Genomic DNA, 56,834 nt, shown 5'->3' with positions numbered 1-56,834 from the left:
AATTTTAATTTTTTAACTAAACACGGCCTTGGTGGTGCTGGCCGATGCAGCTAGCATTGCGTCGAGCTCGTCGGGCCCCTCTGCTCTTCGTATCTGTACATCCGGGTCGGCATCGTAGGGGCACGGGGACGGGGGGACCATACGTGCGTACACGGCCTCCGCATTAGTTGGCGTCTCTCGAGCTAAAGGGTTCACGGAAGAAGAAGATGCCATGCGATGCGTGCTAGATATTTCTTCGTCCGAGCGAGTGTGAGAACCACGCAATTCAATATTATTTTAAACGAATGGCAAGTCATTATCTTCCAGACGAGAGTTAACACGTGCCTGCTAGAAAGCGTGCCACATGTTACCTCACATCTAGAGACACGAATAACCGACACGTCATTCGTCTAAAATAATATTAAATCTGGTAGTCCCGGTATGTGCTCCAACATACGCCCAGAATCAGCATATACACATACCGTTTACAATCGAATACATCGCCAATGAACCACAAAGAGCAGTTTTACATTACCAGAATTCGAAACTTAAGATTACAAGCTCAACATAGAAATATTCAAACTAATCTCCATTACAAGCATTGAGCTCACGAAAGTCATATTATTCAAAAACTTAAAGATTATTATATCTACAAGTTCTCACGGAGTTCGATTACGAATACACCTACTACGATGATGATGTTTTGCTCAAGGACACCATCCCAGCCTCAACGACCTACTCCTCCCCGTATTAGGATCAGCGGGGTAGAAGTGGTCGAACACCATTCTGGCTCACCTGCAACTAGGTTTAAAAAACAACATGAATACAAAAGGTACTCGCAAGACTTACGTGATTACATAAACAAGGATCATGCAATGACTCAAGTAAAAGCTTTAAGGTTAAGTATTTATTGCATAAGCAATAGCTCTATACACTATCACCTATCAGAATTAATTAATCTTGCCCAACCCCAAATAATTTTAGTTGATTAAGAGAGTAATATAATCTATAACTGATCATAGCTGTAACATGAACCATTCTCATCATAAACGAAATTCTACAAGGAGTTCATGGGATAAAGAGCTTACTTATATCCGAGAGCGCGGCAAATCGAATTGATTATAACTTTGCAAGGGTGTACTACTTTACCCACACGACGCAAGGACCATGCGACTCACCCAACCGGCCAAAGTTGGATAAGGGGGTACCCGCGTCAACCGTTCCCAACAAGGCTCGATCATTGTAATTTTCACACATAGCTTACGCGTAGAGACTTAGTTCCACCGGGGACATCTCTAAATTTTCCTATACATAGTTCCACCCGGGGGACACACTAAGCCTCTCTGCATAGTCCTTAGCCACGTATCTAGGATTGCACATCAATGACCAAGTCAAAGAAGGTAATTGGCTTATCCGTACCATTATATTGGATATGTGGTAGCACGGAAAGGTGCTCAAAACCGACGTCATCCACGGACGGTCCTTATTCGGTCCAAGCGGACTATGCCCATGAGATTCCATTCTCTAGGCCCTACCATTCCGCTCGAACCTCGATACTGCATTCCACTCGCCCCAATTGCTCAAGTGCGATCAAAGATAAACAGGTAAGTGTGATACTCCCAACCGTTCCTTTCTAGCAAGCAAAAAGAGTATTCTAAGCAGGGCTAAGCATCTAGTCAGATTAAGTTATTAACTGACTAACAAGTGCCAAGAATAAGGATAACGAATCAAGGAAGGATAATGCACGCAGATAGGTACAAAAATACAATACATACATAACATATATAACCCAACATTACCCGGTGAGATAACTAATTGAATCAGATTAGATAGGAGCAAGGATTCATGCTTAGCTGATTGCCTCGGTTAGCTTCGGGCTCGGCCGCGAACTGGACTCCAGGCTCGGGCTCAACAGACTCGGTGGGCTCCACGGGTTCGACCTCCGATGGTTCGGTCACTATAATGCATGAATGAAATGCATGCATTAGTGCGATGCTATGCTTATGCATAAAATAAACTGCATGAAATGATATGCACGAAAAGATATGCATGAGATAACATTTTGGATATGCAACCCTGACAAAACCGGAGGTTCCGGTTTGACAAAACCGGAAGTTCCAGTTTTAGTCACTTGCCAGGCCAAAACCAGAAGTTCCGGTTTCTAAAACCGGCGGTTCCGGTTTCAGCCGGTCACTGGCGGACTGTCCGCTCCAAAGAGCCGGACCGTCCGCGACTCGACTTCGACGCGACGACCATGGCGCAGCGGCGGCAGCGAACGGCGACGGCGGCAAAACAGGGCCCGCAGGGTTAAGCGAGCGCGCGCACGGCGTGTTCTAGGGCGAGGCGAAGCTCACCCCACAAGTGGACGGCGAGGAGAGGCGACGAGGGAACACCGCGACGGCGACGGGCGGCGGCGGGCGAAGGCGCTCGCCGGCGGCCCTGCACGGTGAATGAATAGGCCGGATGAGGAGGGGAACAGGTCGATGAGAGGGAGGAGATGCTCCCCAAGCGAGGAATCGAGCCACGACTCACCGGAGACGACGAATCGACGGCGAGGGCGGAGCTCGGACGGCGACGACAATGGCGGGTGGGGGCTAGGGATAGGGTTAGAGTTTGAGGGGAAGGGGCCGGTCGGGCCTTAAGGCGGGGAGAGGAGTGAGGGGGCGGCACGACAGCCGAGGATGGCCGACGCGTGTCGCGAGGATGGCCGACGGCGGTGGCGACGTGCGGCGCGCCGCGATTCGTGTTTTGCTCACCGAAGCAGAGTAAAACTGGAGGTTCCAGTTTTTGAACCCGGAATTTCGAATTTTCAAGCCGGAATGTTACAGCGAGTACTAGATCAGGGCCACCGCCTACTAGTACACACCTCCTGGGAAGGGATCAAGGGAAACCATGAATACGAGGCGCTGGAGTTCGGTATGCGTGTCAACCCCAACACGGGGGGCGTTGCTAGGGTCGCATCCGTGCGTTGTCTCTGATGATCTGCTTTGGTGTTGCGATCAGGACCCCGAGTGATCGATCTAGATTCTAGAGGGAGGGGTGGGCAGGATTGTTGCCTTGTTGGGGTCCCATTAGGTAATCTTCCGAGAGTACCCATTTCGTACGGCGCTGGTCCTTTCTGGCATCATCTCTTCCTGAGCCGTCCATGCGGCGATCAACGGCTTGGCGTTCCTGTTTATTCGGAAGGGTCGGTCGTCACATGCATGACCGCCGAAGCAGAGTCCCGCCAGATCAAGCCAAGCTGTACTTAATTGCTTGTAATACGCGGGACTCCACCGAATACATGAAGGTTATCGCCTAATTTGGTTGCTCGGCACCCATTCTTAAAACAGGTGCAGGACGACGACCCGTGACGGCCCATTCACGCACCGCATCCACGTCTGCGCGCGCGAACGAGCCGTCGTCGTTGGGGCTGAGGCGGACGCGCCGCCGACGGCTAGCTAGCGAGCCACCTGCAACCTACTCCACGTCCCCACCATTAGCCGCAGCTAACTAATAAGGCGCTCGTCGTCAGCGTGTCGCGGCACGTACTGACAGCCACGGGGTCACCAACCAGTTTCGAAACAGCTGCGCCGTTCGCGTCACCCCCGACTGGGCCCCTAATAATCGGCCGGCGGCTTGGTTCGTCTCGTCCCATGTGTTTGCCACACGGTGACGATGCCGCCGGCCGGCAGTCAGTGCCACCACGCGCACGAGGACACGGACGCTGCTCGCGCGGGCGGCCAGGACTCGGGAGTAAGCGTACGCCAACGACATCATGCGAAAGATCGAAGCTACCGGGTGCTACATAGGTATGGCGAGCAGCAGGGTTGGGACTTGAGAGTCCAAGACGTTGCGTGGAACTGTTCCCGCGGCGACGGATCAACAACGCGCGCGGCTGCCTGACTGATGACAGCGCCGTCTGATGATCGGCTGCTAAAGTAGAGCCGCGGGGCGCAGCCCTGAAGCTAGCGATTGTTTATGGGTCTCGCAAGTCGCAACAGCAACGGGGCAACCGATAGCGCCCCGGCCGGCGAGGACTCGGTGGAGGACCCGATCGCGCGTGATGGAGAACGAGAGCACGGCCGGGGCACAGAGCGAGAGAACACGTACGCGAGACCGGCATCGTGGCGTCAGGACGTGGACCTTTGCGCCCGCCCGCGCATCTCGACTCTCGTGGTCTATTCTGAACAGCCGAGCCGCCGGCACTCTGTCGGCGCGGCGCACCGACGGACGGACGGGACGGGCGCGTGGCGGATTCGGATCCGAGGAGGCAGGACAAAACGGTGCCGGACAGGACAAAAATCAACGAGCCCTGCTGGACCTGCCTTGAATCCTTTGCTAGCCCAATATGCCGTAGCAGGTGAAATGGGTGGAGGCCTTGTCTGGTCGGCTTTGTTGGGTTGATATGCTTCTCTATGCGTCTTTTTCTTTCTTTTTTATATTTAAAAAAATAAAAATTTTAAAAATATATGTCTGTTTTAAAAAAATTCGAAAATACCCCCGGTCGCCCGGCCCAGGGGCGACAGGCCCCCCCACGGGCGACAGGAGGTCTCTCACCCTATATAAGCCCTGGCCTCCATTCCCTTCTCATTTGAGCCCAAAAATTGCACCAAAAATTCAGAAAAAAAGAGAGGGGTGAGGAGAAGAAAAGCGGCGAAGCTCTACCGAATTCCGCACTTGTGATCTACCGGTAACTTCTGTATGAATCCGTTGATATTGTATAATAATTTAATTTAATTAGCGGATTAACTGAATTAGATTTAGTGCTTTAGAACACTCGTTTAGTATTACAATATCAGTACTATTACAGGCTTGTTTTTAAATTAATTATGAATTAGAATAGAATTATGACAGTACCTTATTGATATTGCAGCATAAGGCAATGGCTGCCTCCAATTGTGGAGGATTTTCATGGACCAAAGAAAAATCCAGTATAATACTTGATATCATGACCCATCTTGTTATCAGTAAGAAGTTGGATCCGTTAGCAGATGACACGATAGAGATGGTGTTGTCCAAAGTAGTAGAGTTTAAAGATTTGACATTATTTCGAGGTATTACAATGCAAGATGTAAATGGACACCTGCTAGAATGTCAGAAAATATACATGAGAGTATGTGAACTAGCGAATCATCCTAATATCATTGGATTCTTACAAAGTTCTTGTAAGATATGGATGTGGCCAGAGGTGTATGAGATGCACATTAAGGTTGTTGGGATCTTTGCTTCTTAGATGCCCAGACAAGGAGCATGAACAGTAGGAAAGATGACAATGAAAGTAGGTGTCGAACTCTCTAATAATGATTAGAAAATTCAACCCTTTACACTGTGTAGTGGGGGGCTATTTATACACCTAGCCCTCGGCCAGGTTTTCCTAAATTGCCCCCTCCCAATTCATTTACAGCTCACTCTTAGCCAGCTCCGGGGTAAAATTACAAGGTGAGAGGCTTACAAATCCGACCTTCTCACGTATTCAAAAGGTGTACAAATCCGACCTTCTTACATATTCACGTTTTACTCACATGTCTACAATCGACGAAGGTTACAACAATCTTCGGGGACCTCCGGGAGTTAGAGCCATGAAGGTTCCATCAACGTACAATCAGCCGCCACCTTCGTTCCCGAGTTTGATCACCTGACCCGAAGGTCATAGTCTTCGGACTTGTGCTTTTGTGCAGCCCTTCGTCACTTTCGGCACGACGGAAGCGGTATCCTTCGTACCGAGGTTTTTGGCGTTTGCGCTTGCGCTTCTGGGCAGCCATCTGTTACCTTCGGCCTATAGAAGGTGATAACCTTCGGACCAAAGGTCAAGGTCTTTGAGCTTGCGTTTCTTAGTGTTCATCCGATATCTTCGGGTATACTTGGCTCCATCTCGTTGTGGCCCTGCAAATAGGTTAGGGAGCATTTCCGAGGGTGAGGGCTTGACCTGAAGGTCCAATCCCCAACAAAGGTAACTGTCATTCAGTTCTAATCCCGTCCGTCATTTGAAATCTATATGTTTGAAACAGTAACATTGTTGTTTAATTATATGCTAGGATTATCCCGAGGACACGGAGTTGATTAAAAAATCGATACCAAATTTCCGTAAATTGGTATGTATCTTCGGTGGACTTATGCCGCAAACTAGGCGAAGGAGGTGGAGAAGATCTTCGGGTGATAGTACTTGGCCTCGACAAGAACAGATGACCGGAGGTTCATCAAGTCATGCTGCAGCACCTCAAGCACCAACTTGTATTAACTGGGATGACGACATGAATGACTTTATGCCCCCCAAACCATGGCCTCCAACACATGATGTTCCTCCCCCTGTACTTGAACGTAGATCCAGAAAAGAGAGAGAGGGAAAGGCATGAGGTTCGTCGAGTCATACTACACCACCTGCAGCACCATCATCTGTCAACTGGGATGACGATCTAGATGATTTCATGCCATGATCTATAACATATGATGTTCATCGGTTCAAGATGTATTCGCATTTAGTATTGTTAATATTGTATTATACTTGTATGTATGTCTCGTACCTAACTTGCATTCACTGGACATGGACATGGACATGTACGTTGAAGTGTACAAATAAGCGGTCCACAGCTATCTCATTACAAATAAACATCAGAGATACAAACATCGGATATATCTAACCACCCTTAGGGCGTCGGACCCTCTTAGCCCTCTACTGGGCACGGACATGGCCCTCGGAGTAGGTGTGACGATCCGGAGACCTCACCTGTCGCTCAGGACGCAAAAGGGGCTGCGGTGTCGACTGCTGAGAGATCCCAAGTGGTGCTCCTCCTAGCTGTGAATAGCCCAAGACATCGGGGTCACCGTGCGCGCCAGGTGAGTCTGGAGTCAAGCTGTCGAGTTCATCTAAGGTGAAGCCCTCGTTATCTGGAACGAACGTACTCGAAACAAACCCTGCGTAACATATAAACGTAAACCAACATATGTTACGTGGTAAATTAGTGAGTGTATTGAGAGAGTGTTTTGTACCGCATCGGGGTAGAATCCTACGCATAAAATGCGGATGTTAGCGTACGCTCGTGTCTTTCGTCATGACATGTAGAAAACCGAAATACGAAACATAAACTAACCTGTGTAGGCCGGTATCTGTGGCCCCGGTACCATCCCTGGATACGGTCCGCCAACTGGTGGTGCCCCTCTAAACATTACAGTATGGCCGAACGCAGTAACTGGATCGTATCATGTTTGTGATATTAGTGGAATTTTTTTCTATTTTTTTGGTGGAATTTTTGGCTCAAATGAAGAGAAATTGGGGGTAGACTGTTTATATAGGAGGGGAAGGGCCGGTCGCTCGAGGGGGGCAGGGGGCGACAGGCCCCCCTGTCGCGTCTGTAGGTGGGGACCCCCTGTCGCCCGGGGGGGGCGACAGGCCCCCTGCTCCCGCGCCCCCCCGGCCAGGGACCTCGTTGCAAATTTGAAGAAAAAAAATACATTTATGGCCTGTCGCTCCCCATAGGGCGACCGGTGTATTTTTTTTAAATTTTTCGAAACAGACATATATTTTTGAAATTTTGATTTTTTAAATATATAAAAAAGCGCCTTCTTTATTGTTCCGAACGGCCCCGCAGAGCCCACAAATCGACGGCCCACTAAATGGTTCCCAACGGCCCAACCCTGCGCCTGCACCGCACGCGCCGCCGCCTCGATCGCCAGGTCCGACTCCGGCGAGCATGCAGAGTGCGCGTGGCGGCGTGGAGGTCTTGCAGGACAAAATAACAAGCTGCCGATCAGTGCAGGTGAATTTACCAATGGCACAAATTAAATTTTAGGAAGTTACAAGAAGTTGGAAGAACATGAAACGCATTGGTAGGAGAGGCGGTGTCTTGTATTTTCAGTATTTCCGAGACGGTGTCTTGCAAGTATCCCTACTTGCCCTGAAGCCTGAACTCCCGGGATGCAGCTTGTTCGATCCGAAGACGCCCATCTAAATCATGGCCCTCGCATGAGGCTCTCCAAGGTCTGTAACTTCAGCGAGTGCAGCAGCTGTAGGAGCCCCAAACCGCCACGCTAGCACATCTCGCTTGGGTATTGTTGCCAAAGGTTTTTTTTTTTGTATAATCTCTTTCACGCAGAGATGGGCCGATGGGCGTCTTCGGATCGAACAAGAGGTTTTGTGTAATCTCTTTCATGTAGAGGCGGCCAGGTGGGCCATCTTGGAGGAGGAGGATGGGCGTCTTCGGATGGAACAGGAGGCTCAGCGCTTGAAGTTGAAAATCCACTCATGTCGATCTAGTTAACTTCTAGCTGCTAGTCTTTTTCTTTGTTCCTGGTCTGTTTAGAAGGGGTTTAGAGGTAGTTTGTCTGCTCGGATGCCTTTGTTGCACCTAATTTTCCTATGACTTTTGTCTGTAAAACTGATTACCCGTTAAAATGTTCTGCTTTCTTTAAAAAGCTAGACCAGTGGCCTTTTGCCTAAAAATTGTTGCCAAAATTGAATTGTGTGAGGAATCAGATTGATCATGTGAAACAAACACCATCCTAGACCGAAACATAATTACTCCTGGGCAGTGCGCCCGTCGCTGTTTTTCTTCCTCGTCGTCGGAGAGGAGATCAAACATCTGGAATGGAATTATAAAAAGGAAGAAGCTGGAATGGGGAAGAATTTGCGTAATATAAATGTAAACAAATCTAAGGGTGTCCTATGTGAATGTACCATTGTCCTAGTCCAGGACGCACATGAAAACTGACCACTTCTTCTAGGGGGTTTTCTAAAAAGTCTCCCGCATCGATTCTAGCCGTTGAATATCGATCTGATGGCTGCCGTTGCTTGGTAACAACCGAAGCACCCTGAGAGCCCATTAACACCCGAGAATGAGATGTTGGATGTTCTCCCATCTCTCTCTCTCTCTCCTCTTTGCTTGCGGCGACGCCTGGGAGAGCGCCGCCGCCATTCGCCGGGTCGTCGCCCACGGCGAGCACCACCAGGTACGCCCGCCCCCCTTCTGTTACCTTCCTGCCGTCGAAACCGAACGCTCCAAACCCTAATGCAAGCCATTTGTAATCGGATTCGGATCTGACCCAGTTAAGAATATTGGCATGATACCTACCAACTTCGAGTTTTTGCAAAAATTGAGACAGCTCCGGTTTTGCTGATAATGGTTTGAATTGTAATCTTGTTTGTGACCCGTATGAGTTGCCTGTGCTGTTGCTGTTTCTCATTGTATTTCCAGGAAATGGAACGATTCTTTTTCTGTACCATTATCATTGATGCATGCCATGTGATGGTTCTGCAGTTGATCTTCTGGCTGGAAAATCGCGTTGACGGTGGCGGAGTAGGGGTTCTACCATCGGCAGCTTCATCTCAAGGAGCAGAGTTCTTACATGATCCCTTTAAACCGGAGGGCAAGCCTGCCTAGGGCTGGTAGATCTCAATGCCCTTTGTCTCGGTTATTACTGTTGCTTTAGATATATCTAATGACATGTCCTCTTAACCCCAAGGTCCCTTAAAGCATGTGTGCCCGCCACCACTGGCCTTTTTTTATGTTTTGGTCGACCATCCAATTCATGTCCCATGAAGGAAACTGATTTTTTTTAGTGCTCCACTCGAAAAGCTGCCCTTTTTTTGCCTTGCAATGGGATTCACTTGGTGTGCAAGCACATGCTAGCTTTCAAAGGTGCTATTTACGCGTACCGATGAGTGGAACTGTGGTTTTCTATGGCAAGTAGTATCTTTTCTGATCGTATTTTTGTTCATGGAGTGCTTCTGTGCAAAAGTTCCTTTCTGTGATTCAAAACGATGTATTTCTTCTGCCGGAAGTAATGCTTATTATGTGCATATTAAGATTTCAGTTGTGAGAAAGGCAGGCAAGTTGACTAAAGCTATTAGGTGCAATATTTCAATCAAAGTCAGTAGGATGTGTATATGGATTTGGTCGACACATCTTTAAGCAAACAGCAGCCACTTTGCTAGGATCACATTCCAAGTCACAGGCAGAGTATGCTTACTGCATGTTCTGAATAACAGGCAGAATTATTTGTGCATCTATCTATCTATCTATCTGATCTTGAGTGTGCTTCATTTATAATGATTAAATGTATGACTGGTCCCTTTATATGTTTCTCTAGGGATGGAGTACTTCGATGCAAGGCGGAAGCCTCATAATGTTGGGAAAATCATTGCAGCTATGGTCCTCACAAGTCTCTGTATATTTGTTCTGAAGCAATCTCCTGGTTTTGGTGGCAATAGTGTGGTAAGATGTCCATGGCTCCATGTTTCTCTTCACCTTTTCCCTCCTATCATATTCCTTTTGATAAAACTTTCCAAGACACCTTCTACTCATGTTTCATATCATAAATTAAAAATCAATTAATCTTCATGTAGTTAGTAACGTTGTAACCTCTTCTGAGACTCTCCCTCCTTTTGTTTTCTTGCAATGCACTTCATCGACTAAAATATTTTAGTTTGGATAAATTGTAAAAGATGCAGCAAAGCATAGCCCTTTATTTGTGTCGTCAATATACACTTGGGTAATAATAAGAACAGAAAGTGAGAGTATTATCCTACTTGTTTCCCCCTTGTATCTTTGTACCCTCTTGTGGTAGTGAAAACAAGCAGATGATGAAAGTGACATCCCTCAAGCCGATAGTCTTTGTTATTGCAGTGTCTTTTACATTAGGCCATGTTCCAGCTTGATCTGTCATATATACATCAACATCAACAAAGCCTTTTAATCCCAAGCAAGTTGGGGTAGGCTAGAGTTGAAACCCAACAAAGACCATTATTCATGGTTCTGGCACGAGAATCGCGGCTTTCCAAGCACTCCTATCCAAGAACAAATCTCTAGGTATACTCCAGTCTTTCAAGTCTCTTCTAATTGTTTCTTCCCATGTCAACTTCGGCCGGCCCCTGCCTCTCCTCATATTACCGTCGTGCTTTAGGATACCACTATGCACTGGTGCCTCTGGCGGTCTCCGTTGGATATGTCCAAACCATCTCAGCCAGTGTTGGATAAGTTTTTCTTCAATTGGTGCTATCCCTAGCCTATCTCGTATATCATCATTTCGAACTCGATTCATCCTTGTATGCCCACAAATCCAACGCAACATGCGCATTTCTGCAACACTTAATTGTTGGACGTGCCGCTTTTTTGTAGGCCAACATTCTGCACCATACAACATTGCCGGTCTAATCGCCGTTCTATAAAACTTACCTTTTAACTCCTGAGGTAACTTCTTGTCACAAAGGACGCCAGATGCTTGACGCTACTTCATCCATCCCGCTTTGATTCTATGACTAACATCCTCATCAATATCTCCATCTCTCTGTAGCATCGATCCCAAATATCGAAAGGTATTCCTCTTGGGCACTACTTGGCCTTCCAAACTAAGATCTCCCTTCTCATGAGTGGCGCCGAAGTCACACCTCATATACTCAGTTTTAGTCCTGCTAAGTCTAAAACCTTTGGACTCTAGCGTTTGCCGCCACAACTCCAGCCTCCTATTCACTTCCGCACGGCTTTCATCAACTAACACGACATCATCAGCGAAAAGCATACACCAAGGAATATCACCTTGTATGTCTCTTGTGACCTCATCCATCACTAGGGCAAAAAGATACGGGCTCAAAGCTGATCCTTGATGTAGTCCTACCTTAATCGGAAAGTCATCTGTGTCACCATCACTTGTTCGGACCCTAGTCATTACATTATTGTACATGTCCTTAATGAGGGCCACATACTTTGTTGGGACTTTATGCCTATCCAAAGCCCACCACATCACATTACGTGGTATCTTGTCATAAGTCTTCTCCAAGTCAATGAAAACCATGTGTAGGTCCTTCTTCTGCTCTCTATACCGCTCCATGACATGTCTTATTAGGAAAATTACTTCTATGGTTGACCTTCCAGGCATGAAACCAAACTGGTTCATAGTGACCCGCGTCATCCCTCTCAAACGATGCTCAATAACTCTCCCATAGCTTCATAGTATGGCTCATCAACTTAATTCCCCGGTAGTTAGTGCAGCTTTGTATATCCCCTTTGTTCTTGTAGATCGGCACCAATATACTCCTCCACTCTTCAGGCATCTTGTTCGACCGAAAAATACGGTTGAAAAGTTTTGTTAGCCAAACTATAGCTATATCACCTAGGCACCTCCACACCTCGACTGGAATACCATCAGGGCCTGTCGCCTTACCTCCTTTCATCCTTTTCAACGCCTCTTTGACCTCAGATTCTTGAATCCTCCTCACAAAGCGCCTGTTGGTGTCATCAAAAGAGTCGTCCAGCTGAAAAGTTGTATTCTCATTATCCCCGTTATACAGTCTGTCAAAATACTCTTGCCATCTAAGTCTGATTTCATCCTCCTTCACCAAGAGCTGATCCATATCGTCCTTAATGCACTTAACCTGGCTGAAGTCCCTCGTCTTTCTCTCACGCACCCTCGCCATCCTATAGATGTCCTTCTCTCCTTCCTTTGTATTCAGTCGTTGGTACATATCCTCATAAGCCCGACCCTTCGCCTCACTCACAGCTCGCTTTGCGATCTTCTTTGCCACCTTGTACTTCTCTATATTATCTGCACTCCTATCAAGAAACAAACGCTTATAACACTGAGTGACATCATGATAATTGCTGTTTTCAGCCATGAGATGACACTTTTGTTTTGTGATACCCAAGCAACTTGGACAGATAATGCTGATTTGTAGTTCTGTATACAAAACTTGGATAGATCTGAAAAAACTTCAGTTTGCAACTGTAAAGCTGACTGTGGTGTGTATATTCCTGCAGTTTTCTCGCCATGAACCTGGTGTTACCCACGTCTTAGTAACAGGAGGAGCTGGTTATATTGGATCACATGCCTCTTTAAGGCTCTTAAAGGATAACTATCGAGTTACCATTGTGGTACAAGGCTTTCTTTGTACTGAGTGTGTGAATTTGTTTGTTCTTTTAATCTTTTCTGCTGATGCACGCTTTGGTTCATCTTGTAGGATAATCTCTCTAGAGGAAACATGGGAGCAGTAAAGGTTCTGCAGGAGTTATTTCCGCAGCCTGGGAGGCTACAATTCATCTTTGCTGATCTGGGGGACCAGAAATCTGTATCCTCATTTATTTTATGCTTATGCTTCTTCTGCTTATGGAGTTACATCCAAAGTCTTGTTTTTCACTTAACTGGCTCCCAGGTCAACAAGATATTTGCTGAAAATGCATTTGATGCTGTGATGCACTTTGCGGCTGTTGCTTATGTGGGTGAGAGCACACTGGAACCCCTTAGGTAAGTCTGTAGTCGTTACCTTGGTGACAGTTTGACACTTATATTGGGATCGTAGATCATCTTATTTTATTCGCTTGAAACATGCATTGCCAGGGAAAATAGTATTAATATTCCCTTGTGCTGGCCATCATGTTGATCTGTTTCCTTAGCTCTCATGACCTCTCTCTTAAACTGCCTTTAGTGGACTAGATAATGTAAGTTTTTAAACAATTTATTTTGCATCCATTGATGGCACACTGTAATATTATTGGCATGGTCATCCACCTACTATCATGAGGTATTTTTTACAAATGTAATGATCAATTTTTAAATATCTTTAACTTGTCTAATGTTTCTAATAGCCTCAACAACTTAACAGGTACTATCACAATATTACATCAAACACCTTACTGATTTTGGAGGCTATGACATCTCATGGAGTCAAGACCCTTATCTACTCCAGTACATGTGCTACCTATGGTGAACCAGAGAAGATGCCTATTACAGAAGCCACGCCTCAGGTAGTTATGTTGACAACTTGAGATAGCTTTTAATAATACAATGTTTTGTGTCATGGTGTCATTTAGTCAGCTTATTGCTGAAACAAACAAATTTAGGCTTCTATGTAAATGTTGCATTCTTTTCTCCATTTTTTTAATGATTTGGGTATTTAACTTTGCAAACAGACATGATGTTGTTATATTACTTATTGATTTATCCTCACCTTGGCCCAGTTCCCTATTAATCCATATGGAAAAGCTAAGAAAATGGCAGAGGACATCATATTAGATTTCTCGAAGTCGAAGGGAGCCGATATGGCTGTCATGATTTTAAGGTAATTTTTCCTCCAGCTGCATAGCTTAGGGCCTTGAATTTCGGAACACTTCTGCTCATAAATTGATTATTTTTTATGAACATTCATAAATTGGTCTGAATCGAAATTTCGGCTTCTGCACCAGATATTTCAATGTTATTGGATCTGACCCTGAGGGAAGATTAGGTGAAGCTCCCAGGCCAGAACTACGAGAGCATGGTCGGATATCTGGGGCATGCTTTGATGCAGCATTAGGAGTCATTTCAGGATTAAAGGTATCTTTTTCTTGTACTATGTCTGTAGCAGTATCTGTGAAACAAACCATAATTCAGTCTACTACTGCATGTCAAGCTGCGCATGCTTTGCCAAATTTATTAGCACTTCATTGCGGAAGTGTACTGTAAGATGGAATTGAGACATGCATGATCCTTCTGTAGGTTAAAGGAACAGATTATCCTACAGCTGATGGAACCTGCATAAGAGACTACATTGATGTCACAGATCTAGTTGACGCTCATGTGAAAGCACTCAACAAGGCAGAACCTAGAAAAGTTGGCATTTATAATGTTGGAACCGGAAGAGGTTTGACAAGACAAGATTTCTTTATTTATTTGAGTGTTATTAGTATTTGCTCATATATGGACAGTTGCACCCAGCACAGATTTTAATAAATATGTTGCTTAACTACATGGTAACGTGACATAGTTGGACCTACAAATAGTTAATCTGGGACAACATTTCTTTACACAAAAATCCTCATAAAATATCAATTGTAATTTGTTAAAAAAACTGATGAGTGACCAAAGAATTCCTGAAGACACTTGATGTGTTTCGTGTGCTGTCAGCACCACTTTGCTCTGATGATTGCATGTCTTCTTTTCAGGCTGCTCGGTTAATGAGTTTGTGGATGCCTGCAAGAAGGCAACTGGGGTTGACATCAAAGTTGAGTACCTCAACAGAAGGCCAGGAGACTATGCAGAAGTATACAGCGACCCAACAAAGATCAACAAGGAGCTCAACTGGACGGCTCAATACACGGACCTCAAGCAGAGCCTGTCAGTTGCATGGAGGTGGCAAAAGTCGCATCCACATGGCTATGGGACAAACTAAATGTAGCTTGCTGATCAATAATTTCACTGAATCGTTGATACATATTGATTCTTTAGTTAGTGGTATAAGATCTTGCTGAATTACTCCTCTCAAAATCACTCGTATTCTTCTCACCCTCTTTCTTTTCTTTTTCTTTTTCTTTTTCTTTTCAAAGGTTGGTTTTGGCTAGCAAAGACAAACAATCATTTGGGTATGCTGGAAATCCTGGAAGCATTCCTGTAAGAGCAAAATACATTGTTTCTGACACGAAATGTTGGTTAAAAAAAATGTACATTTCTTCAGCCACTCCAAGCTGCAAGGCTGTTTGACTGAATTGAGTTACGAAAAACCTGAGGTGTTGTGATTGCTAGAAATGTGCTCTGTGCTTTTTGCACTGTGCTTTGATGAAAAATGCAATTTAGAGATATACAGGGGAAGATGGATGTGCAACAAATTTTCCCACGGTGCAGCTTCTTGTGCTATGGATTTTTTTGTATCTTGTGAGTTGTGACGCAGGCATGCAGCTTTATGTGCTACGCATGGCTGAGGACCTGAGGTAGGCATGAGGTTGTTAACAAGGTCAATTACTCGAGCGCATGCCCAGCTGATCTGCCATGAATGAGGTTGGAAGCTGGTTTGAGGTTTGTGGTCTACATTTATGTTAGGGTACCCTTTATGTTATGTTGGAAGGTATATTAGCAAACAATCTGTTTGTATCCTGGCATGTAAAAAAGAGGCACAAATCTTTCATGCGACTCTTGCTTGGTTGTACCTCTAGCCTGGCTCAATTTGCTTCGGACTAAAGTCTAAAATGCTGAAACTATGCGCTATTGGCGGTGGTCGTGGTTGATATTTCCTTCATGCAAAAAAAATCATAATGCTGTAGTGGAGCATGAACTCATGAGTAACCAAATTAATGGTCCCATATTTTTACCCCCAAAGATGGAAATGGTGCCACACAAATCAACAACCTTTAAATCCTTGCGGAACTGCTCCGGAATTATGTATAGGCTGCCTGATCCCTGTTTATTCTGTTCGCCTTTAACTAAAATGGCTGTTGCCATTTCACAAATGTTAATAAAAAAAACCTGTCTGAGTGGACCCAATCCCAACCAGGTCCCACCTCTGGTCTTGGTCACTGACGCACTTCTCTCCAACCAAGCTGGGGACTCCATGCCCTGAACCTGACATCCGACAGTGAAATGCTGCCGGTTGGTTTGGTGAGCAGTGGCTTTAGTCTCCATTCTTTGCCTTTTTGGTAGGAGTTAATACAAGATGTTGGATTAGGTCTTTTCGTGATTGGTCGTGTTGGAATTCAGCAGGAACCAGGCACCAAACCAGACACATTGGGATGGAAGCAACTGGCATCATATTGATAGGATCATCGGATCAATGGGTGCGCACACCACCACCTCATCAACCCCCCCCCCCCCCCCCCCCCCCCCCCCCCCCCGGAAACTACCTGTTTTTTAGTTGTCGAGTCTTCCCATCAGTTAATTGGGCAGTGCTGGTACAAAAATGACAGAAGATAAAGATGACATAAGAGCAACTTTTGGTGTAGGATAAACATGAAGCAAAAGAGACTTTTATATATTCCCGTTCGGTAATAATGAAAATGGGGGTAACCTGAACCGGAAGAACTACTTGTATGTTCAGTACGAAGTGCATGTGTTAAAAAAAAATGCACGGTTGTACTTCAATTCATTTTAGGCCAAAGCTCTTGGAATAGGATTATCATGATCATGATCATGATCAATCTACTCCGGCCAGTCTGAATAAAAGGTGACTAGCAAGCTTAGTGGGTAAAGCTATGAACTAATTGTTTTGTGAAGCAAATTCGGTTCACTAAGATAGGTTCTGGAATGAACTGCATAAGCATAACCAATAACCCCCAAGACGTCAAGTGTGAAAATTGGAATGTTTGGATCATCCATGATATTGATTGAAATCTGTAACATTTACAGCCACTGCAATCTTCAGCTACTAATGCTCGAGTTGCAGATTCAGTAGCTTACCTTAAGTAAGGCACCTGCTTGCATCCATCATCCAAACATCATCCAAGAGCTCTCATCATTTCAGCCCAGCATTTCAGCTAAAGAAAGCATCCGAATATCAGAAAAGGTGCAATAAAAAGTATGAACCAAGTTGAAATTTAGTTTTATCAATTGTCAACTCAGATTTGGAAACAATTGATGCGAATTCCACAAGTATCTAAGATACGCTAATTCCACATCCAAATTAAGTTTTGAGAAAAACTATAAACTTGTGAAAATTTAATTTCAATTTGGTCCCTGCTTTTTATTATATTTTTGCTACTGTTTTGGATGTCTTCTTTGGCTGAAATGCTAGGCTAAAATATTGGGAACCTTGGATGATGAGTAGACAGTGGATGCAATTGATGAGGTAAGGCTCACGGTGACTTATTAAGGTATTGAATCCTCATCCACTAGGGGAATGGGGGTATCAGGTTTGTTGCAACTTTGAGAATTGTGGTACATTTTAGAACATCATTTTGCCTGTAGCAAATGCCACTCATATATATCCAAACACAAAATTGTTGTTTGGCTGAACGTAGAATATAATTTCTTTACTCCACGGCAAATGTACACACTCTCTTACACCCTCAAAAATTGAAACATGAATGAATCAGTTGTTGCATTCACATAGACCAAAATGTCGTGACACAACCATGTTCCCCCGAGTAAGAGTGTAGCCTCGACAGAGGATCCTATATCCGGGAAGCTTAATCTGGTCGTATAAGGTCCAGTTCATGGGCAAGTCTTTCTAGTGAACAGTAAAACCGCACGTGCCAAAAAGTACAGGCTCGGGAATCGGGAGTGCCTATTTGTGCGAGGCCTTGATTCACACTCCACCAGTTGAACCTAGTAAACCGTCTCAAAGGGCCATGGTAGGCAATGTTGAATAATTAGATAATTATCTGATTAAATTCTGAAATAAATAAATTATGAATATGTTTAACAGCCCTATCATACTAGTAGCAAGACGCAATAGAAACATGACTAAGAAACAAATCAAACAACAGTATATGTGCTGAGTCTTGGCCTTAGAGAAGACGAACGGCACTGACGGGACGATGACGGTCATACGAATGGAATGCAGCAGACGACGTCACAGGCGACGATACGCCGCAGCACTAGATTTGGACGGAGGACGAGCCGTGGCGAAGATCGTTGAGCAGTCGCGCCGAGCGCTTCTCAAAAATCTTATTCGCCCTCTCCCTGTGCAGAATTTCAAAGACAAAAGGTTCCGTAGACCTGCTCTCCCGTTCGCCGGTGCACGCTGACGCTCGGGATGGAGAAGACTATGGTGGCAACGCAACAGCGAGGGGAGGCAAAACTCTTAACTCGAGTTGATCTATCCTTTGGTGCAGCCTATGAGTTAAATATATAGGAGAGCCACATGGTATAACTATTTTTTATTTTTTATTTTCAAAAGCTATAACTGCACACACACGCATAAAAATGGTTTTCAAGCAAACTATTAAACTAAAGACTATTCCTTGAAAACCTGCATAAAATAATATAATAGCTTTGTGATCTGCTGAGTACCCATTGTTTGAGTACTCACTCTTGCTTTCTCCCTTTCTTTCCGCTCAAACAAGCTCTTTCTCTGCCAAAAGGCCACCATCAAGAACAAGGCCATGTCCAGCCCATCTCTATTTTTCTAAAAAAAAAAAGGTCCGGCCCATTTCAGGCACTAAGGCTAGCTCGGGCTTCTGGACCCTTTCCCATTAATTTTCATTCTGTACTAGGCCACCCATCCGCATCTCTCCCACACAGTCACACGTTTGACTAACACTTAAACTATCGCACAAGGTTCAATAACTATTTTCGTTTCGAAATAATTTTTTATTATTAGAATAACTAAAAATTATTTCAGAAAAAAAAATATTTTAAAACGAATTTGATTGAATTATACATGTGATCCGATTTGTTGAGCTAATTTAGATCAAAAACATAAAACCTAGAGCGGAATAGTGCGACAAGTCTGCTGGGATCACGTCTGCTGGCCCCAACAGCGCCCGCCATCTCCTCCATCCCATTCCGATCAAGAGCGAACCAAAGTTGGTCAAAAATTTAAAAAAAAAACGAGAGAAAGAGAGAACCAAAGTATTGTTACTTGACTTCCCAATCTCCAGACCACGTGCCATTGCCTTGTTTTATTAGTTTGTACTTTGTAGATGCGACCTCCATTTGCATAGTCATGTTCATGCTATTTCCGCTTCTCTTCCTTTTCCCCGAGCATATCACGGCCTTCATCAATGCAATCTTTTTTATGGCGGTACTTCCGCGAGGGGTTCTGTATGGCGGTGACCTCTTTGGTGTGGTGCGGTGGGCTTCTCTTCTGACTTCTACCAGCGAAAGAAGAGATCGAAGATCGTGTGTGCGTGACTTAAAAAGGAAGGAGACATGGTGGAGGAGTCACGATAGTCACTTAGCTTGCGGCGAACTGCGGCGGCCAGTCCTGCATGGCATCAGCTGGTTGGCATGGGACATCGTCAGTGATGACGGCGCTTGTAACGAGAGCTACTTGGCAGCCTTCTCCTTGGTTTTGTGGTGGTGCGGCATGGGGTTTTTAGTAGAGTCGAGTTGAGTTATACGGCCGTGTTGATATCCCAATTCAACCAATGTTTTGTTTGTCGTTGTACGCTTTGAATGTATTCTTCTTTTTTAATATAATTGGCAGCTCTCTTGCCAGATTCGTTAAAAAAAAGCAGCAATTGTCTTTTCTACTACCACTCAACAAGCACTCCCTGACCGTTTCCAGGATGAAAGTTGGCTCAAGTACTACTTTCACGACGCGTGTCATATATTGCCATGGACGGATGCATGCCAGGAGCGGATCTAGCTGGTGACTTATAATTATAATTGTATCGTCAGTTGTGGATGCGCTGAGAGCTGCCGTGTCCAAACCTTCGATTCTTCGTCATACTATGCAGGAACGTTTTCCTTTTGATGAGCAACAAAACTATATCGAATCCAGGTTCCATTATATGGAACCAACTACTATTTGAGCTCTTTAATTTTAACGCGGAATACCTAGGCCTGAGCCTGACAAGTCACAAGTGCGCGCGAGGTTGGACGGAAGTTGGTTCCAATTATCATGCCCACCAGCGCCGATCGCGGAGCCACGAACGTGAGCTCACGTCTCGGCCATGTCACGATGTCGACTAATAAATAAGCAGATATATAGAAAAAAAATACTATTAAAGCAAGTATCATGGTAGGCTATAATTCATCGGAGATCGCTGGATCGTCTTTGAGAATGTCTATTAAGAATCGATCAACTCGTGTATGTGAAGCCACCGGCACGTCCGATCCCTCGCGACCGGCAGCCGCGGCGTCGCGTGCCTACGACGTCAGCGTACCTGCACCCAGCAAAAACACACGCATTGGATTGGACGCGTTCTTCCGAGGCTTGCCGTCTTGCCGCACCGGGTCAACAAACCATGGAAGAACGGGTCCAATGCGGAAGGGGGCCTGAAAGCAACATGGTACTACGATTTTTCTGAAGATGAAAGGCAATTTGCCATATGGTATGGTAACAGACCGTGCGCGGAGCGGAGCCCGTCCGATTTGTTTCCAGGAAATGGCTCGATTTCTTACCAAGTCCGCGTCGCTTGCTCTGCATCACCATGGACCGACCCTGCCTGGACCGACCGATTCGCAAGCGCCCAGCCTCTCTTTTTTTTTTTCTTCTTCACAAAATCTTCACATGTCGCAAGCGCCGCAGCCCACGGGCCGGTCCCCAAGCCTGCCATAAAGAACGCCTCCGCGGCCAGGGTTAAATAAACCGACCGGTCCGGTCGAAGTGATGTGATCCGGTAGCGGTTTACCAGACCGGTTTGACCGGAAATCGGTGGAAACCGGTCAAATTCAAAATCGCATGTTCAACCGGTTTCGACAGGCTTACCGGCCGGTTTGACCGGTTTACCGGTCGGTTTAACTGGTAACCCGCCAAATTCAAATTTTTTTTCTTTTTTGGTTTAAATTCAAATGCCCGCAAAGTATAATAAATGAATATTTGTATAACATATTTTAGCCTAAATGGACCCTCCAACTCTCTTTTGTACTATTTTTATATTGTATTTGTATACTTTTGTATGTACATTTTTTTGTTTAACTTTAAATCCCCGCAAACTATACTAAATACATGAATTTTTAAGAAAATTTGACACCATTAGATTCGTCACACCTTGAAGTATTTTTAGAAAAATTTTAATTTTTTTAATTCAAAATTGAATTTTAAAATTGGGCCGGTTTGATACCAGCCCAAATTGAAACGGGCCGGACTGCCGGTCAAACGGGACCCGTTCCCACGAATTTGATTAACCATGTCCGCGGCACAAGCCTTCATCCGCCGCCGTCCCCGACCGTACACGCCAGAATCGGACGGTCCGCCGCCCCCCGCGCATCCTGCCCCACACCGCGGCGGAGCCGCTGCCCGGACCGGCGGGCCGAACCCTACCGTTTCCACCAGCCCCACCGTCTCTCCGCGTCCGCTGCGTCACTACCAGCTGGGCCCGGGCCCACGCGCCGCCGACCAATCAACGTCAACCCACGCTCCTCCTCCCCTCACCTGGACCCCGCCCTCCCCCGACGTCGTCTCCTTCTCCTCTCCGGCCGGCGTCGCTTTCCACGCCCTTTTGTTCAAACCCCGATCATTTTCCGCAATTTTTTTTGGGGGAAGTAATTGGATAAAACAGCAAGGAGGCGGAGGAAGCAGCTGCCAAGCTACGCACGCCGCTCCCCCAGTTCAAACCCACCAGGCCACCACCTCCTCCCCCCACCCCTTTGTCTCCCAGTCGCGACCCCCCCCCCCCCTCCCCCCAGCTGTGCACGCGCTTTCCGATCGCTTCATCTACCTCGCCACCCCGCTCCCGCCCAGCCCCAGCCCCCAATCGCCAGCCCACCGCGCGCGCGCTCTCCCGATCCAGCGATGGCTGCCTCCGCAGCTCCCCAGGCCGTGGTCCTCGGGCTCCTCCTGCTCGCGGGGCTCGCGGCGGCGCAGAGGGGGACGACGCCCGCGGCCGCCGCCCCCGCGCCCGACCCCGGCTGCAACGGCATCCAGCTCACCTACAACTTCCGGGACCGCACCAAGATCCGCCCGTTCGTCAGCGACAGGAGCAAGCAGCCCTACGCGTTCCGCGCCAACGCCACCGTGCTCAACTCCGGGACCCGCCCGCTCAAGTCGTGGGCGATACTCGTCGAGTTCGCCCACGGCGAGATCCTCGTCGGCGTCGACGGAGCCGTGCTCACGGGCGGCGGCGAGCTGCCGTACAACACCACGGAGGACGCCGGCAACGCCACCTCCTTCTCGGGGTACCCGCAGACGGACCTCCTCACGCCCATCGCCACCGCCGGCGACCTCTCGCAGATCCAGGCCTCCGTCGGCATCGTCGGCACGCTCTTCGCCGGGCCCGACCCGATCATGCTGCTCCCCACCAAGCTGTCGCTGGACAACCCGGATTACAAGTGCCCGGCGGCGAGAAACACCACCGACAAGATCCTGACCACGTGCTGCGTCCTCACGCCCGAGGCCGAGGCCAACGCCACGGTCATCGACGCCAACGCCACCTACCCGACCAAGAACTTCCTCCCGCGGGGCACCGGCGACCTCGTCATCACCTACGACGTGCTCCAGGCGTACCCCTCCAGCTACCTCGCGCTCGTCACGCTCGAGAACAACGCCAAGCTTGGCCGCCTCGACAACTGGCGGCTGTCGTGGGAGTGGCGGCGTGGCGAGTTCATCTACTCCATGAAGGGCGCTCACACGTCGGAGGTGGACACTTCCGGCTGCATCTATGGGCCGCAGGGGCAGTACTACCAGAGCCTTGATTTCTCTCAGGTGCTCAATTGCGACCGCAAGCCAGTGATCCTTGACCTGCCGCTGTCCCGGTACAATGACACCCAGATTGGGAAGATTGACAACTGCTGCAGGAATGGCACAATCCTGCCCAAGTCCATGGACGAGAAGCAGTCAAAATCGGCGTTCCAAATGCAGGTGTTCAAGATGCCACCGGACCTCAACCGGACCAAGCTGTTCCCCCCTGCCAATTTCAAGATCGCTGGCGCATCATCACTGAACCCAGACTATACCTGCGGCCAGCCAGTGCCAGTCAGCCCAACGTCATTCCCAGACCCAAGCGGGCTTGACTCGACGACTCTGGCTATGGCGACATGGCAGGTGGTGTGCAACATTACCAGAACTAAGGGGGCCAAGCCCAAGTGCTGTGTCACCTTCTCCGCATACTACAATGAGTCGGTGATACCCTGCAACACTTGCGCATGTGGGTGCCCTGCAAACAGGCGAGGGCCGACCTGCAGCACAACAGCGCAATCCATGCTCCTGCCACCGGAAGCGTTGCTTGTGCCGTTCGACAACCGCACACAGAAGGCAGTGGCGTGGGCTGAGCTGAAGCACTACAATGTGCCCCGCCCAATGCCTTGTGGTGATTTCTGCGGTGTGAGCATCAACTGGCACGTCTCAACAGACTACAACAAGGGCTGGAGTGCTCGGGTGACATTGTTCAACTGGGAGGATGTCGACATGGTCAATTGGTTTGCTGCCATTGTCATGGACAAGGCGTATGATGGCTTTGAGAAGGCGTACTCTTTCAATGCCACCGCGGTGGGCAAGAACACCATCTTCATGCAGGGTCTGGAGGGGCTCAATTACCTGGTGAAGCAGACTAACATGAGTGGAACGGACTACCTTGTACCCGGGAAGCAACAGTCAGTAATCTCATTCACAAAGAAGCTGACCCCTGGGATCGACGTGGTGGCTGGGGACGGCTTCCCATCAAAGGTCTTCTTCAATGGCGACGAATGCGCCATGCCGCAAAGGATTCCTATGAGCAGCGGATTCAGGACCCGTCTCAGCAGTGCCTTTGCTTTGGTGTTGGTGCTTGCTGCTTCAGCTTTCCTATTGCTTCAGCAATGATCCTCGGGCCTCTGATTCTTTTATTCTTTCAGGTGGTTTGATCGATGCCATTTGTAAGAAAGCCTTTTTGTTTCTGTTGATTTCTCAGCAGACCTTATTTAGCTGCTGTTTGTTAGTCAAATGGAGCAGCAATCGTGCAACATTATGAATACTTGGATAGTGAGGAAAAAGGAGGCGAGGACATGCATTTGTTGCGGCTTTGCAACATTGGTTTCCTCCCTCTGATGACATTTACATGTTTAAACCAGATGAGCGATCTGTACATCTCTGATGACATTGTGTCTCGTGTTTGGTCTGTCACACAGAATTTACCATTTCTCACTTTGACTGTTATAGAAACGTATTGGCTGATCATCTGATGGTGCTTTGATGCCTCTACCAGGATTTCTCATGCGGCTCTGTCTGCTATATATATAGTCCTAGTCCTAGCACGGCGTAGTTAACTCTTGGCAGAGGGCACGAGTGTACAATATGTTACTGTTTTATGTCCTGTCGAGAAGCAGGATGCTTCTCAGACGAGAGATAATATCCAATCAATATGAATGGTTCGTGCTTCTTCCATTCAAAATTCGAAACATCTTTGGCGGACGCTTGTTCGCTGAAGGGGGACCACTCCAGGGGTCACCACCACTCCACCAGGCTGCATTTCAAACTGTCCGCAGCTCGCCCATTTGCAACGTTCGTTTCTCGCTGTCAGGAAGGAAGAAGCTGGAGCACCAATGAAACCCTCTGCTTTCTTCAAAGTTGAAAGCGACTTGCTGTGATCGTTGCCTCTCCAGCTCTCCATTTGTAGGCTCAGTCGGATCACAAGACAAAGAACAGCCGTCTGCGCACTGGCTTTTGCCAGTCATCTCCTGATGACGTCGGGTCATGCCCAGTTTATACATTTGCTTTCGATCATCACCTACCTAGCCCATTTCCACCTCGGAGAGTCGGAGGCTCGGATTTGGTCAAGGCGCAGCGTGTATCATCTGCACACGTAACATATGGCGGCCGTCCACCTCTTGCCTGAGACAACATAACTGGCACGCACCATGCTGCATTTTCTTAGGCAGGCTGCTCCTGCGAGGTCATGGAAGCCAACAAACACCGTGTTATGGACAGACAGGCATCGTTGCTCGTTAGTCCCTGGGAGGCTACTAGACTACTGCGATTATTTTTAAGCAGATAGAAAAGAGCTGTTGGTGACAAGGAAAGCTGAAATGTTCAGACCTGAAGAATCATACTATAGCGCGAGAGCGTGTCTCCACGGCACGGCGTTTGTATTGGTACCAGTGGCGGATGCAAGATGAGAGCCAAGGGGGGGTTGAAACAATAGAGATGTTGATTTGTGTGAAGGTTTAATGGTGATTTGATGCTTTTGCTACAGTGTTTTACGTGTAATTATGGGAGCTTAGGGGGGGCTGGAGCCCCCCTAGCCCCCCTCCTGGATCCGCCGCTGATTGGTACCCATCAGGTTGTAGTAAAATACTAAAAATGCAGATCTTTTTGGGGACTGAAAACCTTCCAGAAATCATGGTGGCTTCCATTTCCAGCCCCCATTTTTCAAACTTGAGCCGTGCACCGAAGAATGATCTCAGCTCAGGATACCCCCCCCCCCCCCCGAAATTATATATAGTAGTTTTGGATTCAGGGATTTTTTTTTGAAAGGATTTGGATTCAGGGGCTATCATGCGACACAGCGACAGCATAGTACTCCCTCCGTTCCAAAATATAGGTAGCTTTGGCTTTTCTAGTTTCATAGTGTTTGCTATGCACCTAGATATAACATATGTCTAGGTACATAACAAAATATATGAATCTAGAAAAGTTAAAAAGATCTATATTTGGGAACGGAGGGAGTAGTACTAATAGGAAAGAAAGTTACTACTAGGTAATAAAAAAAAAGTAAATGTAAAACGTGCCTTGGTTCATGAAGGGCATGAGCATGGTCTTTCCAACCCTGCGATATCATTGCTGCAAGCGTAGCACCATTCAGTTGACTTTTTTCAGGACCTACTTTTCCAGAGCACATGCAGGTGCGAGATGGATCTGCGCTTTTGCCTACGGGCCTTCACGCGACATCACCACCGTTCACAGTTTGCGGTGAAGAACAGGTCGCTACGGACTCCTGACCGTGCCGAGTGATTGATCCGTTCCTCGTCTGACCGAGCACAAAAGGATGAAGTGCAAGATTTTACATCTGAACCTGATCCAGCAGACAAGTGTCCAGACATGTTAATGAGACTAAAACGGCCTCCAAACAAATGTGCTAGGCGAATTCTTCCATTACGGAGCTTCTGAAAGTACGCAGCTCTGAACTCTGATCTGTGATCGTATTGGAGACTGTTTGTTTCTGGGACTTGGAATTAATTGATTGATTGATCTCCTCAGTGTGAAGTAGTCAAAATGGGCCTATTCTTTCAGCAACTTTCGAGGAGGGGCCTAGCCCAGTGAGTGACAGGTCACCCAATGGGCTCGGTAAGCCCATCGCATAGCCCAGTGAGTGACAGGTCACCCAATGGGCTCGGTAAGCCCATCGCAAGAGCAAAAAAAAAGTAGGCCCAGATCTTTTTTTTTTTGGGAACAAGTAGGCCCAGATCTTGTCACGGGCCAACCGGCTCGATTCGCACACGTGCGCAGCAGGCCGGAGCCGCATCTGACATTCTGACCCCACCAAGCGGGGCCAAGGTCTGACGCCATCGAGCGAGCCGAACCAACCGTTTCAAAGCGAGCGCAAAACCAGACGCCCACTCTAGTCGTAATCACGCCGCCAGCAGGCACGCACATGCCGCTTGCGGAAACCAGACGCCCACTCCTCGCCCGCGGTGCGGTTGATCCGCCAACACCGGGCGCCCGCCCCTTCCGCTCCCGGCCTCCGGTTCCCGAACCCCCAGTACTCCTCCCTCCTCTCCGCTCGCCACACCCACCGCTCCTCCCCTCCACGCCTCCCACGCTCCCTCCCTCAAGCCTCGCCTTCGCATCCCCGCAAGGAATATACCTTCCGTGGCGTCCCCTGCTTCCTCCCCATCCTGTATTAGTGCGTCCCTGCCGCTCAGGCTCAGTTTGCCGGTCTCCCTGCGCTCTCTCGCCGTCGGTTTGGATCTTGGTCGCCTCGGCGGGTTCGCAGGTACCTTCTTTCATCTATGTTGGGACCCCATTGATGCGCTGCTTGGTTGTTTTTCGGCGGGGCATTTCGTCGAGCACCTGGGATGCGTGGCTCTCACTGCTGTTGAACTTTTGTTGTAGCAGCCATGTTTGCTAGAATTTTTATCTGGTTGCCTTTGTGTTCTGCACATATTATGGATGCTTATGTAATGTTTAGAGAGTTTTAGCCCCCCTGGTTCTACCGGGCCACATTTATTGGTGTCTTCTGCCCCCTACTTCTAGGGGCCCTCAGAGGAGTGTTGGTATACGCGTTAATTACACATGCTCATCAGATTGGTGAGTTGCTGAGCATGTGATCACTATAGATCGCAATATGTAAGATGCACGTAGAGGAGCAAGACAAGGACTAGGTGTGAAATGGTTTGGTCTAGCGTTGTCGATAGCTACCAGAAGTATCTCAAATCATCTCATGTTACAGAAGCACGATTAGTGGGCGTTGCTAATAAACAATCTCCATGAGATTCATGAGCGCAATGATGATAATTAGTTACCAGGAACCTGTGGCTGTTCCATGTGCAATATTCTTAATACTTTGTAGCTTTCATAATTTCGTGCAGAAGAATTGATAGACATTTTGTTCGTTCATTTCAGGATATAGTCAACGAGCATAGAGTTCATGTTGCCTGATTACCTTAGTTGGTGCTATGCGATTTAAGGTGCTGTCCAAACCATTCTGGATAAATTAGGTTGCAGGAGGACTTTAAAAACTAGCTGCCCATTGAAATTCAAAATTTTCTCTTGCGTTCTAGTGAACTCACTTCGGGAGCTTGTTTGCGCTATGTCTTACACGAACTGTTTGAAGAAACATCCCTATAGAATTGTCTTTCCATATGCCAACTCCATCCTCAGAGCTTCTTTAGAGAAAGGCTCCCCACAAAAGTCACTAAAGGACTATAGAACTTTGCTCCATTTCACTGCTTTCTGCCCTGATTACAGAACTTATGCTCTTCTTCTCAGAGCTTGTGCAAGATACTCAGACCTCTATGCTGCCATGGAAATCCATTGCCATCTTACTAAAGTTGGGTTGCTGTCTAATCAACATGTAACACCTCATCTGCTCAAGTTATATATTGCTCATGATCGCATGTTGGAAGCACGCGAACTATTTTGGTCAGTGCTGGAGTGGAGTACTGATCCCTTCCATGGCAACTTGATGCTTATGGGATTCCTGAAGAGTGGACAGCTAGATAAGGCATATCAGATTTTCAAGAGGATGCCTGTCAAGGATTTAGTCTCATGGAATTCAATGATTGCAGGTGCAGTAAGAAGCTCACACATGAAAGACGCAATGAATCTTTTTAGCAGGCTGGTCAGTTCAGGTCTTGTGCCTGATGGCTTCTCATTCTCCTCAGTTCTGTCAGCATGTGCTCGTGCTGGTGCTCGGCGATATGGGGTGTGGGTGCATCAACTGATGATAGAATTGGGGGTGGAAATGAATCATATCATTAGCTCAGCACTTGTTGACATGTATGCCAAATGTGGAAGAATTGAAGTGGCAACTGAGATATTCAATACAGTCAAGAGAAACCATATTTCTGTGTGGAATACAATGATTAGTGGCCTGGCAGCACATGGTCTTGGGTCCGACGTAGTGATTTTGTTCCGCAAGATGAAAAGTGAAGAAGTGGTTCCTGACGGGGTTACATTTGTTGCACTCTTGACAGCATGCAGCCACTGTGGCATGGTTGAAGAGGCTCGCCAATACTTCAAATCAATGACTACAGAGTATTCTATCACACCAGAGGTTGAACACTATGGTGCATTAGTGGATGCATTGTCACGAGCTGGATTACTGGATGAAGCATACAACTTGGTAAGGGCAATGAATGTAAAGCCTGATGCTGTGATATGGAGGGCTTTACTTAGCGCATGTCGCAGGTATCGCCAAACCAAACTAGTTGAGGTCACTGTTGAGCATATGGCATTCTATAGCAGTGGGGATTATACCCTTCTTTCAACCATCTACTCGTCAGCAAATAGATGGAATGATTCAGAGGAACTATGGAAACAGAGGAAACAAAAGAAAATTAGGAAGAGCAAAGGATTGAGTTGGGTTGAGTTAGGGGGAAGCACACATGAATTCAAAGCCGGTGATCGATCTCATCCTGATAGTGAGGATATATACCAAGTGCTGCATGGTTTATCTAAAAGGGCCAAAGTTGAAGGTTATGCTCCATTGACTGAACTAGTAACAAAAGATGTCTCAGAGGAGGAAAGAGAAGAAAACCTTACCTTCCACAGCGAGAAGTTGGCAGTGGCTTATAGTGTCCTTAAGACTGGTCCAGGGACAGAGATAATGGTGTCAAAGAATCTGCAGACTTGCAGTGACTGTCATGAATGGATGAAGATAATCTCAAAGGTACTTTGCCGTGTTATAATTATGAGAGATAGAATTCGATTTCACCGGTTTGAAAGCGGATGCTGCTCCTGCAAGGATTATTGGTGACCTTTTTTCGGAGCAATAGAGATGTGATCTAGTTAATACTAAATGAGCCTACAATGATCCAATCACTTTCATCACATCAAAGCTTTGGTGCTATTGCTGCATAGCAATGATAAAATCAAGATTTGGTTACCAGTTTAGCTGTTCGGCACATCTTCAAAGGGCTTGACGACAGACACATGCATATTGTACACTCCTACAATGCATTGAAATGAAGCAATGCAAGTGATTAGTTAGATCAAGATCAAAATCTTCTCTGCTTGGTTCGTGTTTTCTTAGTTATTCAGTGCTCTTATGGTTTCCAATGTGTGTCATGTAAAACTGTTTGCTGTCTTGTTTTGGACTTTTGGCTGATTGCTTGTGTTGATATGTGGTGCGATATATGTGATGGCTACCTCACTTATTTGGATGTTTCTCTTTCATTTCTCTTCCAGGATTAGTTATTGTTTTCCATCTAAAACTTATTGTTTGCTTATCATTTCAGGATTAACACTGAAGGGACATTTAATATTCAGTCAACTCGAGCTGTACTGAAGAATAGGAGTAGCAATACCTTTGATGCCCCCATCCATTCCATTCCTGCAATGTCCTTGTCTTCTATTTGCTGTGGGAACTTCCATCTACTAAAGAACTCCATAAGAAGCACTTGCGGTATCAAATTACTTAAATACCATAGCAGATCTATATATGAAACTTTATTCTCTATCAGAAGACATCAAAGTAGACCTCTTAGTACAACAGTACTAGCAAGAAGCACAAGAAAAGGGAGTAAGCAGTCATTTAGCAATAGCCGTCATTTGCATGGTGAATCAGTTGAATCATCGATTGAAGTGTTCAGGCAGTCAGAGCTTGAGCAGCTTAAATCGCTACATACCTACAATGTTGAGGAAAAGTTTTCTAGAGTCAAGACCGAATGGCCTGCAACTATCCTTGTTTTTGATATTGAAACTACTGGCTTCTCACGTCGTGAAGACAGAATTATTGAGTTCGCTGTTCGTGATCTTATGGGGGGGAAGAATAGCACTTTCCAGACACTCATAAATCCCGAGAAAGATGTGAAAAATACATATATTCATGGTATTAGCAACAGCATGCTCAGCAAGCCTGATGTTCCAAGGTATTTTCATGCTTTGTTATGCCAGATATGCTAGGTATCATTCTTACTTCACTAGCAGTAAAGTGTGTTCTGAAGTCCACTGTTGGGCTTGGGCACTAAATTAGGACTGAAATTGAGACTGCTTTCTCTACCCCCTGTATCCTTTGTTTATGTTATTCTTTGCATGCATCCTTTGTTTATATTTTTCTTTGCATGCATACATCTTCAAATGTGATTACTTTATTGTGATATTTTTGAATATGGTTCCCTGTGCCTTATGTTTACTTTTGGTACACGTGTTGATAACCATGAGATGAGGAAATAAGGCTGCTACATGATGTTCTGAAAATGCAGTAATTTGAAGAAAAAACCATATTCTGGGATCAATCTCCCATGTTTTACTTCCTAGAGGCAATTTTCTTTTATGCTTAAACTTAATTTATTATCTATAATATTTGAAAAATATGATGACCCTTATTATTTTTTATGCACTCCTTGATTTTTTTTTTAATAATCATGGATGTCTCATGTATGACTATGCAGATTTGGAGAGCTTATCCCCATTCTGCTACAATATGTTTGGAGTCGTCAAATGGATGGTAAACCAGTTCTGTGGATTGCTCATAATGGGCGCTCCTTTGATGTACCGTTTCTCATCTTTGAGTTCCGACGGTGTAAGGTAGAGATGCCTGGTGACTGGCTTTTTGTTGATACTCTTCCTATTGCAAGACAATTGGTTGATTCTGAGGGTATGCTCTCTTTTCAAGTTTACCATTTTCTTCGTAGACACACTGTTCCAAAGAGCTTTCTTTTTTAGTATAAATTAATGAGATACAGCAAATGTAACTAGCAAGCTAAATCTAGTTTTGCTATTCTAGCTGCTTCTGTTTGTACTATTATAGTTTTGTGATCTAAGTGCTAGTGTGATTCAGTAAGATGCATCCGATCATGTGTAAGAAAGTATTTGAACTTTTATCTCTGGATCCTGTTGTGTTTATTGCAGGAACAAGAAACATATTATATTACCATAGAGCAAGTGACTAAATGTTAAATCTCTCTTTCATATTTGGTTTGCAGGGTCAAAACTCAGCTCTGTGTCATTGGAGAAGCTGAGAGAACGCTACAAGATTCCCCTCACGGGGAGCGCGCACCGTGCCATGCAGGATGTGACAACCCTTTGTTATGTGCTTCAGAAGTTGACTTTTGAGCTGAAACTAACTGTTCCTCAGCTGCTGGAGAAGTCTTTCCGAGCATCAGATCTTCCGGCCACACGTCCTGAAAAATAACTGCCATCGGCCTTGCAGGGAAGGGAAGACCGCCTCAAAGCTCTAGATTGTTCAATTGTTGTATTATTAGCAGAGTTGTTATTTTGAGATCCCAACTCTGATTTCATTGATGCACCTTCTAACAACAGAATAAAGCCAGCCTGATTCTCACTGATTCATATCAGTGGTACAGTGATCAGTATTACTGATACTCTGCCTTTGTAGGCTTGTATACATTACTGAATATTAATTAATTCGACATACATTTACTTGATTGCAAAATTACTTTTGTGGCCTGCTCCTTGCCCAATCACGGAGAAATGTAATGCTCGAGTCTTGAAGGCTTCTGCGGGGTGTAAAGTGTGCTGGCCTACTGCGTTTTCAGACTTCCACTATTTCTGAGATACAGTTCTTACAGCATTAAAGGGAAGAGTCTATTATACCCTTGTTGAGCTCACTGCGTTGTGTCATTCTACGAATGCATTTTTCGGACATCACGCCTGTTTTGTACATATTCAACCATAAGTTAATCTTATGGTCATACAGGTAAAATCTGAGATTCAACCTATAGTTGTCTCGATGCTTTTTCTTTAGAAGAAATGAAGTTTCAGTTATTTACGAGTAAGAACAAACTGTTGTCTTGCAGGTTCACCAGAGGCCCGTTGTATCTGTAACAGGGAGAAGAAGAAGAAAAAAAGGTCGATTCTGCCCTCGGTTTTGGGAGGGCAGCGGTCTCTATATAAGCCGGGGCCAGTCAAACGCCAACTACCCTCTCTTCCCTCCAACTTCCCAAGTCCCAACCAAACGGCGACACCAAGGTTACCACCGCGACCTCCTCAAGCCTCATCGTCTTCCTCACGATTCGAACCCTAGCCTCATAACTCTGCTGCTCTTCCTTCGCAGCTTGGGCGCTCGAGCTCGAGTGGAGGCGATGGAGGGGGAGCTTGGGTTCCTCTCGCCCGCGAGGCCGTCGCGTGTCTCCTCCGAGCGCGGCGATGGTCGCGGCTTCGGATCGCCGACATGGTCCTCTCCGCTGGGGACGCTGCTCGAGTCGCCATCATCGCGCGTTTCCGAGGGCCGCGCCTGCGAGGACGGGGTCTCGGGCTTCAGCTCGCCGACATGGGGATCGCCACTGTTGAATCTGTTCAACACCCCCTCATCGGGCGTCTCCGATGACAGCCCTGTCGGTGACAACGGCTTCGGGTTCAACTCGCCGACATGGGGATCGCCGCTGGAGAGGCTGTTCAACTCGCCCTCATCGTGCGTCTCCGACAGCCGTGGTGGCGGCAACGGCTCCGGGTCCGGGATCAGCACGCCGAAGCAGGCGTCGCCACTGGGGATGCTGTTCAACTCTCCCTCATCGTGCTTCTCCGACAGCCGCGGCGGCGGCAACGGCTCCGGGTCCGTGTTCAGCACGCCGAAGCACGCGCCGCCGCTGGAGACGCTTCTCAACTCGCCCTCATCGTGCGTCTCCGACAGTCGCGGTGGCGGAAACAGCTCTTCGCTCAGGGTCTCGAAGGAGCTGGACAGCGAGGTGCAGAAGGCGGAGAGGCTCCTGCGGGCGATCACCGAGCGCTACAACAACTGCTTCCTCCGCCTGCGCAACGCCACGGCCGAGCTCGCCGACCTCCGCCGCGAGCGCATCCGCCTCGGCGCCGAGAACCTGCACCTCTCCCTCCTCCTCGAGGAGCACGTGGTCGCCGAGCAGAGCAATCAGGCGTCCGCGGTGCCTCTGACACCGCCGCTGAAGCCCGTGCAGGCTGAAGCAGCATCCGGATGCGCCCCGAAGAGCATCTCCATACGCTCGAAGAGCTTCATCTCGCCGAAGCAGCCACTGCGCGAGATCCAACCACAGCGCCTCCGTGTTCGCGCGTCCCCGGCGAAGGAGGTGAGACCCCAAATCTCACTATTCGATAGCCGCAATTTCACATCGCCTAAAACCTTGCCTGTTCAATGTTCCACTCGCTAGAATTTGCCCATAACAAATCACTGGCTCCTGAAATTTGGTAATAATCGGGAAGCAGTCTGTCTTACTATGCTGCAATTAAATGGGGGGGGGGGGGGGGGGACTCAACACTAAGCTTCCAAAATCACACGAGCTCTAGTAATTCTTTGTTGGCATCATCTGGCATTTACAACTGCATAATTGATCACGATATGTTGAATAGATTTAATTCAGAATAGTGTACTGAAAATTCGAAAGCACGCAGCTCGTGGTTACACAGGGCAGGCATTGCTGAATTCAACAAGTTGGAATTGCACCTCGAGTTTTTTACTCATGTTTTGCATCTGCCTATGCTGCAGCTGAATGTTATGGTTTGCTTGGTTTTGGTCAATCTGACTAAGCAGAATTTATCCCTAAAAAGCTGAAATAGCAGGTTCAGTTAAAATGGCCTTAATTCGTCATTTCATAACTTTTGGTTGCAAACTGATTAGCAGTCTCTGTTATAGCTGATAGGGCGTTGATTTGGCTTAATTTAGCAAACCAATTCATTCTGAACTCAACATTTGTTTTCACGGATTCTACGTTTGATGGTTACAAACTGATTAGCAGTCTCTGTTAGCTGATAGGGCGTTGATTCGGCTTAATTCGGCAAACCAATTCTGAACTCAATATTTTTTACACGGATTCTGTGTTTGACGGACCTCGTTACTGGGAATGACGATCGCAGGACACAGGTGGCAAGGAGAAGGATGACGGGGAGGTGGAGCTGGAGGCTTACGGACAGGGCGCCCTGAAGACGGAGCTGTGCAACAAGTGGGAGCGCGGCGCGTGCCCCTACGACGGGCGGTGCAGGTTCGCGCACGGCATGGAGGAGCTGCGCCCCGTGATCCGCCACCCCCGCTACAAGACCCTCGCGTGCCAGTTGTTCGCCGCCGCCTCCGGCTGCCCCTACGGCCACCGCTGCCACTTCCGCCACTCCCTGCCGTCCATTGCCGAGTCCTGCTAGGCCGCCGGCGACCGTCCGCCACCTGCTGCTGCCGCGTAAGCGCAATGCCTCTTCTATCCTGTCATTCATACTGCAAGCATTTTGTTGTTATGATCAAGTTCCGGAGCTGCTTCGCCTGACATTCATACTAGATCAGTTATAGCTTAAATAAAATTGCATCATGCTGCAAGCATTTTGTTGTTAGCTCAATAATATTGTAAAAATTGCCAAGTGTTGGGCCAGTGATGAGTTAGAGTTGATGGGCCAAATGGGCAGAGATTCGCCGACAAAAGAAGATGGGCCAAATTGGCCGTGTATGTCGGTCGTGTGATCGCTGACAAAAGAAGTGGCACGCGTTGTGTCATGGAATAGCCCATTGTAAGGCTTTGTATGTAGTTATTTTTTTGAAAAATATTTGTATATTGTTATTGGACGGGGACATTGCATCTTGTAAACCTGAATACTATTTTTTTGGGATTTTTCCTGTTGATATTTGTTCTGTAGCATTTCCTGATGTGAAGGGGAATACGAGATGCCGTGCCGGATGCTTCTGCTCCTCCCGTGTGTGTTTCCTACTGAATGAATCTGCATCTGGCAGCGTGACCCCCCCAGTCTGATGGCAGCCTTCCTTTCCGTGAACTCGAATTGCCTAGCACAAGCAGTGTTTTCGAGAAAACTGTGTACCATCCACCGCCCATTGGGAGTCCCCTCATGACCTTTCTAGTTCTCTGTTACATGTGCGCCATAGGACTGGCGCGCCATGCAGATTTCGTTTCAAAAGAAGTGAAATGCGGAGAGGAGCTTTGACCCTAAAGGGAGTAGGGAGATACTGCGTTTCAAGCAGTCATGAACAATTCATTTTTCACTTTTTTGGGGCGCGGGGAATTCAATGTAGTGAACCATTGTGGCTGCCGATAAACACAATTCCGTTGAAATAAAAATCGAACAAAAACTGGGAAATTATTAACTCTCACATCCCAGATGCCCCAAAAAGAACCACCTCCAACTCCAAGGCCGCAGGTCACCTCGTGCGCCCCGCCTGCGTCCCGTTCTCGTCAGCCCTAGCCGACGCGAGCCAAAGCGCCGCCGCCTCGGATACCATGCGCGACCTAGAGAGCTAGGGACAAAGGACAGCGCGCACGCACACGCCCAAAGCGAGCGCTGAGCATCAGCATCGTGTGCTAAAGAAGGCCCCTTTCTGCTCACATGGACGGGGCGTGGTGTGCCGCTCCGCTCCCAGCTTTCCGAGGGCGGATTTGAAGATAGCGCAGCCTGCACAGTGCCCAGGCGGCAAAAGCCCGGCCGGGCAGGGCCCCGACGGGCATGGACGCATGGTGTCGTGAGCGAGCATGCCCGCTTTCTAGGCCCAGGCAAAGGCGATGGTGGAGCTGAGCCACCAGAGAGCAGGGCAGGGAAGCAGCAGCGCCTCTGCTACTGCTAACGCCATCTGCTGCTCATCCTCGAGGGAAGGACTAGAGTGGCTGCGGCCGTGCAGATGCCCTGATCTGCCGCTTTCTAGGATTCCTTTTCGGGAATTAGGGGGCAATTGGAAATCCAGTTCTCTACTCACCTGTCGTATTTGCAGGCTTGTCTGCATCTCCGCAGGTCAAGGGAATAGGTTCGATTTTCTAAGTTCAGTACTACTCCCAACCTGATTTTCTAAGATCAGGAGAAATGGTCCGATCATTTCGAGAACTCAGCACCCTTTCCCCTTGCATGATGAACGGCTGGACGGACATTGGTTGACGTGCGTGCATGGGCGCTGGGCAGCTCATCCACAGCCGAATTATTCGATCGGGGAAAGACGGAAAAGGAAATGGAAAAGCACTATCATTATTTCACCTCCGCCTCTCCACGATCCAGAGGCGCACAAACTCATCATGAACTCGACGCATTGCAATGGGGGGGAGAAAGAGCGAGAGGAGGAGAATCCCTTCCTCGCTTTGTTCCGCGCCGCTTTGCGCGCGCCCCCTTTCTTCCCCGGCTCCGAGCGCCTCCCGCGGGCGGAAAGCTCTCCTTTGTACCCATCTTTGAGCCCCCCAAAAGCCTACCCGGCAAGGGCATCCGCGGCCCAGCCCGGCCGTTGGCCACGAACCGCCGCTCCAACTCTGCTTCCTTCCCGGAAGCTTCTCCAAATCTAGCCACGCACACACACACACCCGCCCGGCCCGGCGGCCCGCCTCCCGATGCGCGCCCCGCCGCTGCCCATTCCATCCCCATCCCCGATCGCCTCCCCCCGCACGGCCGGCCATGCATAGCCGGTGGTAGCTCCGCCCGCCCGGCCCCCGGCTTTGCCGCTTTCCGGCCTGACAAAATCCGGCGCCCTTTCTGCAGGCGTACGTCGGCACTGAAAGAGAGGAGGAGCCGAGGAGGGGGACGGAAAAGCCGAAAGCCATCCATCCCCTCCGAATCTTGGCATTTCTAGGGATTCTGTCATCCCGGTGCGGCGAGCGGGTGGCGGCGCTTTACGGTCTCTTTTGCCCGGCCGGGAGCGTGTCCGTGACGAGACCGACCCCCACACCCGTGGAAGAAGCTTCCACGCTGCTTCCTCTGCTTTCCTGCGCCCCCGGGCTATTTATAGCCGCCGCGGTCACTGCCAGGGGGTTTAAGCGAACGGCGCAGGCCGCCCCAGCCCCGAGCCCCAGGTGAATCCGAGTGAGCCTGCCAGGCGACACCGACCGCTCGAGGAGGGTGTCGTTGGCTTCCGCACGTGCCCGGAGCGTCCGCCATGGACCTGAAGAGGGCGCTGGACGTGGAGGAGGAGGTGGTGGACGGCGACGAGGAGGAGCAGCTCGCCGCCGGCTGCCCCGACGCCAAGCGCCGCCGGACGTTCCTCAAGTGAGTTCTATCCGTGTGCTGCTGCAATGGCGCGTGGCCCGGCCGCGCGGAGAGGTGCTCGAGTTCTTGGGCTCTGACGCTTTTGTGTTTTCGCCTCTGTCCCATTTGCAGCAGCTCGATGCAGGAGGCCATTGGCGCGCAGTACATGCAGAGGCATCTGCCCAAGCTGGAGCCCTTCCTGCGCAGAGTCGTAAGCACTACTTCTCGCAGCCATTCGAAGGCCATTGCACTTCGTTGCACGTCTGAGAGAATTTTGATGGTCATTTGCATTCTGAAATCGATCAGGTTCAGGAGGAGGTGCATAATGTCCTTATCCGACACATCGATTCCGCACAGAGGTTAGCATCTAGACACCTGATTACTGAACTGCTGCACTAGTATTTATAAGCTCAGACTGCCTAGTTCTTTTGGAGTAGTACACACTATGCTAGTAGAAGCTAGTTTCTCGGAGTTATGAAAGGCTTGCGTGCTTGATATTGACGTGCTACAAACATGATGAACTACTGACAATGGCTGGAGCAGTATAAGTCTGTCTAATTTCAACCCGTGCGTTTGAATTTTGTGCACTTCAAATATTTGTTGAGGGGACATCCTGCTCTAATTTGCTACTCCTACTCATGATGCTGTTAGGATTCCTCTGAACAATTGCTTTCGGCTGTTTCAGAAATTATACTGTCAGTGCAGTGTTAGGCTTTAACTGCTTTTACTTTCCCTGTCAAATCTACTTTACCCCCAACTGCCAATACACCTCTTTTCGTTTTCAGTTGGTATATGCCATGACTGAACTTCTGTTCTGCATTCTTCAGGCTCCCACTGCAACTAAAAACAAGCAGCAAACGGTACAAGCTGCAGTTCCAGGGAAATCTGCCGCAGACCCTTTTCACGGGCAACAGAGTGGAGGCGGAGAGCAAGCAGCCGCTCCGGATCGTCCTGACCGACGCCGCCACCAACCAGACGGTCACCTCCGGCCCCTTGTCCTCGATGAAGGTCGAGCTCCTCGTCCTCGACGGCGACTTCAACGCCGACGAGCGGCTGGAGCACACCGAGAAGGAGTTCAGCGAGAGCGTGGTGTTCGAGAGGGAAGGCAAGAGGCCGCTCCTGTCCGGCGAGGTGATCATCGTGCTCGAGAAGGGCGTCGCCTCCATCCGCGACATATCCTTCACGGATAACTCGAGCTGGATAAGGAGCCGGAAGTTCAGGCTTGGCGCGAGGATGTCCCGGGCCAGTTCCATCGAAGAACGGGTGCAGGAAGCTGTCAGCAATCCCTTCCTCGTCAAGGATCACCGTGGAGAAGGTAAGTTGGTGGTGTACGCTCATGACTTGGCACAAGTTTTTGTTCGTGAAACATTTCGTCGTTGTAGTTTAGAACTAGACATTCATCGATGATCCTGATATTTCAGTGTACAAGAAGCACCATCCTCCTGCATTAGCCGACGACGTATGGCGCCTGGAGAAGATCGGCAAAGACGGCGTTTTCCACAAGAAGCTTGCCGACTTCGGAATCCACACCGTTCAGGACTTCCTTAGGAACCTGGTGATGGATCAGTACGGACTGCGCAGTGTAAGGAACTTGCCCATTCAATCACGTACTGGTACAGTAGAGCTAATTCTGATTTACCCAACGTTGTCTTCTTCAGTTCTCACCCTGTACCGTGTGTTTCTGTTCTCAGTTGCTCGGCAGCGGAATGTCGAACAAGATGTGGGAGTCGACGGTGGAGCACGCCCGGGAGTGCGTGCTGGACGACAAGCTCTACTCCTACTGCAGCGGGCACGGCATCGTCCTCCTCTTCAACTGCGTCTACGAAGTCGTCGGCGTCATCGTCGGCACCAACTGCTTCACCTTGACCTCCCTCACTCCGACACAGAAGGTACGCAGCAGCAGCGGCTGAACGCAAGACATGCTGGAACACGACGATCATGTCACGGATGGCACCTGACCGAACACCCTTTTCCCCCCTGCAGGCGCTGGTGGTGAAGCTGCAGCAGGACGCTTACAAGTTCCCGGACCGCATCACCGAGTTCAAGGTGCAGGCGCAGGGCGCCGCCGCGGAGCAGCCGGCACCGGGCGAGGTGCGGGCCGCGCCGGGGCCCGTGCCCGTGCCGGTGGCCGCCGCGGGCTCGGCGAGCGCGCCGGTGCTCGGCGGCCTCCCGCAGGGCGTCCACCTCCCTGGCGGCGCGCCGAGCCCGCACGGCGGCGGCGGCGGCCTGCTGCCGAACCCGCTTGTCCTCCAGCAGCAGAGCGAGGCCCTGGAGGACGTGCTGCAGTCGGCCGGCGCGGCGCACCACCAGCTCGGCGGCGAGCCGTGGGCGTTCCCGTCGTTCGGGGTGGGGGCGGGCGGGTTCGACGCGCGGGACCCGTTCGACGTGCAGTTCAGCGGGTCGCAGCCATGCGGGCTGCTGCTCTCCAGCACCGGCGCCAGGTTGTGAGGGCACGACGACGCGCGCGCGTTTGTTTTCGCTGGGGCATAGGCCTACCTGGGCACCGCCGCGCCGTCTTCCGTGCGGTGTAGTGGAGGATGGCGCCACGCGGAAGGAGAAGGACCGGATGGCGCCGGCCCTGCTGCCGCGGCAGCCGGCACCCGGCAGGGCACGGGTCGGGGTCGGGTCCGTTCGTGTAACCGTCTGCTGACGTTGACCGGCCGGTGTTGCTGTTGGCCTGAGGACGCCTGGGAGAAAGGCATAGCTGCTGCATGCAGAGGAGATAAAATAACTAGTAGTGCAATTGGTAGGATCAGATGTGATCTTTTTCCATCTTTTGTCATTTTGGGATGTAACATGAGTCGTGAGGGGGAAAAAAATTAAAGCAGTGGGTCTGGGGTGTTTTGACTGTTCACCAGAGTTCCTCTCCCCATGTGCGCAAAAGCATAAAAAAAAAGGTGCTCTGTTTTCCTTTTTTTTAAAAGAAAAAACACTGTGTCGTAAACTACAGTGAGATGAATGGCTGACTTTGGGGGTAGATCGTATATGCCGTAGCATGGACATGGGTCCTGGCCATGGCATCAACACCACGCAAATAAATTCAGCATTTCAGTTCAGGGCAAGGTAGCTGGCACGAATGATGAGTTTCCAACCTTGCAGCACTACGCGGACATGCTGTACGTCTCTCGTCCTCAGACTACTGTCAGTTGTACGACCGTTAGCGAAAGGACAGTTGCACACTTCATGGAACGAGGAGCTTATGAGCATTCATGGCAAGCAAAAGAGGCCAGCTTATGAGCATTCATGGCAAGCAACTTCATGGAACAAGTTCTTTCTTCCTGGCATGTACTCAACTAGCAGCAACATACTCGCAGAGGAATAGAGGATCGCAAACAGAAATCTGAAGACAAATACAATCAAATCCACATCAGCCACACACCAAATACTGTCCTAGATTCATTGAGATAGGATAAAACATTTGAGCGACCAGCTCCATACAAAATGCATTGCATTCCAAATCAGCAACAAGGAGCCGTGCAATTGTTATGAAAATCATTGTTATTCTACTCATTTCTCTTTACATGCTAAGGTTCAATACTAAAGGCTTCAAATTTGTCAGCTATCTTCTCAGAGCAAACGGAAATGTCATCTGCACTGTTGATAGAAACCAGGCTTGTTACTACCCCCAATTTGTTCAGTTGAGGCTGGACTGCAGTTAGTTTCACCAAACAATACTTGGATCAAACAACAAACAGTTTATTCTTCTCATTTTACAAGGAGTAGAAAACCGAAACCGAAGACTAGTTGGCATAGACAGCACCAGTGATTTCCTATCAGTACTTTCACCTGCACGTTGTCGAGCGGCTCGATCTTTTACCTTCCATTGCATCCTTCTTTTTCCTACAGTCTGAACAGAGATAAGGACCACCCCATGGTGTTGATGGGGCTGAGCAGCAGCCACCTACATTGTCCATCATTAAACCTTCAAATGGCTCTTGGTCCACTTGGCAGACAGCACAGCGAAATGGGGGCAGATTTGCTTTTGACGGGAAATTTCTACCCAACCTGCAAAAGGTATATATTACAAGTTAGCACACAGCTGAACAGGCTCAAATGGGCAGACAGAGAAGTAACACCAGGCTGTCCTTCCTCTTCAAAACAAACATCAATAGGCGATAGATCAAAAAACAGCCAAACAGGCAAAGTTAATCATAAAACAGCCATGTGATCGGCATATATATTAGTTTATTCGCCTAAACGAAATGCACCTTGTAGTTAAAAAATTCTTCCAACTAGCACTAACTGCTCTTGGTAACTTCAACCTTCTACTGATAAGATAAGCCAACAAATTTTGTAGAAATGACAAGTTGACAACATGCACTCAAGGATTCTAGTGAGGTTAAACAAAAGGGACTCTTGTGGCATATAACCAACTATCTGAGATTACACATTATAAGAAGATAAATGTAGCCTAGCAAAACCAATATTCTTTTTATATTGCAGAAGTTCTGGAACTGTAAGAAGAAAAATGGCATACATGGTTCATCCAAATATACTTCTATTGTAAAATCCTCGGCAACCACTGAACCACATCCAGGAAGTGGCCAGAAATCTGTTGGCAGAATATTGCCTAAATCTTCTCTCTTAGGTCTACATTTTTAATCCTCAACAAGAAAGCTACATATTCAAGTGATGCACATGCAACATATCACCAAAAAATGTTCAAAACTTTGATTCTTATAGAGTCACATATAGAGTGAACAATGACATCATGAAAGAATAGAGTTACAGTGAGAGAACATACTATGGAATTCCAGGGGCATGAGAACTATTGGAACATCCAAAACATACCTAACCAGGAGAGAATGGACACTGGGTTTCTAGTTTCTGCTACACAGACTCTTAAATCCTGATGCAAACCAGCCTCCGCCAATGATTTTTTTTATTTCCATAACAACAAGAGGCACCAAAACATGCAACAGAATTTGTCAAGCATTTCTGTACTGTTTCTCTTACTCTACTTAACAAGAGACATTCAGCAAGCAGAGTATCGGGAACGAACCAACCACAACAGAGAATTCACATACGCTAAAAGGTTGTATGACCAAGAATGTGCATAGAAATGCAAAAAAGGGTGTAGAAACACATGAACTGCAAGAGAAAACAAGAACATGCCTTTCTTCCAACATTGCAGATCCCTCCTCAAATATTTCTTCCACAGAGCCCAGTGAAGCAGATTTGCTGAGCTTTCCGACAGAACTATGGGACCTCCTACCAAAAATAAGAGACTTCAACTTGTTCTGATTTCTCTTTGGCGACAATGCTGGTGGTGTTGAACAATGATCAGATGGGATGATGTCAACAACAACACATGTGGTGTCATCTTTCAACCCGCTAGTCTTCAGAGCTTGCTGAACAAGCAAGATGGATACTAATTAGATGAATGAGACAATTTAAGCATAGCATAGAAAGTACAGGAGATGCAATAGCCCAGCCACAGGCATACTCACCTTAACAACAAGCTTTGCAGCCAGTTCTGCAGGCAATCCCCGACATGCCTGTGCAGCAGTCTCTGAGGACAGAGCGTCCCATATTCCATCTGAAGCAATTATTAGTCTTCCACCAGTATTTGGGAGCTACAATTACCGAAAGTAAACCACCCGTTAACAAACACATGTTAGGAAGAGTTAAATTCCATCCGTTTGATCCAAGGTGATGGTTTCACCTTCACTTGCTTGACATGTGGAATCGGCACGATGAACTCGCCGACATCAGTATCCCCAATTGATCTTGAAAGGCACAACCCACCAGGCCAGCATCGGAGAGGACCAACCTGAATAAAGAGAACAATGATTAATAACAAAATCCACATTCAGAAGTGATTCCAAAGCATGCAGATGCAATGCTGCATCCTAGAATTCTTCTTCATCGCAATCAGTGATGACCAGTGACCATTACCTCTTGTCCACCACAGAGATTAAGCCGGCTGACCTCCCCTCCACTTGCTGTGATCCGCTCCCTCTCCTCTGCATTCTCCTCTAGCCGGTGATCCACAGTCAGCAACGAGACCTCGCCGCCCTGTGTATCCAGAATGCATCTGGAATCTCCCACTGAAGCCACGGTGACCGTGAACCCATCAACCACAACCAGGGTCGCCGTTGTCCCTGACGTCTCCCCTGCACCAATTCCCGAAGTTAAGCATATTTCAAACGAGGTTTGCCCAGACTCCCAATGACATTGCAAGGATCACTTAGTGTCATCCCACCCTTGCGCTGGAAGTCAATGTCTGTCTTGACGAATCCTGCGACGAGCGCACGCGGCAGCGCCTGTAGCCAGTCCTCGCGGCTGATGCCCTGCGGCACGGCGCTCATCACGTGCTCCAGCAACTTCTCCTTGCTGAACACCGCCGCCGACACGCCATTGTGGCCGTCGAATACCTGCGAACCGTAGATCCAAGGAACCAAAAAAACAGGCAATCACATCACCGAACGCAAACGAGAGCGAAAAGGATGACAGCGAAGGGGAGAGCGGGCCGTACAGCGAAGACGGAGAAAGCGGAGGAAGGGTCGCCGGGGACGCGGAGGCAGTCGGGGTTGACGAGGAAGTAGTCCTCGCCGCGCTTGGCGAAGCCAGAGTGACCGTACCGCACAATCGGGCGCTCGGAGCCGTCGCCGCGGAGCTCGCGGCCGATCAGCGTGGCCAGGGGCAGCGCCGGGGAAAGCTTCCCCTCTGTGGCGGCGCCCGCCATAGAAGCCACTCGCCGCGGTCCTACAGAAGCAGCACCCTCCCAACAAACCGCCGGAAGGGCACCATGCCTTGCGCGGAAAATGTCGAGTCGGAGGCGACGGCGGGTGAAGACGACGAGGTGGATCCGGGATCACGCGACGCGCCCTCGGGTTCGGAGGCAGTGGCGACGCAATGCCGTCGGCGACGAGCTGGGATTTGGGGGAATTTGGCGAGGGGAGTGAACAGGGAAGGAAGGGACTGGAAAATGGGACGGGGATTTTAATCTGCCGACGAGTGAGAACGAGGACGACGGTGTTGTGATTTTTGTGTAAACCAGGGGGTTTCGTGTGAAACCTCCCGGCCGATGTGGTCACTGGTCAGCCCCAGCAGGCGTGGGCTGCGTGTGCAACCGTGCTGGATATAGGTGGTGGTCAATGGTGGTTTACAGCTTTGGAATTAAGAAAACCGTGTCGACACTGGATTTTGTTGCTGTCGTCTCGTGGTCATCGTGTCATCAGTAGTATCTATACTTTGAACACCAAACTGCCAGCTAAAATGGATACGGAGTAACTTGGACCATAAGTACATGTCGTGGTGTCAGGTGGCTACGGACCCATGTGGCCGTCCCGTGAGTCAGCATGTCCACATGCCATCCACAGACTCGGGGAAAAAAATAACGAGAAAAATATGTCCACGTAACATTAACAATATCAAAGGATCTATTTGGAAATTACAAAATGTACTTAAGCTTTAAGCCTATGCATGTAAATCAACAAATTTTTTTTGACTCAATCAACTGAAACATCTGTCTTAGAACAACACAGGAGTACGAATTAGTCCCTCCAGCAATTAAAAAGAGTGTCGTTTTGCACATTAAACTGATCATAAATTACTAGTGAAAACTTAGCAAATAAAAAAGTGTTGTTAGAGACAGATATAGCTTTCCATGAGAGAGAGAGAGAGAGAGAGAGAGAGAGAGAGAGAGCTATAACATAGCGAAAACTCCAATCGAAATATTGAAAAGGTATTCATCGTTAGCCACAACACTTGGAAATGAACCTTTTTTCGGAAAGGGATGAATTCTAGGCAGCGGATAAATTTTGAATAATATAGATAAAAGAAACAGCTATATGTATTCCGTGGCTTATATTGAGATTTTGATATTATAATCCATCATGTAAAAAAAAAGTATATGTAAGACAAGTTCGCGTCTAAAAATAGGCGTCTAAAAATAGGTGCTGCCTGTTCGGATTTTAGAGCCCGGGGTCAAAGGACACGAGCTGCCCTAACTTTCTCAGTCTCTCCTGATTCTAGGGCGCACATGCATCCATAATTTGCCCAAAGCATTTGTCAACAATACTACACGTAGGATGTCTGTCGCCAGGGGCGGATGCACACCCCGGGCCACCACATGGCCCGGGTTCGGCCCAAATTTTTTTTATTTTGCAGTAGCTTCTACCTCTAAATTTGGATTAATTACTGAAGAAGGACTTAGATCAATTGCTGAAGAAGAATAAATATATTACTTCGCGATGACGCTTTTTGTATGTTATCTATCTTTCCGTTTATATTTTCATGTATCTTTTGAACTGTGAGTTTGTGGACGTCTATACTTAAAACTCGGCCCGGAGTTCGACTCAATCCTGATTCCGCCACTGTCTGTCGCAATGATTAGTTGGCTAAGCTAAACAAGAGAAGAATCGCTGGCAAGATCCTTCATGGGTGGCTCGTCCAGTGAGCGCTTCAGTGAGCTTAACCGGCCCAAGTGATAGTTCTGCCATTTTCAATGGGCCAAAGTTCATAGTGGCTTGGCCCATCTGTAAGAACGGCATTGTTTAGTCGCAACTCGCAAATCCTTTTAGTGTTTCCTCAGTAGGATTTCAGAGTGAATCTCTCCGTCACAAATGTTTTGCCTTCTGTTCTTCAAGTAGACCATCAGTCCATCACCAATTTGAGGTGTTTTCATCTTATGCATATCATACCATGCGTGTTCTTCTTTCCAGTACTATAAACATGTTTGTTCTATCTTTACCAATTCGCTCAGCTACAAGCCTACAACCAAACCAAATGGAAAACGAGAACGAAGTTGCAGTTACCAAGTTACAAATTCATGACTGCGCATTATATGCAAGTCCATCACTACATGAATTTCTGACCACTTTCACTCAGAAATGGGTGAGACGACAACCAAGTTTACAGTGATGCTAATGATGAGGACATCACTCTCATGGATACAAACAACACTCCTCAAGTTGATGTACAAGGTCCAATTACTCGCGCACGCGCTCGACTATTGAATTTATAGGTGAGCTCGTTCCTAAATAATTATTCTTGTGACTTTGAAAATAGTTTGCTACCTAATGATTTAATTGTACTTAGGAACAAAGGAGAGGACCAGCAAGGGCGCGGGGAAGGCCTTGGATGCGTGAAGGTCCAGCGAGGATGTCTGGAACAAGATGGAGGCCCAAATCGATTCGATTTCGCTTCAGTTTCGGACTCCAGGAATAGCCCGCACTAAAACGGACACCCAGGTTGCATACGGAGTCAGATTTGGACGTTCTTTATATGGTTGGAAAGATAATTTCAAGAAGCTTCCAATGGTACCGGTTTCAGACCCAAATTCATCCGGAGTCATCAGGAATCGTCCGAACAAGTTGACGTCCAGAATCTATCCCGACGCTGCGACGCCGTCTTTCGGTCTTTGGGCCTTGTATCGTGTTGGAGCTCATTAGGGGCGCGTCCAGGGGGTCTTGCTCGACCCTAGAGACTTTATTAGCAGCCGCCATATCCTTGTTAGGGTTTGGGGTTTTGCTTAGATTATTCTGTCAAGAACAGTTTCGCCGCCGTGTCGGTTTGTGAGACCCCAACTCGAGTGTTTAATCGTGCAGCGCATGGTTGATAATCAGAGGAGAAGTAGTGCTGCGATTGGGGGTTTTGAATCGTGTTGATTAGAAGCCGGATCGTTTGTGTGACATCTCCGCCAAATCGATAGTTATCCCCACCTGACAGAAGATCGGGACCCCTGTTCCCATCAGATGCTCAAAATAACCAGAGTCCAGAGGTGTAGAGCATCCATCCAGGCTCCAGCAGATGAACAGAAATTTGCATGATAAGGTTCATTGCATCTTTTAGCAGGCAGCACAAGTGCACAACTGTGCAGCAACGCCATATTTCAGGTCGCCTGCATTGCAACGCAAAATTTGATTGCAAGTAAGGTTGTTGGCTGTGTGCCTGTGTGTCATATTAACCGAAAACAAACCTATGCCACCAAACATTGCTGTTGTAAACTTCATTTGTTCATTCATGGTAGGGTAGGGTGGGCCCATGGAAATCATATGTTGATTGCAAAGAATCACAACAAAAGCAAAAGCCACTCCTTAGGATGCTCAATAGCAAGAATTGAGGCACATTGCAAAGAGCCTTTATCAAAAGATAAAAGCATTCGAGTATAGAAATTAGGCACCAGCTTTTGATCAATCAATTTCCTTTCTTTTCATTATATATTATATTATGAACAACATACAAAGAATTAGCAAGAACTCAACATAGCCTGATAGGCCAATAAGAAAAAAAAAAGGTTAATGGCCTCACACACCAGTTGTTGAGATCACAACTCACCACACTGACACAATCAATTGGGTTTATTGTCACTCATTGCTGTACTCGAGAACAACCTCGCAATCTCTCATGACAAACACTGAGAAAAAAAAGGCAAAAACTGCACACGATCATGGTAAGAGTCCCTACTTTGTACCAGCTTGTCTTCCATTTGATGAAAGCCTTCTGCTGTCGCTTCTGCTTAAAGGTTGCCTAACAAATCTGTTTGAACCATTTGTGGCTTTTCTCGACGCTGATGGTATTTGGGAATGAACTGGAGTCCTGATGTACATGGAAATCCATGGAACAGAAGAATTAGTCTTCAAGCCAAATAAACAGTTAATTATTTGAAATGGTCTAGCTTAGTCTGTTCCTTGATTTTTCTCTTTTCTGGAACATCACAAAATTAAGGGGTTGTATAGACTTTTCAACATCAACATCAACATCAACATAGCCTTTTTTCCCAAGCAAGTTGGGGTAGGCTAGAGATGAAACCCGAAAGAAATAAGTTCAAGGTTCAGGCACATTGATAGCTAGTCTCCAAGCGCTCCTATCCAAAGCTATCTCTTTAGAGATATTCCAGTCCTTAAGGTCTCTCTTAACCGACTCATCCCACGTCAGTTTAGGTCTACCTCTACCCCTCTTTACATTATCGACCCGCTCAAGAACCCCATTACGCACCGGCGCTTCAGGAGGCCTTCGTTGGACATGTCCAAACTATCTCAGCCGATGCTGGGTAAGTTTCTCCTCAATTGGTGCTACTCCGACCCTATCCCGAATAACTTCGTTCCGGACTCTATCCCTCCTTGTGTGCCCGCAAAACCACCGCAACATCCGCATCTCTGCTACACTCAGTTGCTGGACATGTCGCCTTTTTGTAGGCCAACATTCAGCACCGTATAGCATCGCCGGACGAATTGTTGTCCTATAGAATTTGCCTTTTAGCTTTTGTGGCACCCTCTTGTCACAAAGGATGCCAGAAGCTTGCCGCCATTTCAACCAGCCAGCTGAAATTCTATGCCTAACATCTTCATCAATGTCGTCATCCTTTTGTAGCATCAATCCTAAATACCGAAAAGTATCCTTCTGAACCACCACTTGTCCATCTAGACTAACGTCTCCCCCCTCATGCCTAGTCGCGCTGAAATCGCACATCATGTACTCGGTCTTGGTCCTACTAAGTCTGAACCCTTTCGACTCTAACGTGCGTCTCCACAGCTCTAACTTCCTATTAACCCCTGCCCTACTCTCGTCAACTAGCATCACATCATCAGCAAAGAGCATACACCAAGGGATCTCACCAATAGACTTTTACGACGAGTAGAACATACGCGCCAATAAATGTTTTCACACTAATAAAATTTCAGACGTCCACTACCCCTGTGATTAATTAACCTTAGCAAACAACACTCTTGAAAGTTGAAATTACTGTGGTCCGCATGTATGAATGGAATGTTTCACTGCTTTCAATTCAAATTGAGCAACAGCCTAACTATATGTTCCAATATCTGAACTTAGGATAATGTGCTAATGTAGCAAAAGATTGAAGTCATAACTAACAATGAACTACAGAGTTTCAAGAAATAGCTCAATGGTAATTTAATTTGTAGAGTATTAGTTTCTTTGTTTAATAAATTGTGTTTTTATTTCCCGTGGTGACAAACAAGGTAATACACAATTTTATTTGCCCCAATATAGATGTTTTATTTGTCAAAGATAGTTACCTGGAATCTGAGCCATCTCTTAGCTTTGCTTGTGGTTTCTTAACCTTCGATCCGCTCTCACTAATTGAGGTACTCATGCTTTGGACATTGAGCTGCCATAGCGCATCTGATTCTGAGGAATCACTTGTCGCCATGTCAATGTCATCAGAATCATCCGTATTTGTAGAGTAAAATCGAGGCCTTTGCTGCTCATACTCATGGTCCTCCTTTTGTCTTGTGTTATTTCTCTGGTACTGCTTCTCCCTCATACCTGAATGATATCTCTGGTAAAAGAAATCCGGTAAAGCTGCACTGTCCCCCTCCCAATCACCGATCGAGTTATTGTTGTTCACAACAACCTTATCTATCCAGTCCCCACTAACTGCTTCCCTTTCATCTCCGATCTGAAAATTCACCCTCAAATTGCTGTCTGGCCATGAAGGAGAATCATTTGATGTTAATAAATCCTGGAGGTCAAAGCTTGGTTTCTTTTGCCTCAATGTAGGATTGGCTCTAACCTGAAACATAAGAAAATAAATGACACATGATTCATGATAATACGAAAAATATTGAAGAATCATACAACAGCTAAAATAACAAGAGTGTATGGTCATAACTCCATATGCCACTTATCTTTAATCACCTAAAAATTTGGGTTCTAAAGTACGTGGAAGACATAAGTGAGAAGTTCAAAACATTGTTACCTCTATGTTTCCGACATCCTCCATTGGTTGTCTGAAGTTTGTTTGGCTAGACAGTAAATCACAACCACCCTGTCGCTTATTTGAAAAACCAGGTGAAGGCATCTTCATGTTAAATGCCTCAGAGTCACGATTCATTACTTGCTCCGATCCTGAGTCTTTCACAGCTAAAGCTGATTTAAGTCGAGCAATCTGAGCATGTAGAGTGAACATAAATATCTTGAATAGAGCAAAGGTGGTATAAAAGATGGTAGAGCAACATAACAACAGAAACAAACCTGCTCTTTCAGCTCTCTAACTTCTCCAGATTCTTTATTTAATCGAGCAGCACCGAGCTCAACAGTTGAGACACGCTCGGCAAACTTCAAGGTGCTGATGGTTTCTCCTACAGCATCACTCTCTGGGCTTATATGAACAAACATCAAGGTTTTGGCCTGACCTCCTGTTGATAGAATCAATATAGTTCGATTGAAAAAGAATGTTCAGTATACTCCACCGCCAGCACCAGTGTATGAAGAAATTGCAGGAGTTATCTTACCAAGTGAATCTTGAAGAAGTTGCGTTAATTTACTGTTCCTGTAAGGTACATGTGCATTCTTTTGGGCAAGCGAAGCAATTACATCCCCTAAGGCCGATAATGATTTGTTTATATGCTGCGCTTCTTTTAACCTTTCTCCAGTGACCTCTGACTTGTCAACCCGTTCACTGCCCGCAAGGTCAACTAAATGCATGCAACCACGAAGAATGGTCCCTGATGTAAGATCCCTTCCCTGAACATGAACAGTTAAACAACTGCAGGATTACAAGAATATTGTGTTACTTTCCATTTTAATGTTAAAATAACTCATGTGATTTCATTGCGCATAGAGGTTGCAAAATTACCTGTGGGAACGACTACTCCTGTCATTTAGAGCAGTGGCACCGACGGCACGATTCTTCTGCCCAACATTCATCAATTCCATGACATCCATTGTTGACGCCACGCGGACAAGGCTTGCATCCGGCACATTAAGCCCATTCTGAGAGTTATTCCGAATCTCTAATGTATATATTTGTTAAGGAAATAAATTTCCTTCAGCAGCGCAACATAACATAAAGAAACTGAAACTATATGACAGAAATATGATTGCACCAAGGATATCTTTTGTTCAGACCATCAGTGACAAGGAGATCCCTGACTTGTTCGTTGTAAATTTCGATCATTTGCACAGCAATGTCATATATGAAGGCTCCTCTCCTTTGTTCAGCAAGCTTAAATAGATCACCTAGTGCCCGATAGTTGACACCTTGGGTTTGCTCAGTCATGTTCTTGGGACCACTCTACATAAAATCATTAGAAATAAACATTAAGATAAACAGAACTAGTATTGTTTAGGACCTTTCTTGATTGCTATCATTCACTGTTACTTGGCAAACATTGGTGTGTATTACTCACCATTGTGTATGTCTTCCCTGATCCAGTTTGGCCATATGCGAAGATACAAACATTGTATCCATCAAGAACTGAACGAATAAGGGGTTGGGTATCTAAGAACACCTCATCTGCACAACAAACAATTATGTGGATCTTCCATTTCAGATAGAGAAGAGCTAGATAGGGACAAGGTAGAATACCTTGTGTTGCTGATGGGCCAAAAACCTTATTGAAGCTAAAAGTTTTCCGGCCTTCCTTTCCAGACTTTGAAGGGGTGACAATGGTTATGCTGCCCTCGTCAATGGAACCCACAGTGGAAGGACTTCCTTGTCCAGGTAAAAAGGGCCGTACCCTACAGTATACTCTGATATTTCCTGTATACAAGAAACATAAAAAAAATTAGGACTGCATATTTTTATTTTTCTTTCAAAGCACCAAACCTTTGCCTATTCAGGTTAGAATACCCTTGCATAAAAATTTAATGTAACAAGCGCACCTTTAAGATCCTGCACCTGGTTGTAGAGCTTTCGATTTTCTTCAAGAACTTTGTGATAACCTGAAGCAGCATGAGCCAGGCTAAACAGGTGCCTTCCTGAAATAAATTGCAAACGTGTACTTTTGTTAGTATTTTTATGTAAAAGTAGCTAATGAATCACAATCACCAAAACTTTGACAGCTTACTAATATTACCAAGGAGATTGATGTCCTCAGAGTATTTCATTTGCATATACTCCATACCCGCCTTAGTAGTTATCAGATCAGCCTTGAGTTCCTGGAGGCAACAAGAACCATCGATATTTAAGTAAACCATTATCAAGATGTTAAGGAAGACAATGAAAACTGATAAGGTACCTCAACATTCTTTGACTGTTGTTGGAGAATTAAATGTTGCTTCAGTGCCACTTCTCTTGATGTTTCTTTTTTTGTTTGTTTATGGTTACAGTATATATCTGTTGTATCCATCTATACAAAAGAAAATTTTAGAAGTTATCCTAACAGTATTTGAGATAGCAGGAGTTACTTGATGAGAAAAACAAGAAACGCAATTCAAGCACATTAAAAAGGAGTGATATACAACTTGCCTTTCTCCCAATAGTATTTGGAGTAGTCTCAACCAGAACCTTTGATTTAGAAAAGGATTTTGTGCTGTCAGTGCCATTTTTTAGAGCCGCTTTAACCTGCCCCAGTGTATTGAAACTTCAATTATTATATTACCAACTGCTTGCTAGCATATTGTCATATGTTGTATGCAGAAGGAATTCAAAAACAACATATAATGAATGGGCAAATTGTACCAAGCATACCAATTCATTTTGGTTGTTTAGACGATTTTCGAATTCTTCCACAAGTTTACTCAACATGGACTCCAAGAGCTGCATACAAACAACAGCATAAGAACTTCATGGAACTGGCAATCTCATAAGAGAAAAATATTGAACCAAATTAGCTATCTCCATTGAACTGGTACGTAGCTTACAAAATATAGGGAAGCAAATTGGCATACCTGTGGAACTTCATCCGGCCTCTTGTCAGACAAAACTGCACTAACCAACATTTTCAGCGGGCGCGATGTCGACTGCTTGGAAATACATACAGAGTGACCAACGATTCAGCCAGATTGCAACTAGATAGAGAAGCCAATGCAGGTGCAAGGTTAAAGCGTGGGGCTAACCATGTCGCTGGAATCAAGATGAGCGTCGGCATTGAATCCAGCCTCCTCATAGGGCACTTCACCTTCATTCATCGACTGACTCCTGCGGAACGGCTCGGAGTTCTTCCTCCCGAAGGACTTGCCGGAGGCCGTCGGCTTCAGATTCCCCCCATACTTCCACGGACCGGTGCCACCGCATTGCTTCCAATCACCGTACGACTTGAGTGCGAGCACGCAGTTCACCACCCTGGCGCTCTTCCCTCCCTGCGCCCAGAAAGGGAAAAGGCACATCAAGGTCACAGCCTCCTCCAGAGTGTGTGCGCAGAAAGCAACGGTGTGGTGACAAGTTGCTGCAGCTGCAAGCAAAGCCAGGTGGTGGTGCCCCACCACCGCTTGCTCCGAAACGGACCTGCTCCAAATCGGAGGCCTCGAAGCACGGCAGGCCGATCTCCTGCGCCGCCACCAGGAAGTTGCGCACGTTCTCGAAGTACTGGAACGCCGACAGCGCCGCGCCGTCGGCCTGCAGCACGGAGTCCGCCGCCGTGTTCACGACCACCTGCAGGCGCGCGCATGGCACAACGGGCACCGTCAACACACGATGGCAGCGGCCGCGGGAACGAACGGGGCAAATTAACGAACACAAGGAGCGCTTGCCTTCGGGACGGCGCCCGGGTGGACCCGGTTGAGCGCGCCGCAGAGGATCTGGCCGTTGCGGAGGCCGAGGCGGAACTCCTCCTCGGACGGCTCCTCCGGCAGGTCGCGCGCGGCGACCGCCCCCACCGTGCGGCGCAGCCACCCCGCCGCCTCGTTCCGCCGCGCCGCTGCACCCACCAATTAACCGAAGCAAACGAAGTTCAGAACAACACCCCCCGCCCGAGCGAACCCGCGAAAGGGGCGAGAAAAACGGAAACAAACACAAGCGAGACGGGGGCGCGAGCGAACCGCACCGGCTTCCTCGGCCCTGCGTGACGCGAGGTCGCGGTCGCTGAGGCGGCACCCGTGCTGCCGCAGCACGTCCTCCACCACGGCGGCCGCGGAGAGCGAGAGGATCGCCGGCGCCTCCGCCATTCCCTCCACCCCCGGAGGCGCGCGCGTGCCCGCTGCGCTGCTGCGGCTCGGCTCCGTCCGGCCGGTTCCGTTTGAAATGCGCGGCGGAGTTTAAGCTGTTGCGCAGTCCATTAATGGGAGCTGCTGGGTTCTGGTGCCTCTGCGTTGTGGTTTTGTGGGAAGGGGGTGGTTATAATGGAGCGGTAGCGGAGGTGGGCGCTTTGTGGCCGCCTCGCTCTCTCTCGCTTGCCTTTCTTTCGGCTGTTTCGGGTTTTAAAATTGTGGTTAGTGAAGTGGAAATATTGCCCCCCTTTCTTCTCCACCCCTTTCTTTGTTTTCACCGCTCGGCTCTTTTGTTTGAGTAAAGCGCACTGTGATCATGACTCCGGAGCTCCGACCTCAAGTTTTTTTTTTGGAGCTGGTTAATTACTGCTAATCACACCAGTATCCAAGACTGCTGATGATCGCCCTTGTAGATTTTTCCGGCTCATCATCCACATTGTTTAGTTTTATTTGTTTTCTAATTCTATAACGCCCGTTACTTCTTGTAGTTCATCCATCGTGTATTCTTTGTGTTTGTTTTAAGGAGCACGAGATTTTTGGCATTTTAGAAAGTACACGAGATTTTGGCATTTTATCCCTGTGATCTATCCTTGAGAAAAAAAAAGTTGGAGGTGTGGTAAGGAAGCTGAGGCATCAATGGAGATTCTTGCTGCTATGGCGGATGAGGTGGGGTAGGATGATGCTGATCAACAAGTTGCTCGCATTAACATGGTACATTGACTTAGTCAAATCTTTATATCTTAGGAGATGTAAGTGATGATCAGGCTTTTCAAGGGTTAGAGTTTTTTTAATTATACAGTATAACTCAGATATCTGCAACACACACTCGCCCCTATTAGTAAATATATTATATTGCAGAGTATTTTGTTTTCTTCAGACTAAACGTACAAAACATGCCCTAGAGCGGTGAAATAGGATAAAATGTTCTCTATGAATGTTTAGACTAGATATATGATACTCGAATTCTTTTGAGATGTAACGATTATCTGCATTTTGTAAATACATTATAACTAAAATCAGTAGAAATTATCTGTTTGTAGCAGCCCTTTTAAATCCAAACCAGCATTCTATATCCCCAGAGGAGAAGCCCACAAGAGACCGAAGCTCTTGGTGGTGAAAAAATGGACGTAATAGTAAATTTGGGCTTAAATTCTCGTCTCTGGCAAACGACTAAAAAGCCTATTATTTTCAATATTCCTTGGTTGCCATATTCGACGTGGCTAGGTCAATCAATCGATGAAAGAAACATCAAGTATCAGCCAAATCCATCTTGTTTTGTTAGAAAAACCAATTTACTTACCCACTCACACGACGCGTCCTTTTGCCAAATGTTCTCTTCCCGTTTAGCTCCCATCCCTGTCTTGTCACCATGCACCCCTTCTTTTGGATGAAAAGGAAGGTGCGACTTGTGAGACCAATGCAGCAACGCGTGTTGTCGGTACATGCGATTTGTTACCGAGCGTCTCAGGATGACTTTTGACTTTGTTCACAGCTTTTCATTGGATTTGAAGTCTTGAGACAAATGCAATTGGTCTCTATATTTTGTCCAAATCAGAAATCTCGAGACAAAGGAGTTCTATGAGATTTGGATATCAATAATTTAGGAATCGAAGCTATGCCAAACAGACTCTCAAGCACCATATTAGGAGGCGGTAGACCAAGAGAGAACCAATTTGGCAATACGAGCATGGTCTTCCAAAAAAAAAGAGCATGACAAGCATCTGTTTGACTTTGATTAACAAAACAGGAAGCATTTTAAACACCCTAGAATTCTGTACTGTGGGGTGCCGCTAAATTTCACGCGCCACGTGACCTGATTAAGTTTTGACATGACATGATCGAGGAGAAGTTCAGTAATCCAATAATACAGGACGGTGGCAGTACTATACCAGTAATATATTTTGAAGAGCATCAATTCAATTCAAATTCGAATGATAAAAATCCCCCGCTGCGACCGCGACTCTTGATCGCCTCCCGTGCCACGTCTACGGCCCCGCACGTGCTCTGCTCCCCTCCCATAACGGTCGCCGAAGGTTTGAACGGCGGCTCGTGTGCTCCGAGGCTCCGAGCCTCCGGTGCCCGCCACAACCAGGCTCGGCTCGGCTCGGCCGATCGGCGGCGGCGGTGAGCTTCTTCGGCGTGACGAAAGCGAGCTGGCCCACCGCGCGCCGGGGGGGGGGGGGGGGGGGGGGGGTCCGGCCAGCGCGTCTTTGGGTGGCCTGCTGCCGCCACGAGGAAAAAAGAGAGGCAAAGTTGG

The 56,834-nt window shown here is 47.4% G+C and overlaps 7 protein-coding genes across 9 annotated transcripts; 5 read left to right on the top strand and 2 right to left on the bottom strand.

The window, feature by feature from the left end:
- Positions 1-8,748: 8,748 nt before the first annotated feature.
- On the top strand, positions 8,749-15,403 carry LOC120652659 (probable UDP-arabinose 4-epimerase 3). 2 transcript variants are annotated; one of them, XM_039930536.1, is made up of 11 exons: positions 8,749-8,904; positions 9,213-9,340; positions 10,045-10,169; positions 12,708-12,821; positions 12,908-13,015; positions 13,100-13,191; positions 13,550-13,691; positions 13,905-14,005; positions 14,130-14,259; positions 14,422-14,566; positions 14,868-15,403. In XM_039930536.1, exons 2-11 carry the CDS (start codon positions 9,301-9,303, stop codon positions 15,092-15,094), a joined length of 1,224 nt encoding a protein of 407 aa, XP_039786470.1. In that variant the 5' UTR covers positions 8,749-8,904; positions 9,213-9,300; the 3' UTR covers positions 15,095-15,403. The 2 variants fall into 2 exon arrangements, with proteins under 2 accessions (XP_039786470.1, XP_039786471.1); XM_039930537.1 differs by lacking the exons at positions 8,749-8,904; positions 9,213-9,340 and adding an exon at positions 9,891-9,914.
- A 6,484-nt stretch (positions 15,404-21,887) lies between these two features.
- On the top strand, positions 21,888-24,376 carry LOC120652657 (COBRA-like protein 7). The gene has a single exon (XM_039930535.1). It carries the CDS (start codon positions 22,034-22,036, stop codon positions 24,035-24,037), a length of 2,004 nt encoding a protein of 667 aa, XP_039786469.1. The 5' UTR covers positions 21,888-22,033; the 3' UTR covers positions 24,038-24,376.
- Positions 24,377-26,771: 2,395 nt separating this feature from the next.
- LOC120652655 (pentatricopeptide repeat-containing protein At5g50990-like) lies at positions 26,772-29,890 on the top strand. Of its 2 annotated transcripts, none has more exons than XM_039930533.1 (2): positions 26,772-27,146; positions 28,142-29,890. In XM_039930533.1, exon 2 carries the CDS (start codon positions 28,176-28,178, stop codon positions 29,628-29,630), a length of 1,455 nt encoding a protein of 484 aa, XP_039786467.1. In that variant the 5' UTR covers positions 26,772-27,146; positions 28,142-28,175; the 3' UTR covers positions 29,631-29,890. The 2 variants fall into 2 exon arrangements, with proteins under 2 accessions (XP_039786467.1, XP_039786466.1); XM_039930532.1 differs by having other exon boundaries at positions 27,776-29,890.
- A 1,380-nt stretch (positions 29,891-31,270) lies between these two features.
- On the top strand, positions 31,271-35,405 carry LOC120652656 (putative zinc finger CCCH domain-containing protein 21). The gene is made up of 5 exons (XM_039930534.1): positions 31,271-31,472; positions 31,801-32,534; positions 32,635-32,806; positions 32,892-33,876; positions 34,661-35,405. The coding sequence occupies exons 4-5, from the start codon at positions 32,920-32,922 to the stop codon at positions 34,937-34,939; spliced, it is 1,236 nt and encodes a 411-aa protein (XP_039786468.1). The 5' UTR covers positions 31,271-31,472; positions 31,801-32,534; positions 32,635-32,806; positions 32,892-32,919; the 3' UTR covers positions 34,940-35,405.
- A 1,938-nt stretch (positions 35,406-37,343) lies between these two features.
- On the top strand, positions 37,344-40,589 carry LOC120652654 (calmodulin-binding protein 60 D-like). The gene is made up of 7 exons (XM_039930531.1): positions 37,344-37,756; positions 37,868-37,946; positions 38,042-38,094; positions 38,563-39,050; positions 39,157-39,317; positions 39,427-39,624; positions 39,719-40,589. Exons 1-7 carry the CDS (start codon positions 37,647-37,649, stop codon positions 40,181-40,183), a joined length of 1,554 nt encoding a protein of 517 aa, XP_039786465.1. The 5' UTR covers positions 37,344-37,646; the 3' UTR covers positions 40,184-40,589.
- Positions 40,590-41,104: 515 nt separating this feature from the next.
- On the bottom strand, positions 41,105-44,734 carry LOC120652653 (probable protein phosphatase 2C 33). The gene is made up of 7 exons (XM_039930530.1): positions 44,214-44,734; positions 43,941-44,112; positions 43,634-43,851; positions 43,401-43,508; positions 43,186-43,311; positions 42,851-43,086; positions 41,105-41,740 (listed from the first exon to the last, which is right to left on the bottom strand). Exons 1-7 carry the CDS (start codon positions 44,421-44,423, stop codon positions 41,518-41,520), a joined length of 1,293 nt encoding a protein of 430 aa, XP_039786464.1. The 5' UTR covers positions 44,424-44,734; the 3' UTR covers positions 41,105-41,517.
- Positions 44,735-47,873: 3,139 nt separating this feature from the next.
- Positions 47,874-54,535, bottom strand: LOC120652652 (kinesin-like protein KIN-14F). Its single transcript, XM_039930529.1, has 19 exons — positions 54,415-54,535; positions 54,122-54,288; positions 53,877-54,023; positions 53,489-53,731; positions 53,321-53,392; positions 53,121-53,189; positions 52,899-52,994; positions 52,669-52,779; positions 52,507-52,588; positions 52,313-52,408; positions 52,017-52,190; positions 51,838-51,944; positions 51,544-51,722; positions 51,285-51,446; positions 50,941-51,194; positions 50,681-50,844; positions 50,406-50,594; positions 49,723-50,219; positions 47,874-48,280 (listed from the first exon to the last, which is right to left on the bottom strand). Exons 1-19 carry the CDS (start codon positions 54,533-54,535, stop codon positions 48,145-48,147), a joined length of 3,066 nt encoding a protein of 1,021 aa, XP_039786463.1. The 3' UTR covers positions 47,874-48,144.
- Between the last annotated feature and the right edge of the window lie 2,299 nt (positions 54,536-56,834).

Source organism: Panicum virgatum, chromosome 9K (genome assembly GCF_016808335.1).
Source record: "Panicum virgatum strain AP13 chromosome 9K, P.virgatum_v5, whole genome shotgun sequence".
NCBI lineage: Eukaryota > Viridiplantae > Streptophyta > Magnoliopsida > Poales > Poaceae > Panicum > Panicum virgatum.
This window is presented reverse-complemented; position numbering and strand designations above follow the sequence as displayed.

Excerpts from the sequence above, each read along its gene's own strand:
- LOC120652659 (XM_039930536.1), top strand. The coding sequence starts at position 9,301 with ATGATCCCTTTAAACCGGAGGGCAAGCCTGCCTAGGGCTG. Across the intron at positions 13,016-13,099 it reads ATCTGGGGGACCAGAAATCT|GTCAACAAGATATTTGCTGA; the intron begins GTATCCTCATTT and ends ACTGGCTCCCAG. Across the intron at positions 14,567-14,867 it reads TAATGTTGGAACCGGAAGAG|GCTGCTCGGTTAATGAGTTT; the intron begins GTTTGACAAGAC and ends TCTTCTTTTCAG.
- LOC120652657 (XM_039930535.1), top strand. The coding sequence starts at position 22,034 with ATGGCTGCCTCCGCAGCTCCCCAGGCCGTGGTCCTCGGGCTCCTCCTG.
- LOC120652655 (XM_039930532.1), top strand. The coding sequence starts at position 27,963 with ATGTCTTACACGAACTGTTTGAAGAAACATCCCTATAGAATTGTCTTT.
- LOC120652656 (XM_039930534.1), top strand. The coding sequence starts at position 32,920 with ATGGAGGGGGAGCTTGGGTTCCTCTCGCCCGCGAGGCCGTCGCGTGTC. Across the intron at positions 33,877-34,660 it reads GCGCGTCCCCGGCGAAGGAG|GACACAGGTGGCAAGGAGAA; the intron begins GTGAGACCCCAA and ends TGACGATCGCAG.
- LOC120652654 (XM_039930531.1), top strand. The coding sequence starts at position 37,647 with ATGGACCTGAAGAGGGCGCTGGACGTGGAGGAGGAGGTGGTGGACGGC. Across the intron at positions 38,095-38,562 it reads CACATCGATTCCGCACAGAG|GCTCCCACTGCAACTAAAAA; the intron begins GTTAGCATCTAG and ends TGCATTCTTCAG. Across the intron at positions 39,625-39,718 it reads CCCTCACTCCGACACAGAAG|GCGCTGGTGGTGAAGCTGCA; the intron begins GTACGCAGCAGC and ends TCCCCCCTGCAG.
- LOC120652653 (XM_039930530.1), bottom strand. The coding sequence starts at position 44,423 with ATGGCGGGCGCCGCCACAGAGGGGAAGCTTTCCCCGGCGCTGCCCCTG. Across the intron at positions 43,312-43,400 it reads CACATGTCAAGCAAGTGAAG|CTCCCAAATACTGGTGGAAG; the intron begins GTGAAACCATCA and ends CGGTAATTGTAG. Across the intron at positions 43,087-43,185 it reads CTGCAAAGCTTGTTGTTAAG|CAAGCTCTGAAGACTAGCGG; the intron begins GTGAGTATGCCT and ends TTGCTTGTTCAG.
- LOC120652652 (XM_039930529.1), bottom strand. The coding sequence starts at position 54,535 with ATGGCGGAGGCGCCGGCGATCCTCTCGCTCTCCGCGGCCGCCGTGGTG. Across the intron at positions 53,393-53,488 it reads ATCTTGATTCCAGCGACATG|TCGACATCGCGCCCGCTGAA; the intron begins GTTAGCCCCACG and ends ATTTCCAAGCAG. Across the intron at positions 52,409-52,506 it reads TGAGGACATCAATCTCCTTG|GAAGGCACCTGTTTAGCCTG; the intron begins GTAATATTAGTA and ends AATTTATTTCAG.